Source organism: Sapajus apella, unplaced genomic scaffold, assembly GCF_009761245.1.
Source record: "Sapajus apella isolate SASKATOON/1434 unplaced genomic scaffold, GSC_monkey_1.0 scaffold17, whole genome shotgun sequence".
Taxonomy (NCBI): Eukaryota; Metazoa; Chordata; class Mammalia; order Primates; family Cebidae; genus Sapajus; species Sapajus apella.
In genome coordinates this window covers 16928986-17001074 of record NW_022436957.1, presented here as the reverse complement: position 1 = coordinate 17001074, position 72089 = coordinate 16928986, and the positions used below count along the sequence as shown (strand labels likewise).

At 36.5% G+C, this 72089-nt stretch overlaps 1 non-coding gene across 1 annotated transcript; it reads right to left on the bottom strand.

Annotated features, from left to right (window-relative positions):
• Nucleotides 1-38882: 38882 nt before the first annotated feature.
• Nucleotides 38883-38989, bottom strand: LOC116556840. The gene has a single exon (XR_004271189.1). It is a non-coding gene; the product is annotated as a U6 spliceosomal RNA (small nuclear RNA).
• Between the last annotated feature and the right edge of the window lie 33100 nt (nt 38990-72089).

Sequence of the window (72089 nt, the reverse complement as noted above, 5' to 3'; positions counted from 1 at the left end):
CTATTGACCATAGGCGTCCCTCATTTCCTTGCCAAGTGAACCTCTAAATATAGTAGTTTACAACATGGTAGCAGTTTTCCCTCAAAGCGAGCAAGCAAGAGAATGAAAAAGGAAGAGCAAGATGAAAAAAGAAATACTTATAAAATCTGACTTCAGAAGTGAAACCTCATCACTTTTGCTGTATTCTATTCATTAGAAGTAAGTCATTAGATCTATTCCACTCTCAAGGGGAAGGATATAGATATGAAGAGGCAAGAATGAATTGGGACCATTTTAGAATTTGCCTACCACAGTTTGCTTTAATGGAAAGTAAATTCATCACTTTCAATTAAACTTTTAATCTTATAACTTGGTGTAAAAGAGATCTCAAAGCAAAATCCCATATCCTTATTTAGCTTTTATCTGATAGGGCTTATGGAGAGTAGTTCAAAGATATATCATAATTTTAAGAATATACCTGAGGGATTGCAATTGCAAATCCCTTCCATAGGAAAATGCCATATTGTAATTAGGTCAGAAAATTTTCCAGGTAAGAACTCAAATCATAGTCCTGGATATGAGGAAACAGTACTAGTCCAGAAGGATTCCTGTAATGTGGCTTTCCTTACTGCTCTAAACCCTTAGCCCCATCTAGCTGTCTGGCTTCAGAGTTAAAGGAATGTGGCCTTACCTAAATATTCTTCACTGAACCAATGCACCTGTTCCCCAACTTCTGTGAATGTCAGTTGCTAAAGGCTCACAGATGCACAATTCTACAGAAGGAATTGATCTTGTTGGATGGGGAACTGCCTTGCCTAGGGGAGCAGCACCCCACCCTAAGGGGTGGAGGCAGCACGCAGGCAATGACTAAAACTGTGGGTTACCAAAGCCTGCCTATCTTATCTCAAGGTAAAATCCAAGCTTTCAACTCCCTATGGGATCAAGCTGAAGCCACTCTCCAGCTGACCACAGCTTCACTTAGCTCTTCCCCTGACCTATTTTGATTTCTTTACTCATTTATTGTATCTTTTTGAGAACAAACCCACAGTAAATCACTTACACAGGAGTTTATATCTCTCTATATAGGTTCTGCTTCTAGGGAACCTGATCTAAGACCTTGGTCAACTAGAATTCAAACTGGAGACTGGGCAATGTTTTTCATTATCAATGTTGGAAAGTAAGAACTCACTTTTCTTCTAAATTAAAACATAAATAAAATGGCATATGGTAACAAGTGTTCATGAAATGCCCTTCTTACAAAGTTCTCTTGGCCAATATCCTTCATACTGGCAAATATTGTATTCTAAATCTATCTACAGAACAGATAAAGAAGTGGCTAAATTCCTAGTTCAAGACATTCTTAGTTCAATACCAAGATTATTGAAAAATAATTAACAGAAAAAAATAGATAATTATCAATTTCATGTATTTCACAAATGCCCTACCTTTAGTCCATGTACACTAAATAAAATCCATATTTTGGGGAAAAAAGGGGAAAGAGGAGGTAGTCATTGTGGAGCACCTGCTGTTCTAGAGGCCAGAAGTTGTGCGCCACTGACTGCTGAGCCTGTGGGCCCTCACTTTTAGTAGGTGCCTTTTAAATTAACACTTTAACAATGTTGACTTGCTCCCAAATAGAGGAGATATTCTGCAAAGCTCATATCTTCATGACCTGTGGATTTTTTTTTAAGAAAACATAGTCATTTCTACTCTTGGTACATTTCTGATTGTTCCTTTCTTGACACCCTTCATATATTTCCTATCGTATATACTTTTTCCCAGCACAACTTCCTGTTCTGTTTTGCCAGCATGCTTTAGTAGCAGCAACGATAGCTAAAACAGGTCGCTTTATGTTTAATTCATAGTAGAAAGCCACTCAAAAACACAAACATGCAAAATAAAGATCCATAAGAATTAAACAAGAACTTTATTTTTTTGAGACCAGGAGGAGTAAGTTGCTCCACAGTGGTGGGATCACGGCTCACTGCAGCCTCCAACTCTGGAGCTTAAGCAATCCTCCCACCTCAGCCTCTCAAGTAGCTGAGACCACAGGTATGTGCCACCACACACTCTAGTTTTTAAATTTTTTTTATAGAGACATGATCTCCCTTTGTTGCCCAGGCTGGTCTTGAACTCCTGGGCTCATGTGATACTCCTGCCTCTGCTTCCAGAAGTGTTGGGATTACAGGAATGAGTCATTGTATCCAGCCCCAAACAAGATCTTTTAAGTGAGTTTAAAATTGCCCTAGTTAACTGACAAATGTTCTATGAATATCCTTAATAACAAAGTCCTTTGTGGGAAGAACTTTTTAAGGCCAAGGACTAAGTCTGACGTTCCTTTCAGGGTTCTCATTGGTGCACCACTGAAAACTTCTTACAAAGAGCCACAAGGGTTACTCACATTTGTGCCCTTGAATTACATGAGAAAATAAACTACTGCCAATGAGAATTCTCAGCTCTTCTTTCTTAACAACAGCTATGCTATTTCACATGCCTTCTTTCTTCTAGAGCAGCAGCTCCTCTAATTAATTTCATAACCATATTGTTATAACAAGGATGGGCTATTTGTTCTGCATATCATTCTGAAAAATTTGAAAGGCCAGAATTTTTAAATGAAGAAGTTTAAATTTTGAAAAATATGAAAAGCAGAGTATAGTGATATGAAGTCATCCAAATAGAATCACCAATGCTTCCCTGAGCAAAATTGAAATATAGGGACAATTTGTCTCTATCTTTCCTCTCTCCCCCTTTTCAAATCTCTCTCTTGCCATTGAGAAAATGGGTCCTTAACACTTTAACATGTCTTCCTGGAGTCTCTCCATTTTATAACATTATTTGGGCTTGCAGCCACTGGACCAGACCTCATCCCTTGTCTGCTCTTTTTCTATCAAAGTATACTTGTTTCATGTCCTACGTCTTACTGTAATGAAGTAACACATTCATTTATTTAAATTTATGGACTAAAAATTATTGATGGTTTACTATTTCGACCTCTTAGAATTATTAGTATGTTCACAGGCACTCCAGGGAAGAGAATTTTTAACTCAAAGGGAGAACCGTGATTTCAAGCCATTGCTAGGTTAGTGCGGTCAATGTTTTGGAGAGGGAGGTCTAAGTCTGTAACAGAGAGGTTGCCCATTTGTTTATGTATTTAGCTGGCCCTGTTATATGACTATTATTTTGGTAAATAACAGAAAAAAACATGTTCAAGATATGCAAGCAAGTGCATGCTATAGGACATTTTCTGTTGGAAGAAAACATGCTTTTGCTGAGAGTTGCTTTTCTACATTATGTTCTCCTTTTCATGAATTATTTTTCACAAAGAGAATGAAACATCTCTTCTATCTTCCTTTGGTTTCACAGAGTATCCATTTTTGTTATGCTCAATCAGCTGTAATCATTACTTTGAAAATCTGAAATGTGTTAACCCAGGTACATTGCTCATCCTGCTGACTCCATGAGTAGCAAATTTGTCAATTCTACTATGTGCAATGTTCAATGCTATGTTGGTTGCTGCATGCAACTAATTTTTTTCTTTGTGGCAGAAACTGGCTGATTGCTATTTAATCAAGGGAATGTAGTGGCAGCTTCAAGTTTAGACACTTTAAGTTTTTCCGGGAAATTTTTTTGTACTCTAATTATATCTGTCATATCATTAGATTTAAACAATTTATCAATTTGGACCCATTCTCCTGTTTTCTAATATTCTGTAGGAGATTCTGTCATTGGATACTTAGAGCCAAACAGTACTGTCTTCAGTCTGCATTCTAGCATGACTATCAGTCTCCTAGAAACGGAGATATTGTATGTGGAACAGGTATTCATAGATACAAATCAAGAAAATTAAAAACAAGGTAAAATATTCACTTCATCAATCATTTTTGCCAGTACTTTTTTCTGGAGAAGTGGATTAGAACATTTCTTGCTAAATGTTCTAATAAGGACTCTTGCTTATTTTACTTTCTTCATCTGAATGGAAACACATGTAAAAAATCATGACGTTAGAATGACAAGAATTATAATATAAATTAGTGATTAATATGTCCTAGTGACTTGTGTATTATTATCACAATAGCCATGTGGTCTAGGGAAACAGAGCCTTAGAGGGTTAAATAATTTCATCAAGACCATACTAGGAATAGGTTTAATACTCAAATCCAGGTCTGCTCTTAACCCCTACTTAACATTGCCTGAATATTTACCAGTCTACTCAAGTGGTTTTAAAACTGCAGTGAAAATAAAAGTATAATAAAAATATGAATAGTTTTACCGTGCTTGGTGGAACAAGATGACCAGTAAAAATCAATTTAACAAATGCCATTTTGCCTAAATCTAACTTGTCAAATGGCTATTTTATCAAATGGACCAAATTTATAGGAATTTACTAAAAAATATAGTTTGTATTCCAAAACTAAGAATAAAGCCCAATGCGGTGGCTCATGCCTGTAATCCCAGAATAGTTTTGTAAAAAGACTACGCTATGCTATGACCCTTAGCTTTGGACTGAATATTCCTTAAAATGCTGCTAAGAATATAGTTATTGAATGTATTAATTATACACATTCAAGACTGTTTAATAAGATATGCTTTTGGTAGTTTGATAAAATTAGAAAATTTGTCAAGGTGGTCATGCAAACTTTAATGTGAATACAAATTGCCCAGAGTAGTCATGTAAGCCTTAACATGCACCGTTTGGGGATTTTGTTAAAATGCAGAGTCTCAGTCTGCAGGTCTAAGTGGAACCAGAGATTCTGTATTTCTAACAAGCTCCCAAGTGACGTTGATGCTGCTTGTTTTGGATCAAATTATGAGTGGAATGGATTTACACAAAGTTAGCTTTCAGTGAGTTGAAATGGGGTTAACTGAACTAAAATTGTGTACATTACATATATTTCACCCCCTCAACCACATTGACTTCTGTTTCAGACATCCTGTATAAAGGGGATTTTGCTTGGCTGTTAATATGCGTAAATCTTTAAACTGATACAGATGTAGGTAATGATACAAAAGCAAAGAAATGCTATATTATTGTGTCTGTAATCTAAACAGTTTGAGCAAAGCCATGATACCATCTGCTGTGTCTAACTCTGCCTGAGCTTTCGGCATAAAATATGTCCATAATTTTTGGCAGTTAGAAACATGCATACTTAGAGTTGTTGTATAATGATGGAGCTTTAGCAATTCACTGACAATTTGAAGTACCCCTTTTTATTGCGTTTAATTAAATATATACATGTCATTTTTTAAAACTATGATAGACAGAAATATATAATTATTTGACCTAAATTAGTTTGATAAAATGAGTAATTATTGATATAAGGAAGAAAACACATATTATCATCTACAGCTGTGAAAATATTTTATTATACTGACAGAACCACTTTCCCTTGGAGAAAAGTCGCTTTCAAATATTTACTTTGAATATCTATTAAATATGTTTGGTAACAGAGTTGAGTTCCAGGTTTTGTTTAGTGCTGTAAGCCTCAACCTAGGCTTTGCCTTGGAATCACATGGGGAGCTTTTAAAAATTGCAACATCCAGGCCACTTCTCAGATTAGCTATGTCTGGATCAATGGTATATATTTTCAAATCCTTCCAGGTGATACTAACTTACAGCTGGAATGATGATGCTTTTCTTCCTGACTTTACATAACTGTCTCTTATTTTTAACATCCTGAATTATATTCCATTATATAGAAACCCCACTGAAACACATACTTCCAATTCTTCCTGTTTTTTTGGTTATTTGCATGTAGGACCATCTGCTAAGATGGATAATTCTTGCTTATAAATTGGACTAAAGCATAAATTCCAGACAAAGACATATAAATATATGGGTAACTTTTATAAGCCCATTATTTATTTTATGCCAAAAATGAGACCCCCTCAGGCAATTATTATTATTTGAACCTTATGTCTTTCATTGATGACATGGTTTGGCTGTGTCCCCACCCAAATCTCATCTTGAATTGTAGCTCCCATAATTCCCACATGTCACAGGAGGGACCTAGTGGGAGGTAATTAAATCATAGGGTGGGGCTTTCCCATGTTGCTCTCATGATAGTGAATAAGTCTCATGAGATCTGATGGTTTTATAAAGGGGAGTGTCCCTGCACAAACTCTCTTCTCTTGTCTGCCATCATGTGAGACATGCTTTTCACCTTCTGCCATGATTGTGAGGCTTCCACAGCCACGTGGAACTATGAGTCCATTAAACCTCTTTATTTTGTAAATTTCCCAGTCTTGGGTATGCCTTTATCAGCATAACAAAAGCTGGCTAATAAACTTGGGTTTATATATAATAACATCAAATAAGCAGACGAACAATGGCAATTTGAACTAGACATGCAAACAGTTCATTCAAGTTAACAGTATCTTCATGGCAGGTAGTTTAATTTCGAAGTGCTGTGTTGGGACACCTGTAGACACTTCAGTTTTTTTCTTAAAGGTTATACTGAGTTTCTGAAAGTAAATCACACCATGAAACTAAGAACTGAAAAACTGCATGAGAAACTGATGTGTTTGTGTCTGGGTGTTCAATGATAATCCTATGTGTACAGATATCATTATCTTCTCCCTATTTCTAGGGTATGGATTTCTGTAACCAGGAGAATAAAATCATTGAAAGCACAAATTGGGATTATTGATTTTTATCCTCCTCCCATTGTTTAGTATTTGACATAGCATATTAATAAATTTGGCTGAAGTACTGGAAGATACTCAGATAGGGTGAATCAGATAGAATAAGGATGCTTTTTTCCAACGGAATTATCTTAATTCAGTGGATTACAAAACATAAACATCCAGTAAGAAAAAATAAGCCTAGTTCAAAAATAGGGAAATCAAGTCAGAAAAACATTCAATAACAGATAAATACAAGGAACAAAATTTTAAAAAAACAACAGAAAGTCTGACTCTAAGCACTCATGTTATTACCTAATCAAATAGCTCATAGAATATGTTCTCTATTGGACCAAATACAAATTAGCTCTTGTTTTTTGAAAGATCTTTTAACACACAATGAGTATGGCTAAGATATGACTATAACAATAGTAGCACAGAGAAGGGAAAGCATGAAGAAAAGGAAAGAGGCCAAAAAGCATTTTGTAAAAAGCATATTTAAGAGAAAAATTATTGACACTTGAATTAGTGAAATTGAGGATAAACTAGATATTTATCAAGAATGCTACATTAAATTTTATTTCATTAATTCACAATTTCTCAATCAAGGGTTGATACTTCTATGTGTCATTTTTAGGTGGAAATTAGTTGGAAAAGAAACAGTAGGATGGCATAGAGAGGAGTTCTCAAACCTATCAAAATTAATATTGTTTTTATAACAATCATTTTTGTAAATATTTCAATGCTTTTATAATATTTTACAAAAATGTTTTACACCATTTTTGTAAAATATTTGTTACCCTTTAAAATTTTGGTACCATTATAGTACCTTGAAACACAATTCATATATAACTTATATAGATGTTTTTATTTTTTTTATTTTTATTTTTTCCTTTTTTTATTGCATTTTAGGTTTTGGGGTACATTTGAAGAACATGCAAGATAGTTGCATAGGTACACACATGGCAGTATGATTTGCTGCCTTCCTCCCATTCACCTATATCTGGCATTTCTCCCCATGCTATCTCTCCCCAACTCCCCACCCCCTGCTGTCCCTCCCCTATTTCCCCCCAACAGATCTCAGTGTATAGTGCTCCCCTCCCTGTGTCCATGTGTTCTCATTGTTCAACACCTGCCTATGAGTGAGAACACGCAGTGTTTGATTTTCTGCTCTTGTGTCAGTTTGCTAAGAATGATGGTTTCCAGGTTCATCCATGTCCCTACAAAGGACACAAACTCATCGTTTTTGATGGCTGCATAATATTCCATGGTGTATATGTGCCACATTTTCCCTGTCCAGTCTATCATCGATGGGCATTTGGGTTGGTTTCAGGTCTTTGCTATTGTAAACAGTGCTGCAATGAACATTCGTGTGCATGTGTCCTTATAGTAAAACGATTTATAATCCTTTGGATATATACCCAGTAATGGGATTGGTGGGTCAAATGGAATTTCTATTTCTAGTTCCTTAAGGAATCACCACACTGTCTTCCATAATGGTTGAACTAATTTACACTCCCACCAACAGTGTAAAAGTGTTCCTATTTCTCCACATCCTCTCCAGCAAATGTTGTCTCGAGATTTTTTAATGAACACCATTTGAACTGGCATGAGATGGTATCTCAATGTAGTTTTGATTTGCATTTCTCTAATGACCAGTGATTATGAGCATTTTTTCATATGTTTGTTGGCCTCATGTATGTCTTCTTTTGTAAAGTGTCTGTTCATATCCTTTGCCCACTTTTGAATGGGCTTGTTTGTTTTTTTCTTGTAAATCTGTTTTAGTTCTTTGTAAATTCTGGATATCAGCCCTTTTTCCCATTCTGTTGGTTGCCGATTCACTCTAATGACAGTTTCTTTTCCTGTGCAGAAGCTGTGGAGTTTGATTAGGTCCCATTTGTCTATTTTGGCTTTTGTTGCCAATGCTTTTGGTGTTTTGGTCATGAAGTCCTTGCCTACGCCTATGTCCTGAATGGTTTTGCCTAGATTGTCTTCTAGGGTTTTTATGGTGTTAGGTCTTATGTTTAAGTCTTTAATCCATCTGGAGTTAATTTTAGTATATGGTGTCAGGAAGGAATCCAGTTTCTGCTTTCTGCACATGGCTAGCTACTTTTCCCAACACCATTTATTAAACAGGGAATCCTTTCCCCATTGCTTGTTTTTGTCAGGTTTGTCAAAGATCAGATGGCTGTAGATATGTTGTGTTGCCTCCGAGGCCTCTGTTCTGTTCCATTGGTCTATAAATCTGTTTTGGTACCAGTACCATGCTGTTTTGTTTACTGTAGCCTTGTAGTATAGTTTGAAGTCCGATAGTGTGATGACTCCCGCTTTGTTCTTTTTGCTTAGAATTGACTTGGCTATATGGGCTCTCTTTTGGTTCCATATGAAGTTTAAGGTGTTTTTTTTCCGGTTCTTTGAAGAAGGTCATTGGTAGCTTAATGGGGATAGTGTTGAATCTGTCAATTACTTTGGGCAGTATGGCCATTTTCACGATATTGATTCTTCCTACCATGAACATGGAACGTTTCTCCATCTGTTTGTGTCCTCTCTTATTTTGTTGAGCAGTGGTTTGTAGTTCTCCTTGAAGAGGTCCTTTACGTTCCTTGTTAGTTGTATTCCTAGGTATTTTATTCTCTTTGTGGCAATTGTGAATGGCAGTTCGTTCTTGATTTGGCTCTCCTTAAGTCTGTTATTGGTGTATAGGAATGCTTGTGACTTTTGCACATTGATTTTTGTATCCTGAGACTTTGCTGAAGTTGCTTATCAGTTTCAGGAGATTTTGGGCTGCGACAATGGGGTCTTCTAGATATACAATCATGTCATCTGCAGATAGAGACAATTTGACTTCCTCCTTTCCTATTTGAATACCCTTATTTCTTTTTCTTGCCTGATTGCTCTGGCTAGAACTTCCAATACTATATTGAATAGGAGTGGTGAGAGAGGGCATTCTTGTCTAGAGCCAGATTTCCAAGGGAATGCTTCCAGTTTTTGCCCATTCAGTATGATATTGGCTGTTGGTTTTTTGTAAATAGCTTTTATTATTTTGAGATACGTTCCATCAATACCTAGTTTATTGAGGGTTTTTTAGCATAAAGTGCTGTTGAATTTTGTCAAAGGCCTTCTCTGCATCAATTGAGTTAATCATGTGGTTTTTGTCTTTGGTTCTGTTTATGTGGTGAATTATGTTTATAGACTTGCGTATGTTGAACCGGCCTTGCATCCCCGGGATGAAGCCTACTTGATCATGGTGGATAAGCTTTTTGATGTGCTGTTGCAATCAGCTTGCCAGTATTTTATTGAAGATTTTTGCATCTATGTTCATCATGGATATTGGCCTGAAGTTTTCTTTTCTTGTTGAGTCTCTGCCAGGTTTTGGTGTCAGGATGATGTTGGTCTCATAAAATGATTTGGGAAGGATTCTCTCTTTTTGGATTATTTGGAATAGTTTCAGAAGGAATGGTACCAGCTCCTCTTTGTATGTCTGGTAGAATTCGGCTGTGGACCCGTCTGGACCTGGGCTTTTTTTTGGTGGTAGGCTCTTAATTGCTGCCTCAGCTTCAGACCTTGTTATTGGTCTATTCATGGTTTCAACTTCTTCCTGGTTTAGGCTGGGGAGGAGGCGAGTGTCCAGGAATTTATCCATTTCTTCCAGGTTTACTAGTTTATGTGCATAGATTTGTTTGTAATAATCTCTGATGATGGTTTGAATTTCTGTGGAATCTGTGGTGATATCCCCTTTATCGTTTTTATTGCATCTATTTGGTTATTCTCTGTTCTCTTTTTTATTAATCTGGCTAGTGGTCTGTCTATTTTGTTGATCTTTTCGAAAAACCAGCTCCTGGATTTATTGATTTTTTTGAAGGGATTTTTGTGTCTCTATCTCCTTCAGTTCTGCTCTGATCTTAGTTATTTCTTATCTTCTGCTAGGTTTTGAGTTTTTTTGATCTTGCTCCTCTAGCTCTTTCAATTTTGATGATAGGGTGTCAATTTTCGATCTCTCCTTGCTTCTCATGTGGGCACTTATTGCTATATATTTTCCTCTAGAGACTGCTTTAAATGTGTCCCAGAGATTCTGGTATGTTGTGTCTTTGTTCTTGTTGATTTTGAAGAACATCTTTATTTCTGCCTTCATTTCCTTGTTTATCCAATCAACATTCAAGAGTCAGCTGTTCAGTTTCCATGAAGTTGTGCGGTTCTGAGTTAGTTTCTGCATTCTGAGTTCTAACTTGATTGCACTGTGGTCTGAGAGACTGTTTGTTATGATTTCCATTCTTTTGAATTTGCTGAGGAGTGATTTGCTTTCAATTACATGGTCAATTTTAGAGTAGGTGTGATGTGGTGCTGAGAAGAATGTATATTCTGTGGATTTGGGGTGGAGAGTTCTGTAAATATCTATTAGGTTTGCTTGGTCCAGGTCTGAGTTCAAGTCCTGGATAGCCTTGTTAATTTTCTGTCTTGTTGATCTGTCTAATGTTGACAATGGGGTGTTAAAGTCTCCCACTGTTATTGTGTGGGAGTCTAAGTCTCTTTGTAAGTCATTAAGAACTTGCCTTATGTATCTGGGTGCTCCTGTATTGAGTTTGTATATATTTAGGATCGTTAGCTCTTCTTGTTGCATTGATCTTTTACCATTATGTAATGTCCTTCTTTGTCTCTTTTGATCTTTGGTGCTTTAAAGTCTAGTTTATCAGAGACAAGAATTGCAACTCCTGCTTTTCTTTGCTCTCCATTTGCTTGGTAGATCTTCCTCCATCCCTTTATTTTGAGCCTTTGTGTATCCTTGCATGTGAGATGGGTTTCCTGGATACAGCACACTGATGGGTTTTGGCTTTTTATCCAATTTGCCAGTCTGTGTATTTTGATTGGGGCATTTAGTCCATTTATATTTAGGGTTAATATTGTTATGTGTGAATTTGATACTGCCATTTTGATGCCAGCTGGCTGTTTTGCCCATTAGGTGATGCAGATTCTTGATTGTGTTGATGCTCTTTACCATTTGGTATGTTATTGGAGTGGCTGGTACTGTTTGTTCCTTTCTATGTGTAGAGCCTCTTTCAGGAGCTCCTGTAAAGCAGGTCTGGTGGTGATGAAATCTCTGAGTACTTGCTTGTTTGCAAAGGATTTTATTTCTCCTTCACTTACGAAGCTTAGTTTGGCTGGATATGTGATCCTGCATTGAAAGTTCTTTTCTTTAAGGATGTTGAATATTGGCCCCCACTCTCTTCTGGCTTGTAGGGTTTCTTCTGAGAGATATGCTGTGAGTCTGATGGGCTTCCCTTTGTGGGTAACTCGACCTTTCTCTCTGGCTGCCCTTAGCATTTTCTCCTTTATTTCAACCCTGGTGAATCTGACGATTATGTGCCTTGGGGTTGCTCTTCTTGAGGAATATTTTTGTGGTGTTCTCTGTATTTCCTGGACTTGAATACTGGCCTGCCTTGCTAGGTTGGGGAAGTTTTCCTTGATAATATCCTGAAGAGTATTTTCCAGCTTGGATTCATTCTCTTCATCACATTCAGGTACACCTATCAAACGTAGATTAGGTATTTTCACATAGTCCCACATTTCTTGGAGACTTTGTTCATTCCTTTTTACCCTTTTTTCTCTATTCTTGCCTTCTCGTTTTATTTCATTGAGTTGATCTTCGACCTCTGATATCTTTTCTTCTGCTTGGTCAATTCGGCTGTTGAAACTTGTGCATGCTTCGCGAATTTCTCGTGTTGTGTTTTTCAGCTCCATCAATTCACTTATATTCCTCTCTGTGTTGTCCATTCTCATTAGCATTTCATCAAATCTTTTTTCAAGGTTCTTAGTTTCTTTGCATTGGGTTAGAACATGTTCTTTTAGCTCACAGAAGTTTCTTATTACCCACCTTCTGAAGTCTGATTCTGTCATTTCATCACACTCCTTCTCCATCCAGCCTTGATCCCTTGCTGGTGAGGAGTTGTGATCCCTTGTAGGAGGAGAGGTGTTCTGGTTTCGGGTGTTTTCATCTTTTTCGTGCTGGTTTCTTTTCATCTGTGTGGATTTATCCACCTTTTGTCTTTGTAGTTGCTAACTTTCAGATTGGGTCTCTGGGTGAATTTCCAGTTTGTGGATGATGAAGTTATTTCTGTTTCTTAGTTTTCTTTCTAACAGTCTTTCCCCTCTCCTGTAGGACTGCTGAGGTCCACTCCAGGCCCTGCTTGCTTGGGGATCACCTGCAGCAGTTGCAGAACAGTAAGGGTTGCTACCAGTTTCTTCTTCTGCTATCTTTGTCCCAGAAGTATACCCGCCAAACGTCAGTCTGTTCTCTCCTTTATGAGGTGACTCTTTGGATATATGGGGGTCTGGGAGCTGCTTGAGGAAACAGTCTGTCCTTTATTAGAGCTCAAGTGATGAGCTGTGAGCTCCGTTATTCATTCATAGTTACTGGGCAGGTACGTTTAGGTGTGCTGCAGCAAAACTCCTTTTTTTTTCCCCCCAGGTCCTCTGTCTCAGGGAGTTAGGGCTTTATTTATGAGTTTTTGTTGTGCTGCTGCCTTTCTTTTTTCAGGGCTGCCCTGCCCAGCGAGGAGGCAGCCTAGTAACTGTCTGCCTACAGAGGCTTTGCTGAGCTGCTGTGGGCTCCACCCAGCTGCCGTGTGATCTTCCCTGCGGTCCTTTTTATATGGGTGTAGTTAGAACTGCCTCTGCAGTGGTGGCCCGCCTCTGTAATGGTGGACTCTCTCTGTAATGGCAGGTTGCCTCAGCAATGGTGGGCTGCCTCAGCGATGGCAGACTATCTCTGTAGTGGTGGAGTGTCTCGGTAATGGCAGATGCCCCTCCCCTACAGAGCTGGCCCATCCGGGTTCAGCTGTGTTTGCTGTGAAACTCTCAACCCAGAGCGTTTTCAATTGCTGTTGTTTTTGTGTGTGTGGGTGGGTCCAGCCGAGCCTGATCAACTGACTCCCTGACTCAGTCTTTTTTTTTGTTTTTTTTTTTTAGTTGAACGGTCAACTCTCTCCCAGGTGTTCCAGTCACCTGTTGAAAAAGCGCTGGGATCTGTGTGATTTTCCATGCGACAACTCACTGTGTCGGCTGAAATAGCGGCGCTAAGTTTCGTGGCGGTTTTTTTGCCCAGGAATCTCCTGGCCTGGCTCCCTGTTTGAGTTCCTTTTTAAATCAGATGAATGGGTGATCTGCCTTCCCAGGTCTCCAATTGCCAGCTAAAAGGGCACCGGACAGGGCATTGGTAAAGCAGCTGTGCCGGCCAAAACAGACGCACTGGGCAAAACAGCCGTACTGGCGGCCTGTGGGGCTCCTCCGCTTGGGCATCTCCTGGTCTGTGGGCAATAAAAATCCGTCTGGAAATGCCACATCCACTCACCCTCTGCGCTTTCACTGGGGGCTGCTATCCTGAGCTGTTCCTAGTTGGCCATCTTGGGTCCTCTCCCCAGATGTTTTTAAAAAGCAATAGAATATCCAAATTGTAATATAAAAGAGAAATAAAAGGAAAGTAATTTATAATAAATATATTTTAATAATATGTGTTTTACAACAGGCAATATGCTTCAATATGTGTTTATTAGATATAATAAATTACACAGAAATTTGTAATTTATAATATGTTTCAGTGTGTGTTCAGGCATGATAGTGCTTTAAGACATAAGTGTCCATTGCATGCATCTGTTATTCTAATCAGTGTGGACACAAGAACTGCAACTGCAGAGTGATACAGGTGAGTTGTATTGGTGACCCAAATACACATGTAGCATTGCCTTTGAGATACAATTTTTCTGAATGGTATACAACACTTGGTAAAGTTTAGAGCAAAACTCATGAAGCAAAATACAATCTTCCTTTCATTTATACAGTGGTTGTAGTTCTCAAAAATTCAGTGCAAGTTAACACCTTGCAGAGAACACTTTGTGTGACATGGAATTAGATTCTAGGTATAAATACCTATAAATGGGGTTTTCATTTACATGGCTGTGTTAGGACATTAGAAATTCATTTGGGATATCAAATGTTTTTTGTATGTCACTCTCTTGCTCATTGTAGGATATGTGTCAGCCCTGACCCACCAAATGCCAGTACCACCCCCAACTTAGTGTAAAAATAATGTTTCCTCTTGAGTTTTCAAAATACTTCTTAGTGCCAGTTTTGAGCTCGTTTAGTGTGGGAGACAACCACTGATGTAGGAAATCAACAATAGTCTTTAGTCAAAAGTTGTATTACTTCCAACACTAACATTCTCTATCCTTGGGCAAGTAACTAAATCTTTTTCAGCTGAGAGGGGGGAAGGGAAGAGACACAGATAGAGGGAGAGAAGGAAGAGACAGAGAGAGGGAGAGAGAGAGAGGCTATCAATGCAGGAGGAAGACTACTTTGCATTTTAAGGTGGGGAGAGACTCGAGATGGTATTAATCATATAGCAGCTTCAAGACTTCTTACTTAGCTACTAGTGCTTTTGGGGGATCCTTGCCCAGCACTCCTCTGGGGCTCAAGTCTCACTGTTCTCAATTTTGAGAGTTACCCTTGATAGAGTGTAACATTTTCTTTATTCATGTGACTCTTGCTTTATTAAACCACCCTGCTCTTTGAGAAAATCAAAGCTAGGAAAACTTTCTGTGGTATTCATCTCTTCATACTATTTGATCCCCATACACTACCCCAAACATTAAGTATTCTTACTGCATCTTTAATTCAGAGCCTCTTTCCCACCTTACAACTTGGAAGCTCTGGGATGTCAGCACAGGCTATTTGATGAAGCTCTCCAGTTCTAGGCAGGGAGAGAGAATGAAGAGATCATTAAAACTGAGAGCATGTTTCCAAGATCCAGATTGTCACTATCCAAAAGCAAGATGAGAACATAAAACTCCTTCAGCCTACACTGGGGTAGTTCTAGTTGCCTTTACTTTTTTCTCTTTAGAGTAGTAAGCAGACATATATGATATTACTTGTTTACAATTGTTCTTTCCTTCTCTGCCTTTGCCATGGATTCTCCATGTATAGAATAGACTTCCCCAATCCAAGTGATGTTTGGATTGATTATATTATTTACTTTGGCCAATGGAATGTGGACAGAATTGAGAGTATGACAGTTTTGAGTTAAAAACCTCAAAGAAATACGGAAAGTTTCTGCCAATGCTCTTGCAAATCTATACTCTTTCATGAGAAGAATATTAACTGTTGAACAGCTGCTGGTTCCAGAATGAAGAGACATGCAAAATAGACATGCTGTCAATTGTGGCCAAGAGCTAAACCAGGCAAGCCTAGTCAAGTCCATTTGACCAACATCTGACTTGTAGATCTGTGAGAGGGAAATAAATATTGTGGTTGTAAGCCAATGAGAATTGAGGAAGAAGGGTCTTTGTAAGGTAGCAGTAATGTAGAAAACCTGAGTAATATAGCAGAATAGTTTTATAGTGATGGACAATACCCAGATGTGCTCCTTGGGAAGAGGCTCTAATTTGGTAATCCAGTAAAGATGCTTAGGGTTTTGAGCAGAGGGTAGGGATCAGTAGTATGAGAAGGTGAGTACCACAGATAGTTTGTACTAAGAGTAACTCTTGAGAACAATAATACCTGAGCCACAGAAGGATGTTGGGCAAGATTCCCACAAAATACTAGTGGTTAAGAAGTCTTGAAGCTGCTATATGATTGAAACTTTTTTCAGTCTCTCTGCATTTAAAAATTATTTCATTCAATGGAATGCCTGAAAACGAGGAGCTCCAGAGGAACTGTTAAGAATAGCGGTAAAATGACACTCCATGTGTCTGAAAACAAATTGAGGAGAACAATCTGAGGCAGATAGAAGCAGTTTACTATGAATTGTAATGCAGCCCATATTGGAGAGCAGCTTCAAAGTTAATTAGCACTTACAGACTTGATAATGAAACCTGGACAGTCATACTGGAATAAGGAAAGTCATTTACACAGTTGAAGGGAATGCTTGGATTGCCAATTGTAGTTGCCATGGAGAATTTTATTAAATTAGGTCTAATGAAGGAATGGGATGAAACATTATCAACTATACCTTCATCAACATTTTAAATTTCATAGGATCATAGACTATTTTCAAACTGGAAGGAAACTTGGGGTTTGATATAATGCTTTTATTTTTACCAGAAAGTCAAGATACAAAAAGATGAGTAGTTCTGCCCAAACTCACACAGATAGATAGTAGCAGATTTGAGACTATACTCCAGGACCCTGAGTCTACTGCCTCCTTTTGTCTTTTGTTCTGTCTTTTTTATTCTAAATTTCAATCACTGAATCTAATTATTTTAGAAAAAGAGTAAATTATAAAGAAAAATATTTCTATTGAAATTGCTACCCAATCTGTTCGTTGAAAGTTTGATATTTTGCCAAAAGAATATGGGCAGTTGATTTAAACCCTTAGCTTCTTTACTTTCTACTCTGACAAGGTATTTGAAGATATTTTTCTTTCTGCTATTATTATTTGGAAATTTTAATACTTCAAAGCCTTATGTACATTTTATTTCATATAGGAGATGCTGATAAAATACAAGTGGCACCATGAGAGGCTTTTAAAGTACTAAGGACATATACCAATAAAAATATAGGTTCCTGTTTAAGGGAGGATAAAGAATGCCTAGATTACTTCCTGCTTGTTCTCAGGGAGTTTAGATTCACATGCAGTTGTAAGAATTGTACAGAGAGAGCCAGTGTATCCTTTACTGGGTTTCCCCAGATGGTAACATCTTGCAATCCTATCATACAATATCATAAAGGATATGGACATTGATGCAATCCACCACCAATCTAGGAAATAATTTTACAGTTTTATCTGTATTTTGTGTGTGTGTGTGTATTGAATTCTATATAATGTGCTCATGTATCCACTAGTAAAGCTGAGAAATAGAACAGTTCTATCATTATAAAAACCCCTTGTGTTGCCCATCTCCCTCCCTCCCCATCCCTGTCCTGGTCCCTGACCACTGGTAACCACTAATCTGTTCTCCATTTCTATAATTTTGTCATTTCAGAATGTTATAATGGAATTATATAGTATTTAAACTTTGGGGATTGGCTTTTTTCACTCAGCATAATTCCCTAGGAATGTATCCAAGTTGTCTTGTGTATCAATAGTTTGTTCTAGTTTATTGCTGAGTAGTGTTACATTGTATGGATACACCATAGATTGTTTAATCATTTACCTATTGAAAGGCTTCTGAGATGTTTTCAGTTGTTGGCTATATGAATAAAGCTTGTATAAACAGTAGTGTACAGGTATTAGTATGAAAAAAGTTTTATTTCTCTGAAATAAATGCCCAAAAGTGAAATTGTGTTATATGGTAATTGCATGTTTAGTTTTAAATTGCCAAACTGTTTTCCAAAGTGGCTCTAACATTTTACCAGCATTATGAGTAATCTACTTTCTCCACATCCTCACTAGCATTTTATGATGTCACTGTATGTTTATTTTAGCTGTTCTGATAGGTACACAGTGATATCTCATTATGGTTTCAGTTGGCATTCCTCTGATAGTTAATGATATTGAATTGCCTTTCATGTACTAGATGTGATGTGATCTACCAAGTCTCCTGATACATTTACCAAGTTTCTTCTTTTGTGCATAGTTATTTTGGTGTCAAGTGTAAGAACTCTTTGCCTAGCCTTAGATCCTGAAGATTTTCTCATATTTTTTTTCTAAAAGTTTCATAGTTTTATGTTTTATGTTTAAGCATAGTATCTATTTGAGTTATTTTTGGTATAATTTGTGAGAATTACTTTAAGGTTTTTTTCCCATTTGTGTCCAATTGCTTCAGTACTAATCATTGAAAAGGCTGTTCTTCCTCCTTTAAATTGCTTTGCATGTACACCTCTGTCAAAAATTAAACTTATTAATTTGGGTCTTTTTCTAAGTTCTCTATTCTATTCCACTGATATATGTGTCTATCTGTTTGTCCATACCACATTTTCTTGGTTATGTAGGTATATGTAAATCTTAATATTGAGTAGGGTGATTCTTCCCCTTTTATTCTTTTTCAAGATTGTTTTAGATATTCTAGGGACCTTGCCTTTTCGTACCAATTTTAGAATAATACTATTGTTTATATCTAAAAACATATTATTGGGTTTTTGATAGGAATTACATTAATCAATTTGGGTAAAATTGACATCTTTGCAATGTTGACTCCTCTAATACATGAGCATGAGCTATCTCTTCATTTATGTAGGTCACTTTGATTTTTTAAATCAGCATTTTGAAATCTTCAGCGTACATAACCTGTACATATTTTGGTAAACATATACCTAAGTATTCAGTTTCCTTGGAAGTGATTGTAAATTGTATCATATTTTTAATTTTGGTTTTCTTATGTTCATTTTTAGTATATAAAAATGAGGTCGATTTTCGTGTGTTAATATTGTGTCCTGTGACCTTGCTAAACTCACTTATTAGTTCTAGCATTTCTTTTGAGATTTCTAATGATTTCTTTTATTCTCTTCATGATCTCTGACATAGATAATCATGTCATCTACAAATAGGAACAGTTCTGTTTTCTCATTTTAAAAAACTGAATGTAATTTTTTATCTTGACTTATTACAGTGGCTCTAACTTCAAGCACTATTTTGAAAAAAGTGATGAGAATGACTATCTTCCCATTGTTATCAATTTTATGAAAAAAAAAAACCATTCAGCATTTCTTCATGAAATATGATGTTAACTGTAGTTTTGTTTTGTTTTGTTTTGTTTTTTTTCAAATAAATATTCTTTATCAAGTTGGGGCAATTCCCTTCTGTTCTAAACTTGATAAGAGTTTTTCAAAAATCATGAATGAGTATTGTATTTTGCTAAATACGTTTTCCATGTTAATTGACATTATCATAGGACATCTCTTCTTTAGCCTGTTTATATAGTGGATTACTTTGACTGATTTTCAAGTGATAAACCAGTTTTACATACCTGGAATGAATACCACCTGGTCATGGTATGTCCATTTCTAATACATTTTTAATTCAGTTTACTAATATTTATTTTCTGAGAATTTTATATCTGAATTCACAGGAGATGTTCTTCTGTAATTTTTAAATAGTTTTTTATATTATGTTTTATTTTGGTGTAAGGGTAATATTGGCTTTATATAGCGAGCTAAGAAATATTTCTTCCTCTGCTTTCATCTGGAAGAGACTGTGTAAAATTGGTATTAATTATTCCTTAATGTTTCGCAGAATTCTTCTGTGCAACTATCTAGGCTTAGAATTTTCTTTTTCAGGAGCTTTTAAATTATATATTCAATATTGTTAATAGTTATAGGATAATTCAGATGATCTATTTCATGCAGGTTGAGTTTTGGTAGAAATTGACCATTTTCCTTCAAATTGTCATATTTATAAACATAAAGTTGTTAATATTTGTATTAATTTCCTTAGGCTTATATAATAAGTACTACAAACTGGATGACTTAGAACAGATATTTCTGTGGGATTAGTTGTGATATCATCTTGTTATTTCTGATTGCATTTATTTGGAGCCTCTCTCTCTTTTTCTTTGCTAATCCTGTTAGCAGTCTATCATTCTTGTTAATTCCTTCAAAGATTCAGTTTTTAATTTCATTGTATTTTATATATATTTTTCTTTCCAATTTCATTTAGCTCTGTATTTATTTTAGTTATTTCTTTTCTTCTGATAACTTTGGGTTTAGTTTATTGTTGTTTTTCTAGTTGCTTTAGGTGCAAGGTTAGGTTATTAATTTGAGATTTTTTAATGTTTTTGATCTAGGTGTTTAGTGCTAAAACATTCCTCTTAACACTACTTTTGCCATATCCCAGAGGTTTTGGTATGTTGTGTCTTTATTTACATTTGTTTCAAAGAACCTTTTGATTTCTGCCTTAATTTCATTGTTTACCCAAAAGTAGTTTAGGAATAAGTTGTTCAGTTTCCATGTATTTGTGTGGTTTTGATAGTTACTTTTGGTTTGGTTTGCGTTTTTATTTCATTGTGGTCCAAGAATATACTTGGTATTATTATTATTATTTTTTAATTTATTGAGACTTGCTTTATGACTGAGCATGTGGTCAATCTTCAAGTATGTTCCATGTGTGGATGTGAGGAACGTACATTCTGTGGTTGTTGGGTGGAGTACTCTGTAGATGGCTTTTGGTCAAGTGTCTAATTTATGTCCAAAAATTCTTTGTTAGTTTCTGCCTTGATGATCTGTCTAATGCTGTCAGTGGGGTGTGAAAATTTCCCACTATTATTGTGTGGCTGTTAAAATATTTTCTTAGGTCTAGAAGTAATGGTTTTATGAATCTGGGTGCTCCAATGTTGGGTGCATATATATTTAGAATAGTTAAATCTTCTTGTTGAATTGAGTCCTTTATCATTATGCAATGCCTTTCTTTGTCCTTTTTTACTGTTGTGAGTTTAAGATTTATTTTATCTGGTACAAGAATAGCAACACCTGCTCTTTTTGTTATTCATTTTCATGGTAGATCCTTCTCCATTTCTTTACTTTGAATACATGGGTGTCATTACCTGTGAGATGGATCTCCTGCAGATAGCAAAAGGATGAGTCTTGTTCTTTTTTTAATCTAATTTGCCACTCTGTCTTTTAAGCGGGACATTTAGGCTATTTCTGCTCAAAGTTAATATTGATATGTGAGACATTATCCTAGTAATAATGTTATTAACTAGTTGCTTTGTAGTCCTGAATATGTAGTTGATTTGTAGGCTCTATGCACTATGTTCGCATGTGTGCTTTTGTGTGGTAGCAAGTATTATTCTTTCTAGAGGAAATGAATAAATTCCTGGAAACACACAACCTCCTAGATTGAATTAGGAAGAACACACAACCTCCTAGATTGAACCTTCCTAGATTGAACAAGGAAGAAATAGAAATCCTGAACAGACCAATAATGGGTATCAAAATTGAATCCGTTATTAAAGAAAAGACCTACCAACCAAAAAAGCCCTGGACTGGATAAATTCACAGCTGAATTGTTCCAGACATGCAAAGAAAAGCTGGTACCAATTCTATTGAAACTGTTCCAAAATATCAAGGAGGAACATCTCCCTAACTCATTATATGAAACCAGTATCATCCTGATTCCAAATTTTGGCAAAGACACACAAAATCTGCAGACCAATAATGCTGATAAACATAGTCACAAAAATCCTCAACAAAATACTGACAGCTTGAATCCAGCAGCACATCAAAACATTAATTCATCATGAACAAGTGAGCTTTATTCCTGGGATGCAAGGATGGTTCAATATATGTAAATTGATGAATGTGATTCATCACATCAACAGGATTAAAAACAAAACTCAATGATCATCTCAATAGATGCAGAAATAGCATTTGATAAAATCTAATATTCCTTCATGATAAAAACCCTCAACAAACTACACATCAAAGGAACATACTTAAAACTAATAAGAGCCATATACAACAAACACACAGCCAACACCATACTGAACAGGCAAAAGCTGGAAGCATTCCCTTTAAGAACTGGAACAAGACAAGGATGTTCACTCTCACCACTCCTATTCGACATAATATTGGAAGTCTCAGCCAGAGCAGAGAAATAAGGCAAGAGAAATAAATAAAAAACATCCAAATAGGAAAAGAGGAAGTCAAATTATCTTTCTTTGCTGATTATATGATTCTATACGTAAGACACCATAAAGATTCTGCCATCAGTCTCTTAGGCCTGGTAAATGACTTAAGCAAAGTCTCAGAATACAAAATCAATGTGAAAAAAATTGGTAGCATTTCTATACACCAATAACATTCTAGCCAAGCACCAAATCAGGAATACATTCCATTTATAATAGTCACAGAAAAAATAAAAAGCTTAGGAATATATCTAATCAAGGAGGTAAACAATCTTTATGAGGAAAACTACAAAACACTGCTCAAAGAAGTCAGAAATGGCACAGATAGATGGAAAAGCATTCCATGCTCATGAGTTGGAAGAATCAATACCCTTAAAATACCCATACTACCCAATGCAGTCTACAGATTTGATGCTATTTCTATCAAAGTAGCATCATTTTTCAATGAATTAGAAAAAACTATTCTAAAATTCATATTCAACCAAAAAAGAGCCCAAGTAGCCAAGGTGATTCTAAGCAAAAAGAACAAAACCAGAGGCATCACATTACATGACTTCAAACTATACTCCTTTAGTTGCCAAGGATATGGCAAGTAAAACAGCATGGTACTGTGCAAAAATAGACACATAAGCCAATGAAACAGAAAAAAGACCCCTGAAACAAAGCCACACACCTACCACCAACTCATTTTTGACAAAGTGAACAAAAATAAACAATGGGGAAAGGACACCCTTTTCGATAAATGGTGCTGGGAAAATTGGCTAACCATATGTAGAAGAATGAAACTGTACTTGTATCTTTCACCATGTACAAAAAGTTAATTCAAGATGGAATAAAAGCTTAAATTTAAGACCACAAGCTATAAAAATTGTAGAATAAAATCTAGAAAGCATTCTTCTAGACATTGACCTAGGCAAAAGATTCAGGATGAAGACTTCAAAACCACGTGCAATAAAATTAAAAATAAACAGATGAAACTTAAACTAAAGAGCTACTGCACAGCAAAAGAAACTCTCAAATGAACAAACAGACAACCCACAGAATGGAAGAAAATATTTGCAAACTGTGTATCTGACAAAGGACTGATATCCGGAATCTATAAGGAACTTAAATGAATCAAGAAAAAAAAATAATCTCATTAAAAAGTGGGCAAATAACATGAATAGACACTTATCAAAAGAAGACATATAAGCAGCCAACAGACATGAAAAAAAAAAGCTCAACATCACTGATCATCAGAGAGATGCAAATCAAAACCGCAATGAGATACCATCTCACACCAGTCAGAATAGCTATTATTAAAAAGTCAAAAAATAATAGGTGTTGAGGCTGTGGAGAAAAGAGAATGCTCATACACTGTTGGTGGGAATGAAAATTAGTTCAGCCCATGTGGAAAGCACTTTGGAGATTTCTCAAATAACTAGAAACAGAACTACCATTTGACCCAGCAATGCTGTTATTACTGGATACATACTCAAAGGAAAATAAATCATTCTACCAAAAAGATGCATGCACTTGCATGTTTCTGGCAGCACTGTTCACAATAATAAAGGCATGGAATCAACCTGAATGCCCATCCTTGGTGGAGAAGATAAAGAAAATATGGTACATATACAACATGGAATGAAGCCAGAAAAATGAATGAAATTATGTCCTTTGCACCAACATTGAGACGGCTGGAGGCAGTTACCCTAAGCAAACTAACACAGACACAGAAAATCAAATAACACATGTTCTCACTTATGAGTGAGAGCTAAATCGTGGGTTCAAATGAACATAAAGATGAGAATAGACACTGGAGACTCTAAAATGAGGGAGGAAGGGAGAGGGGCAAGGTCAAAAACTTCCTATTGGGTACTATGTTCACTATATGGGTGATGGAATCAATAGAAGCCCAAACCTCAGTGCCAGGCAATATACTCTTGTAACAAACATACACATGTACCCCCTGAATCTAAAATAAAAATTGAAATTAAAACAAAGAAAAACAGATATTTTTTGTCTCCGACTGGAGGCTGGAATTCCAGAACCAAGGTAGCAGCAGGCCATGCTCCCTCTAAAACCTGTAGGGGAAGAATCATTCCTTGCCTTTCGGTTTCTAGTAGTCCTAGATGTTCCTTGACTTGTGACAGCATAATTCCAGTATCTGCTTCCATCTTCACATGACATTCTCCCTGTGTCTCTTCATAGTGTCTTCTCTCTATAAATGCCTGTTCCTGTATCCAAATTTCTCCTTTTTATCAGGACACCAGTCCTATTGGATTAGAGCCAACTCTAAAGACTTCATTCTAACTTGACTACCAATGTAAATACTCTATTTCCAAATAAGGTACCATCCTGAGGTACTAGGGGTTAGGACTTAGACATGTCTTTTAGCAGAGAGAAACAATTCAACTCATAATACTATTATTTCCTTTCTATCATTCTAATGGCTTCAAAATCTCTAGTGAGATCCTGTTTCATTCCTAATATTGGTAATTGTGTCCTCTATCTTTTAAAAATTATGTCTGTCTTGCTAGAGATTCATTTTGTTGATTTTTCTCCCCAAAGAACAAGCTTTTTATTTTATTGATTTTCTCTATTGTTTAATATTTTCAATTTCATTAATTTATGCTCTTTATTATTTAATTCCTTCTGCTTCCTTTGAGTTTAATTTGCTCTTTTGTTCTAGTTTTTTTTTTTTTTTTTTTTGCAGTAGGAACTTGGATTAATTGATTTGCTACATTTTCTTATTTCTAATATAGTCATTTGTTGTTTAATGAAGGGATGCATTCTGTGAAATGTATTGTTAGGCAATTTCCTTGTTGTACAAACATAATAGAGTGTATTTACACAAACCTAAATGGTACAAAACTAGGCTACAAACCTGCACAGCATGTTGCTGTACTGAATACTGTAGGCAATTGTAAAACAATGCTGAGTAAAATGGAATAGTAAAAATATATTAGATTAATATATTCAAACTGTATTATCTAATGGTATACTAACAGTATAAAAGATACAAAATGGTATACCTGTATGGGACACTGTCCATAAATGGAGCTTGCAGGACTGGAAGTTGCTCTGGGTGAGTCAATAAGTAGTGAGTGAATATGAAGGCCTAGGATATTACTGTACACTACTGTAGACTTTATGAACACTATACAATTAGGCTACACTAAATTTATTTTAAAAATCTATTCCTTATAATAAATTAATCTTAGCTGACTAAAACCTTATTAATTTATAAGCATTTAAATTCTTTTTAACTTTTGACTCTTTTGTAATAATGCTTAACTTAAAACACAAACACACTGTACAGCTGTACAAAAATATTTACTTTAAAAATTTCATTTTTAATTTTTGTTGTTACATAGTTGATATATGTATTTCTGGAGTATATGAAATATTTTGATATAGATATGCAATGTATAATAATCACATCAGCATAAATAGGACATCCATCACCTCAAGCATTGACTGTGTTACAAAAAAATCTAATGATACTCTTTCAGTTATTTAAAAATGTACAATTTAATTACCATTGACTATAGTCACCCTGTTGGGCTATCAAATACTAGGTCTTCTTCATTTTTTTGAACAATTTTCATACCCATTAACTGTCCCCTCTTATGCCCCATGTACCCACTATCCTTCCCAGCCTCTGGTAACCATTCTTCTACTCTCAATCTCCATGAGTTCAGTTATTTTGAATTTTAGCTCCCCAAATAACTGAGAACATGTGAAGTCTCTCTTTCTGTGCATGACTTATTTCACTTAACAAATGTCCTCTAGTTTCATCCATGCTGTTGGAAATGACTGGATCTCATTCATTTTTATGGCTGAGTAGTATTCCATTGTTTATATTTGCGGCAATTTCTTTATCCATTCTTCTGTTGATGGACACTTAGGTTGCTTCCAAATCACAGCTTGTTATTTTTTGTGTATCTTTTATATGCTTTTTAAAAAAATTTGAGGTTACCACAAGGCTTGTAAATACTATTTTATAGCTCATTATTTTAAACTGATAACCACTTAACACTCATTACATTAATAAACAAGCCAAAAGTGAACTAATAAAAACTCTGCACTTTAACTTCATTGCCCTACTTTTTAACATTTTGCAGTTAATATTTATATCTTATTGTACTAACTATGTCTTGAAAGCCTTTTGTACTTATTATTTTTTATTGGCTTAGCTTTTAATGTTTCTGCTTAAGAGTAGTTTGCACACCACAATCACAGTGTTATAATATTCCGTGTTTTTCTGTCTACTTACTGTTACCAGTGAGTTTTGTACCTTCAGGTGATTTCTTATTCCTTATTAATGTCCTTTTCTTTCTGATTAAAGAACTCCCTTTAGCATTTCTTGTAGGATAGGTCTAATGTTGATGAAATACCTTAGTTTTTGTTTGTCTGGGAATGTCTTTACTTCTCCTTCATATTTGAATGATATTTCCACTGGATATACTAATCTAAAGGTTTTTTTTTTTCCCCTCAGTACTTCAAATGTGTCATGCCACTGTCTCCTCACCTGTAAAGTTTCTGCTGGAAAGTCTGCTGCCAGGGATATTGGAACTCCATTGTATGTTATTTGTTTCTTTTATCTTGCTGCTTTTAGGATCTTTCCTTTATCCTTGATCTTTTGGAGTTTGATTATCAAATGCCTTGAGGTAGTCTTCTTTGGGTCAAATCTGCTTGGTGTTCTGTAACCTTCTTGTACTTGAATATTGATATCTTTCTCTTGGTTTGGAAAGTCTTTGTTATTACTTATTTGAATAATCTATCTACCCCATCTCTTTCTTTACTTCATCTTTAAGGCCAATAAGTCTTAGATTTGCTCTTTTAAGGTTATTTTCTAGATCTTATAGGCATGCTTCATTCTTTTCTATTCATTTTTCTTTTGTCTCCTCTGTGTATTTACAAGTAGCCTGTTTTCAAGGTCACCAATTGTTTCTTCTGCTTGATGAATTATTCTATTAAAGAGACTCTAATGCATTCTTTGTTATGTTAATTGCATTTTTCAATTCCAGAATTTCTGCTTGATGCTTTTAAATTATTTCAATCTCTTTGTTAAATTGATCAGATAGGATTCTGAATTTCTTCTCTGTATTATCTTGAATTTCTTTATGTTTCCTCAAAACAGCTATTTTGAATTCTCTGTCTGAAAGGTAACATATCTCCGTTTCTCCAGGATTGGTCCCTGGTGCCTGATTTAGTTTGTCTGATGAGAACATGTTTTCCTGCAAGGCCTTAATGCTTGTAGATTTTTGTTGGTGTCTGGACACTGAAGAGTTAGGCATTTATTTTATTTTATTTTAAATTTTATTTTATTTTATTTAAATAGTTTTTGGAGAACAGGTGGTTTTTGGTTATATGCATAAGTTCTTTAGTGGTGATTTCTGAGATTTTGGTGCACCTGTCACCTGAGCAGTGCATACTTAGGTATTTATTTTAGACTTCATAGTTTGGGTTCTTTTTTTACCTGTTTGTCTTCGGAAGGCTTTCCAGGTATTGAAAGGGTCTTGGGTATTGTAATCTTCGTCATACCTGCATTATGAGATATCCCAATTCCAGTAATGCTGTGGTTCCTGCAGACTTGTAGAGGTACGACCTTGGTGGTCTTGAATAAGATCTGGAAGAATTCTCTGGATTACCAGGCACAGACTTGTTCTTTTTTTAATTGCATTCTTCCAAATAGAGTATCTCTTCACTGAGCCACCTGGAGCTTGGGAAGGGGTGACACAAGCACCTTTGTGGCCACCACCACTGGGACCATCCTTGGTTCAGAACTGATATAGCACTGGATCTTGGCCCTGGCCTGCTGTAACCACCAGCTGACTATTGCCTATGTTTGCTCAAAGCCCAAGAGCTCTACAATCAGCAGGTGTCAAAGCCAGTTAGGCTTGTTTCCTGTCCTTTAGGGCAGTGAGTTCCCCCTGACATGGGTTTGTCCAGAGATGCCTTCAGGGAGCCAGAGCCTGGAGTAAGCAACCATATAAATCTGTTCTACTATGGCTATGCTTGTACTCAAACCACAAAATAATGTCCTTCTCACTCCTCCTTCCCCTTTCTCTAGGCAGAGGAGCCTCTCCCCATGGCTACCACCACCACAGACTCATGGGGAGTACTGCCAGACTACCTCCATATGAAAAATGCTCAACATCACTAATGATCAGGGAAATGCAAATCAAAACCACAATGTGATACCACCTTACTCCTGCAAGAATGACCATAATCAAAAAATCAAAAAATACTAGAGGTTGGGGTGGATGTGGTGATCAGGGAACTCTTCTACACTGCTGGTGGGAATGTAAAGTAGCACAGCCACCATGGAAAACAGCATGGAGATTCCTTAAAGTACTAAAAGTAGAACTACCTTTTGATCCAGCAAAGAAAAAGTAGTCGTTACTTGAAAAAGATACTTGCACACTCATGTTTATAGCAGCACAATTCACAATTGTAAAATTGTGGAACCAGCCCAAATGCCCATTAATCAATGAGTGAATTAAGAAACTGCGGATAGGCCAGGCACAGTGGCTCATGCCTGTAACCCCAGCACTTTGGGAGGCTGAGGCAGGCAGATCACAAAGTCAGGGGTTCGAGACCAGCCTGATGAACATAGTGAAACCCTGTCTCCACTAAAAATACAAAAATTAGCTGGGCATAGTAGTCGTGCCTATAATCCTAGCTACTCAGGAGGCTGAGGCCAGAGAATCACCTAAATCCAGGAGGCGGAGATTGCAGTGAGCTGAGATCACCCCATGGCACTCCAGCCTGGGTGACAGAGGGAGATTCCATCTCAAAAACAAAAACAACAACAACAACAAAAAGAAACTGTGGCATATATATATACAATGGAATACTACTCAGCCATAAAAAGGAATGAATGAAACAGCATTTGCAGTGACCTGGATGAGAATGGAGACTATTATTCTAAGTGAAGCAACTCAGGAATGGAAAACCAAACATCGTTTGTTCACACTGATATGTGGGAGCTAAGGTATGAGGATGCAAAGGCCTAAGAATAATGCAATGGACTTTGGGGACTTGAGGGGAAGAGCAGAAGGGGGCAAGGGATAAAAGAATACAAACATGGTGCAGTGTATACTGCCTGGGTGATAGGTGCACCAAAACCTCACAGATCACATGTTTATAGCAGCACAATTCACAATTGTAAAATTGTGGAACCAGCCCAAATGCCCATTAATCAATGAGTGAATTAAGAAACTGCGGATAGGCCAGGCACAGTGGCTCATGCCTGTAACCCCAGCACTTTGGGAGGCTGAGGCAGGCAGATCACAACTAAAGATCACCACTAAAGAACTTACTCGTGTAACCAAATACCACCCCAATAACTTATGGAAAAATTTTTAAAAAGAAAAAAGAGTTAAAGAGTTTATATTTAACTAAAGTTAAGGAAAAAAATGTCTTACTTTACTTTTCAGAGGTTTAGCTAAGTGAGAAATGTAACAAGAGAACAACTGACTCAAGGCTATCACTCAATTATGTCTTTTGGATTTCTTATTTTATACTGCCAATCTAACTATTGATTTGCCTTTTAATGCATATTATTATAGAAAAATCTTACTAATCTTTAAAGACTGTATTTTGCCTTTTCTGATTCCCTCTAGGTTAGATCTGTTGTCTTACTGTGCATTTGGTACTATGCAAACATGTCTCCAATCTTTTGTCTCTCCTTGCATTCACAGCTTTTGCACCATTACTTTGCTGCTCCTTCCATTAAGAGATGGAGCCTGTATCCTTTCCCATTAAATCTCGGTTGGCCTTGTGACTTGCTTTGGCCAATAGGATGCAGTGGGAGTGACAGTGGGTCAGTTTCAAGCTTAGAAGCCTTACACATTTGTTCTCTTGCTTCTCTAGGCTGCTGGAGGATGAACAAGCACAGGAAGCAGAAATAAGTGGTTTCTGTTACACTCTCATAGACTATGCATCCCCCAGCTGTCCTGCCAGTTTACTGCATGCCTGTCTTATTTTCTAGACATAAGCTTTTGAAGGGTTAGGATCATTGTTTGTATATTCTTTCAGTTTAGGAGAGTGTCGACTGCATGATAAGCAGTCAGCAAATGCTAATGGAAATGATAAATAAGCAAATGATCAACATTGATGAGATCAACGCCAAAGAAAGCAGAAACAAATGTGTTATTGTACAGCGACAATTTATTGCCAATATAAGATTAATTTTGTACTGGACAAAAGTAATGCCAAAATATGTTATTAAACTGCGAGACTATTTAAAATAAAGAAAGAATTTTCAGATAGATTGGATTGGCATCCATCTCCTTTAGAAAGACTTAATTAGAATTAAGTAAAGACCATCTCTTATTTCTCTAAAGACTATATTACTTTCCTTAAATACTATCAGAAAAATAGAAAGAGAGAGAGAAATTATTATTTAGTCTTGATGTAATGAAAGTCTTTGGAAAATTTGTTTTACCCTTGATATATGCATTCTGATTTGTTTATTTTTAAAATGGGCAATAATTAGCTAATCTTGGCAATATCCTTGAGAATGGCAAGATCTATAACCTATATTGCACAGCTAGGCAAGGTATTTAATCACAAATAAGAACCCGTAGTAATACAAACAGTACTTAGAAAGAAAGACTTTGACACTCTGCCATAAAATGAGAAAAGACTGAAGGTGGTGTCAGTTTTCTTAGAAATGTATCAGCAGATGCTTTCATTCAATTGTATTTTTGTTATGACAGGACTTAATTTCCTACTGACTTTTTTTAAAGAACAGTTCTCGGTCATTTCAGGAGCAGATGTTTGTAATTTGGTGGGTGGCTGCAGAGACCTTTTTGTTGAAGTGAATGAAAAGGGGTAATAGGGAATCAGAACATACTAAGAAAGGGGTTAGGAATAATCAAAAGATAGAAAAGCTGGAGAGAAAATCTTTTTCATTATATTTGTTTTCCATGCACTCATGACCTCCATATTTATTGTGTTCTCTGAAATGTAGTGCTACATGTGTAATTATGAATGGGTTCTATGTGTGCTCTCTACTTGTAAACATGTAGCTGCTGCTATGGCAACAGCAAAGAAACCAACAGAAGAGGAACTCTTTGATTAATGTAATTACACAGCCAGCTGTATAATACTTTTTTTTCTTTTGAGATGGAGTCTTGCTCTGTCGCCCAGGGCGGAGTGTGGTGGCACAATCTCAGCTCACTGCAAACTCCACCCCCCTAGGCTCAAGCAATTCTCCTGCCTCAGCTTCCCGAGTACCTGGGATTACAGGTGCCTGCCACCACGCCCTGCTAATTTTTGTATTTTTAGTAGAGATAGGGCTTCACCATGTTCACCAGGCTGGTCTCGAACTCCTGACCTCAAGTGATCTGCCCACCTCAGCCTCCCAAAGAGCTGGGATTACAGGTGTGAGCCACCGTGCCCAGACAGTACTTTTAACCACTATTTATTTCTACATGAAGAAGACATTAAAATGGGTATTATGTTCAGTCAGTTAACATCAATAAATTCTTTAGGATCACATGATTTTTTATGTCATGATTAAAGATAATGTTTATATTATCCATTCAAGATCATAGACTGGGAATAGCTATGTTTTGTTTTAGGTCAATTCAATTCCTCAGAATAATTGTTGATCGTCAACTCTGGGCAGGAGCTATTTAGGCCTGCAGGTGTTACAACTGTGTGTATGGTATGATCTCTGCTCTTGAAGACCTTGCAGTCTAATAGACCTAGATTATTACCAAGGAAATATACTTTTCTAAAGCCTGGGCTGTTGCAGTAAGACTGGAGAAACCCTATTAATCCTTGTGAGTTGTTGGGGCATAATGTATCCATCAGGGTTCCTGCTGGAAGCAGATGACACTCTCAAATTGGATAACCTGAGAAGAGTTTAATAAAGGTATAATTTACAAGATATGGGCAGGGTACAGAGAAACCACAGAGTTGGTGAAGTAATCAAAGCAAGGTGCGGTCGTTACTGAAGGAACAAGGAGAGAGAGCAGCAACTGGCACCTGCAGAGAAAGACAGATTGCTTGATAGAAACTGTGATTTTTAGTTGAGGATATGATGAGTCATAGTGACTTTGCAAGGAGACTCAGAGAAATACATACTCTGATCTTTCTCATTTGCTGCCTTCTGATTTTCTTCTGGCTTTCCACTGGCTTTCTCATTTGCTGCCTTCTGATTTTCTTCTGGCTTTCCACTGGCTTTCTCATTTGCTGCCTTCTGATTTTCTTCTGGCTTTCCACTCATTGCCTGAACCCAACAGGAAGCCAAAGGATGAGAAAACCCATTGATGTAATTCATATAGTTCGGTCATTTAGGGCACAAAGCAGTTGGAGAAGAGTGGAGAGTGGATTTGGGGAGGGTCATGGAGAGGGGATATGGAGAATATCAGCACGGATATGCACATACTCACTATAGGCGCACATACACATATACACCCATACATGCATACTACAGACAGATGTCTATATGGGCAAACTTCCATATCTACATGTAGTGTCTATATCTTCTTTCTTTTTAACTGAGCATGTCTCTAGGCATTTTTATATTGTAGAAGATCCATGAATTTTGATACCATTTCTGCCTTCAGCACTATACAGTAGTGGCTCAATTAATTTTTGAATGATGATTAAATTACAATAAATGTAGCCCTATGCATCTTTTTTCTCTCCAAGTGACATGTGGATTCCATTATTTATAGGTTTGATAGTCATTCACAAACTTTGCTAGACTATATCCCTTTGAAAGTATTATATTATGGAAAAGAATCTGAAATGGAAGTTAGGAGATAGTCATTGGACAAACTATTCCAAACTAAATTTCTGAGTTTACATTGTTGACTCAGCTAAAGGGAGTCACCAGCATGAGACTGTAGGACACAAAAAGAGAAAGGTAGAGATATCTTTTCTCTGTTTCACCCTGGCTGAGTTGGTTCTGGTTTTGGCTGTGGTTGAGCCTCTCCATTGCTACAGCTTTTGCTGAGTATCCTTTCCTCCATAGTTCCAACTCTCACAGGTTCCTAAAACACTATTTCCTCCATGTTCCCTTTCAAACGTAGGATTGGTAATGGCTTCCAGCTATGACTCATCTTTGGGTCATAATGGCCTTATCCTTCTTTGTTTAGCCTTAACCCTAGCCACACATCTCTAAGTAGGCCTTTATTTAAAAAATCTCCTAATTGAATCACCTGAGTGGAATCACCTGTTTCCTGCAGGGACCTTGACTGATACATTTCCCCATCAGAAATTGCTAAAAATTGCTGTACAATTGAAAAGTAGATAACAGTGACTATATTCCTAACAGGGATAGAAACAGTATGAAATGAAATGAGGCATCTTTCCATTGCCCTGAAATATAGAAAAAGAGATTTATCTCCTCTGTAAAATGTATAATAATAAAATAAACACAGCTGACTTTCTTGGTTCAGGGGATTTCAAGGACTGTATAAGCTATTCCTGCATACCTTTACATAGACTCAGAATGTGAACAATATTTGACCAACTGATTTTGTTCATTATATATTATTCAGTAACATAATAAACTAATAAAAAAGAAAATGTTGTGGTGCTTATTTCCAGGTGATATACAAATATTTCATAGAAGCCAAGGGTAAAGCTACTCTTGGAGGAATAATTTCTCTCAAAGGCAAATTGGTTTTCTTGACCATCAAGCCTAGTTTCTCTGGAATCTTTCCCTCTGATTAAACCTGTTTTTTTATTTATTATACTTTAAGTTCTGGGGTACATGCATAGATCGTGCAGGTTTGTTACAGAGGTATACACGTGCCATGGCAGTGATTTGCTGCATCCATTGCCCTGTTACCTACATTAGGTATTTCTCCTAATGCTATCCCTCCCCAATCCCCCACCCTCTGCTATTCCTCCCCTAGCCCCCCACCCCCTGGCCCCAGTGTGTGATGTTCCCCTCCCTGTGTCCATGTGTTCTCATTGTTCAGCACCCACTTATGAGTGAGAACATGCGATGTTTTGTTTTCTGTTTTTGTGTTGGTTTGCTTAGAATGATGGTTTCCAGTTTCATCCATTTCCCTGCAAAGGACATGAAATCATCCCTTTTTTGTGGCTGCTTAGTATTCCATGGTGTATATTTGCCACATTTTCTTTATTCAGTCTATCATTATACTATTTGACCTAGCAATCCCATTACTGGGTACATACCCAAAGGATTATAAATCATTCTATTATAAAGATGCATGCACACGTATGTTTATTGTGGCACTGTTCCCAATAAACCTTTTTTTTTTAACTCCATGGTGGTGATGTGCACATTATACTTCCACTGACGTTTCCCTAGAGAATAAATGCTCCAAACCTTGTTGGTCTACATCATATTCCTAGTGTTAGTAAATCAGGTTGTCTCCAGTGAAACAGATTTGCTGTCGTAAGGTTGACATCAGTGTGAAATTAACCTGATATGGAGCTGTTATTTCTATCAAGGCAGTGACAACACTATCTATCAATTTATCCTAATACTTGTATTAGAAAAGTCTCAAAATGGTGGTCATCTATCTAGTTAGTGGATGAACAAGGGCAATAACCCAGGCCTCTTGACTACTAGCTCAGCATCCTCTTCCATGCCTAGAACCCAGACTCTCAGAACCCTAATTATTCAATCATTTTATTCTCTGACCTCATCCTACTTTTTGCCTAAAATCTTTTAGAATGCTTCTTGAAATATGCAGTTCACTTTTCTGTGTGACTGGTTATTGTATTTCTGGGTGTCTCTTCCTTAAATTGACCAAATTTATCTTTCTGAAGCTTTGACCCATTGATTCAAGTTCTATCCCTTGGGATCATAAGAACAAGTCAAATCCAGCTTCCATGTGACAACTCTTTAGATATTTTAAGTTAGTTATCAAATGTGTCTTCCTTATTCCCACCACAGAGGAAGAGCTTAATAGCCGTATTCTTTAAAGTGTTGTACATGTGATATGATTTTGGGTTTCTTAACTTCAAGACTCAGTTTGTCTTTATCCCCAAGCTCAAAGCCTGACTCCACGTGCTTATTAATGGCTGTATGCCTTGGTCATCATTAAACCTTGATTAGCTGTGGCTGTGGGAGGGCTGCTATTTTTATCCTTTCTTGTGGGTAGATGCTGTTTTGACAGTGAATGGCAGATATTTGACCCTGTAAACTGATAATGCTAGAAGAAAAGGCAGTAATACTAAATGGAGAAGATGAATGCATAATTAAAGATCATAGGAACCAATTGCTAATAAAAAACTGTATGTGCTATTTCTACTACTGAGATTGATTATTTATTCAGAATAGAAGGCAAAGATATCAACACAATAGTTTGTAGCTCTTCTAGTTGTCACCAGAGTCATAAATTATGACACTCATTAGAATGACTATAAATATAAAACTAATAATAATAATAACAATAAAAATCTTGGCTGAGCTAACACCAGTGATGATGACACCATAATATCTAAAGCTTTCTGAGCACAGTCCTATAATAGAACATGGATGGTAAAGGACAAAATATTCAATTCAAATGAAGTTACCAATTTTTTTCAGATGATAGATTATTGTATTACATTGATGATTCCTTTACCCTCAATTTTTTAGAGTGTTGATTGATAATTTTGTCTAGTTTTGCTTATTTCTGAACTTTAAATAAATGAAATCATACTATAAAATGCTTTTTACAACTTGCTTCATTCTCTCATTATTATATTTTGGAGATTTATTCATGTTGCGATATGTAACTCTAGCTGATTCATTTTCACTGCTCTGTAGTATTCCATTTTATATGTACGATATAATGTATTTTACTACTCAAGAACATTTAGTTTATTGTAACTTTTTTAGCATATGAAAGCACATTTGCTGCTGTAAACATGTACATTCTTATATATGTCTCCTGATGCACTTGTGCAAGCGTTTCTCTAGATTTCTCTAGATAGTCCTTTTATTTATTCTTTTTTAAAGTTTTAATTTAAGTTCTGGGATACAAGTGTAGAAAATGTAGGTTTGTTACATCAGCATATGTGTGCCATGGTGGTTTGTTACACCTATCAACCCGTCATCTAGGTTTTAAGCCTCACATGCATTAGTTATTTGTCCTAATGCTCTTTGTCTCCTTGCCCCCACCCCTGACAAGCCCTATTGTGTGTTGTTCCTCTCTGTGTGTCCATGTGTTCTCATTGTGCAACTCCCATTTATGAGTGAGAGCATACAATGTTTGGTTTTCTGTTCCTGTGTTAGTTTGCTGAGAATGATGGCTTCCAGCTTCATCCATGTCCTGGGAAAGGACATGATCTCATTCCTTTTTATTGCTGCATAGTATTCTATGGCATATATGTACCACATTTTCTTTATCCAGTCTATCATTGATGGGCATTTGGATTAGTTCCATTTCTTCACTCTTGTGAATAGTTCTGCAGTAAACACACATGTGCACGTGTCTTTATAGTAGAATGATTTATATTCCTTTGGTTATATACCCAGTAATGGGATTGCTGGGTCAAATGGTATTTCTGGTTCTAGATCCTTGAGTAATCACCACATTGTCTTACACAATGGTTGAACTAATTTACATTCTCACCAATAGTGTAAAAGTGTTCCTATTTCTTCACAGCCTCACCAGCATCTATTGTTTCTTGATATTTTAGTAATCACCATTCTGACTGGTGTAAGCTGATATCTCATTTTGGTTTTGATTTGCATTTCTCTAATGATCACTGATGTTGAGCTTTTTTTCATATGTTTGTTGGCCATATAAATGTCTTCTTTTAAGAAGTGTCTGTTCATATCTTTTGCCTACTTTTTGATGGGGTTGATTTTTTTTCTTGTAAATTTGTTTAAATTTATTGTAGATTCTGGATATTAGACCTTTGTCAGATGGATAGATTGCAAAATTTTTATCTCATTCTGTAAGTTGACTATTCACTCTGATTATAGTTTCTTTTGTTGTGCAGAATCTCTTTAGTTTAATTAGATCCCATTTGTAAATTTTGGCTTTTGCTGCAATTGCTTTTGGTGTTTTTGTTGTGCAGTCTTTGCCCATGCCTAAATTCTGAATGGTATTGCCTAGGTTTTCTTCTAGGGTTTTTATGGTTTTGGGTTTTACATTTAAGTCTTTAATCCATCTTGAGGTAATTTTTGTATAAGATGTAAGGAAGGCGTCCTATTTGTTTTCTGCATATGACTAGCCAGTTTTCCTAGCACCATTTATTGAGTAAAGAATCCTTTCTCTATTACTTGTTTTTGTCAGGTTTGTCAAAGATAACATGGTTGTAAATGTATGGTTTTATTTATGAGGTCTCTGTTCTGTTCCATTGGTCTATATGTCTGTTTTGCTACCAGTACCAAGTTGTTTTGGTTACTGTAGCCTTGTAGTGTAATTTGAAGTCAGATAACATGATGCCTCCAGTTTTGTTCTTTTTGCTTAGGATTGTCTTGGCTATATGGGCTCTTTTTTGGTTTCATACAAAATTTAAAGTAGTTTTTTCTAATTCTCTGAAGAATGTCAATGGTAGTTTGATGGGAATAGCATTGAATCTATAAATTACTTTGGGCAGCCTGGCCATTTTCATGACACTGATTCTTTTTATTTATGGGGATGGAATGTTTTTCCATTCGTTTTTGTCCTCCCTTATTTCCTTGAGCAGTGGTTTGTAGTTCCCCTTGAGGAGGTCTTCACATCCCTTGTAATTTGTATTCCTAGGTACAGCATTTTATTCTCTTTGTATCATTTGTGAATGTGAGTATATTCATGATTTGGCTCTCTGCTTGCCTGTTGTTGATATGTAGGAATGCTAGTGATTTTTTCACTTTGATTTTGTATCCTGAGACTTCACTGAATTTGCTCATCAGGTTAAGGAGTTTTGGGGCTGAGCTGATGAGGTCTTCTAGATGTAGGATTATGTCATCTGCAAACAAAGGTGATTTGACTTCCTGTCTTCCTATTTGAATACACTTTATTTCTTTTCCTTGCCTGATTGCTCTGGCCAGAACTTCCAATACTGTGTTGAATAGGATTGTTGAGAGAAGGCATCCTTGTCTTGTGCTGGTTTTCAAGGGGAATGCTTCCAGCTTTGCCCATTCATTATGATATTGGCTAAGGGTTTGTCATAAAAAGCCTTTATTATTTTGAGATATGTTCCATTAATACCTAGTTTATTGAGAGTCTTTAACATGAAGGGATGTTAAATTTTATCAAAGGCCTCTTCTGTACCTATTGGGATAATCATGTGGTTTTTGTCATTGGTTCTGTTTATGTGTTGGATTACATTTATTTATTTGCATTTGTTGAGCCAGCGTTGAATTCAAGGATGAAGCCAACTTGATTGTGGTGGGTAAGCTTTTTGATTTGCTGCTGAATTCAGTTTGCCAGTATTTTATTGAGGATTTTTACGTCAATGTTCATCAGGGATATTGGCCCCAAATTTTATTTTATTGTTGTATCTCTGCCAGATTTTGATATCAGGATGACGCTGGCCTCATAAAATGAGTTAGGGAGGATTCCCGCTTTTTCAATTGTTTGGAATAGTTTTAGAAAGAATGGTACCAGCTCCTCTTTTTACCTCTGATATAATTTGGCTGTAAATCCATCTGTTCATGGGCTTTTTCTTGGTGGGTAGGCTATTAATTACTGCCTTAATTTCAGAACTTGTTTTTGGTCTATTCATGGATTAAACTTTTTCCTGGTTTAGTCTTGGGAGGGTGTATGTGTGCATGAATTTATCCATCTCTTCTAGATTTTCTAGTTTATTTGCATAGAGGTGTTTAAAAATATGGAATGCTTTATGAATTTGAGTGTCATCCTTGTGCAGGGGCCATGGTAATCTTCTGTGTATCCTTCCAATTTTAGTATATGTGCTGCCGAAGCAAGAACTATTTATTCTTATTATTTTAAATTGTTTGTGTTAAAAATTTCAAATATACAGAAAACTTATAAGACTAAATTAATCTATATTCATAATTATTATTTTTCATGAGTCATTTGCAAAGACACTATAGACATTATGTGTCCTCACACCTAAATATTGGAGCACGTGTCTCCCAAGAATAGATATTTTTTTACATAAACACAATATAATTATCCAATTTGGAGTGTTTATTATAGATACAATAGTATTATCTTATATTCCATACTCATTCAGGTTTCTCAAATTATCTTATTGATGTCCTTTTGATATACGTATACATTGCATAATACCAGTTCTGGGTATCTATCATGTTCATCAGTTTGTACATTTTCATTTCTTTGTGGTGAGCAGAATTTAAGATTCTCCTTTGTAGCTATTTTGAAATACACAATAAAATATTGGTAACCATAGTCACTGTACTATGCAACACTACATCAGAACTTACTCCTCCTAACTGTAACTTTGTACCTGTTGACCAATATCTTCCTATCTCGCCCATCACTTCCCCCTGACACACATTCCCCAGTCTATGGTAACCACTATTCTACTCTCTGCTTCTATGAGATAAGCTTCTTTCGATTCTACATGTGAGTGATATCATGTGGTATTTATCTTTCTGTGTCTGGCTTATTTCACATAACATTATGTCCTCCAGTTCATCCATGTTTTTGCAAATGACAAGATTTCATCTTTTTTTGCAGAAGAATATTTCATCGCACATATATAATACATTTTCTTTCCAATTATTCATTGTTGGACACTTAGGTTGGTTGCATACCTTGGGTATTATGAATAGTGCTGCAGCAACCATGGGAGTTCAAATATACTGACACTGATTTTATTTCCATTCGATATATACTAAATAGTAGAATTGCTGGATCATATGTTAGTTCTAGTTTTAATTTTTTTCAGGAACCTCCATTCTGTTTTCCATAACAGCTGTAATAATTTATAAACCCATCAAAAATGTATAAGTGTTTCCCTTTGTCTATATCGCTTCCAGAATTTGTGGTTTTTGTCTTTGAAAATAGCCATTCTAATTGGGGTGAAGTAATATCTCACTTTGTGGCTTTGATCTGCATTTCCATGATGATTAGTGATGCTGAGCAATTTATCTACATTTTCGCCATATGTACTTCTTTTGAGAAATGCCTGTTCAGATATTTTGCCCATTTTTAAATCAAATTATTTGTTTTCTTTTTTTGTTTTGGGTTATTTGAGCTCCTTATATATTGTGCATATACAGGACCCGTTGTCAGATGCACAGTTTACAAATATTTTCTCCCATTCTATAGTTGGTTTCTTTATTCTATTGATCGTTTACTTTGCCAAGCAGAAGCTTTTTAATTTGATGTAATCCTATTTGTCTATTTATGCTTTTATTGTCTGTGGCTTTGAGGCCTTTTCCAAAAAATACTTGCCCAGACCACTATCATAAAGTGTGTCCTTTATGCTTTCTTTTGGTAGTTTTATTGTTTCAACTCTTACATTTACATCTTTCATTCATTTTGAGGAAAAGAGGCTTAATGACTCACAGTTCCACAGGCTTAACAGGAATCATGACAGGGAGGACTCAGGAAATTTACAGTCATGGTGGAAGATGAAGGGGAAGCAAGCACCTTCTTCTATTGCTCTATTGCAGGAGAGAGAGAGAGTGAGGAGGGAAGTTCCACACACCTTATAAACCATCAGAACTAGTCAGAACTCACTTGCTGTCACAAGAGCAGCATGGGGAAAAGCATACCCATGATCCAATCAACTCCCACCAGGTTCCTCCCCCCAGAGTGGGAATTACAGCATGAGATTTGAATGGGGACAGGGAGCCAAACCATATCATTCTGCCCCTGGTCCCTCCCAAATCTCATGTCCTTCTCACATTACAAAACACAATTTTGTCCCCTCAATAGTCTCCCAAAGTCTTAACTCACTCCATCTTTAACCCAAAAGTCCAAGTCCAAAGTATCATCTGAGACAAGGCAAGTCCCTTCTGCCTATGAACCTGTGAAATAAAAAAACAAGTTAGTTACTTCCAAGTTATAATGGGGGTACAGGCATTGGGTAAATGCTCCCATTCCAAATGAGAGAAATTGGACAAAACAAAGGGGGTAAAGGCCACATGCAAGTCTGAAACCCAGAAGGGCAGTCATTAAATCTTAAAGCTCCAAAATAATCTCCTTTGACTCATGTCTCACATCCCTGGCTTGCTGATGCAAGGAGTGGTCTCCCAAGTGTTTGAGCAGCTCTGCTTCTGTGGCTCTGAAGGGTACAATCACTTTGGCTGCTTTCCCAGGCTGCAATTTAGTATCTGTGGCATTTCCAGGAGCACTGTGCAAAGTGTCATTATATCTACCATTCTGGGGTCTGGAAGACAGTGGTCCTCTTCTCACAGATCCACTAGGCAGTGCCCTAGTGGGGACTCTGTGTTGGGGCTTCAACTCCACTTTTTCCTTCTGAACTGCCCTAGTGGAGGTTCTCTCTGAGGGCCCTGCCCATGCATCAGACTTCTGCCCGGACATTCAGGTATTTACATACATCCTTTGAAATCTAGGTGGAGGATCTGAAACCTCAACTCTTGCCTTCTGTGTACCCAAAGGCCCAACATCAGATGGAAGTTGCCAAGGCTTGGGGTTTGCATCCTCTGAAGCCATGGGATGAGTAGTACATTGGCTCCTTTTAGCTATGGCTGGAGTTGGAGCAGCTGAGACATGGGGTACCATGTTCTGAGGTTGCACAGAGCAACTGGACCCTGGGACTGGCCCAGAAAACCATTTTTCCCTCCTAGGTCTCTGAGCCTGTGATGGGAGGAACTGTGGTGAAGTTCTCTGAAATGCCTTGGAGACATTTTCCCCATTATTTGGCTATGAACATTTGGCTCCTTTTATGCAAATTTCCAGAGCCAGCTTGAATGTCTCTCCAGAAAAATGGGTTTTTGTTTTCCACCACTTGGTCAGGTTGCAAATTTTCCAACTTTAATGCTCTGCTTCCCTTTTAAATGTAAGTTCCAATTTCAGGCCATCTCTTTCTTTTTGCAAATGAGCATAGGCTTTTAGGAGTAGCCAGGCCACATCTTCAGTGCTTTGCTGCTTAGAAATTTCTTATGCCAGAGACCCTAAATCATCTCTTAAGTTCAAAGTTCCACAGATCCCTAGAGCAGGGGTACAATGTTCCCAGTTTCTTTGCTAAAGCATAGCAAGAGTGACCTTTGTTCTAGTCCCCAATAAGTTCCTCATCTCCATCTGAGACCACCTCAGCCTGGACTTCATTGCTCATATCACTATCAGCATTTTTGTCATAACCATTTGACAAGTCTCTATGAAGTCACAAACATTCTCACATCTTCCTGTCTTCTTCTGAGCCCTCCAAACTGTTCCAACATCTGCCCATTACCCAGGTCCAAAGTTGCTTTCACATTTTCAGCTGCCTTTTTAACAATGCCCCACTTACTGGTACCAATTTTCTGTATTAAATCCATCCTGACAACCCTATAAAGAACTACCTGAGACTAGGTAATTTATGAAGAAAAGAGGTTTAATTGACTCACAGTTCTGCAGGCTTAACAGGAAGCATGATTGAGAGGCCTCAGGAAGCTTAAAATCATTAAGGAAGATGAAGGGGAAGAAAGCGCCTTCTTCTAGTGGTAGCAGGAGAAAGAGAGAATGAGGGGGGAAGTGCTACACACTCTTTAAACCATCAGATTTCATGAGAACTAACTCATTATCATGAGAACAGCATGAGGAAAGTCTACGCCCATGATCCAACCCCCTCCCACCAGATCCTCTCCAAACATTGGGAATTACAATTCAACATGAGATTTGGGTGGGTACACAGAACCAAACCATATCGGAGAAAAATGTGTATTTTAGAGTTTTGGAGGAAATGTTTTGTAAATGACTGTTAGGTCCCTTTGGTATAGAGAGCAATTTAAATTCAATATTTTTGTGTTGATTTTCTCTCTGAATGATCTGTCCATTGCTGGAAGTGGATTTTGAAGTTTCCTACTATTACTATATTATGATTTATCTCTCTATGTAGATCTATTAATATTTGCTTTATATATTTTGGTACTTCAATGTTGAGTGTATGTATATTTAAAATCATTATATCCTCTTGCTGAATTGACTTCTTTATCATTATATAATGACTTATTGTCTCTTTATAGTTTTTGACTTAAAGTCTATTTGTATGGTATAACTATAGCTACCCCAAATCTTTTGGTTTTCATTTGAATGGAATACCTTCCTCTCTCACTTTATTTTCAATCTATGTATACTCTTAGGTGTGAAGTCAGTCTCTTGTAGGTGACACATAGTTGAGTCTTTTTTTTTTTAAATCCATTCAGTCACTTTATGTCTTTTAATTGGAGAATTTAATCTATTTACATACAAGGTAATTATTGCTAGGTAAGGACATTCTAGTACCATTTTTGTTCCTTGTTTTCTAGAGCTCCTTTGTTCTTCATAAATTATAAATTATGTCTTTAAATAATAATTTAATTATAAATTATGTCTAAAATTATACACTTCCTCTTGCATGTAAATATAAAAGCAGCCAAAAGCAGACATGCAGCAGCTTTAATGCTTTGCTAGTTAGATATGTCTTAAGCTCAATATTCAATTTCATTGCTCTCACATTCTGGCTTCCATAAATCCCTAGGGCATGGACACAATGCAGCCAAATTCTTTGTAACTGTATAACAAAGATGGCTTTTCATCCAGTTTCCAATACCTTGTTTCTCATTTACATCTAAGATCTCATCAGAATGGCCTTTACTGTCCATATTTCTACCAGCATTCTGGTCACAATCACTTAAATAATCTGTAAGAGGATTTAGATTTAGCCTCTTCCTGGAATCTTCTTCTGAGCCCTCATCAGAATTGCCCTTAATGTTTCTTTTATGACATACAGGCTTTTTGTAGCCTGCTCCTCCAAATTCTTCCAGCATCTATCTATTACCCAATTTCAAAGCCTCTTCTACATTTTCAGGTATTTATCATAACAATACACTTACTCCTTAGTACCAATTATCTGTCTTAGTCCATTTTGTGTTGCTATAACAGGATACCACAAACTGGATAGTTTGTTAAAAATAAGTTTATTTCTTATAGTTCTGGATGCTGGGAAGTACAAGAACAGGCATTAGCATCTGGGAGGGACTTTGGGCTTCATTATTTCATTGCAAAGGTAGAAGGACAAGTGAGTACACGTGAAAGATAAAGCACAAGGGACTGGGCTCATTTTTATAATAACGCACTTTAACAATAACTGACTTATTGCTGTAATAACTACATTAACCCATTAGTGACAGCAGAACCCTCATGCTTCAGTCACCTCTCATTAGGCCACACCTCCTAAAACTGTTACACTAGGGGTTAAGTTTTTAAATGTGTGAATTTTGAGAGATGCATTCCAATCGTAGCAGGGTATTTCTAACAGATGCTATTAGAATGGAATTTGCAGATGTGCCTTGGAATTTGTGCCACAATTCCCACTCCCCTTCTTTTCTTCTCCACCCTCCCCTTGGGCAGCTGTTAACCAATTACTGATGAAATGAGAGGATAAGTATTCAAACTCCCTTGACTGTTCAGGGAAAAATCTCTACAGAGTGACCTCCATTGTGTACAGGGTTATATCCTGGGAGAGAGCCAAAGTTATATTCTGCAGGACTTAGTTTGATATTACATCTTTCTTTGACTTTCCTTCCCTATTCTACTTCCTTACTTCTCTATTTGTTTTGGTCGGAAACATGTCCTAATAAATCACTTTCATACAAACCCTTGTCTCATGGTCTGTTTCTGGAAACCCAAAATGAGAGAATATTCTATACTTATTGCTCTCAGGGGACAGTTGTTTCAAAAGAAATACAAAGAAGTAAATAAAGGACTCAAGGCTCAGCTTTTCAGGCTCCAAACAGCCCAAACTCTTGGAAAACTTTAGAGAAAAAAAATTGAGTTGTAAGAATAGTGTCAAGAGTCAGATACCTAAAGAATTCAGGACACAAATTTTATGGCATAAATAAAAGACATACAAACACATGATATCAATCAGGTCAGGTTTTCCCACCTTCTTAAATTAGGTAGCGTTCTCACAGGCTAGCATGAAGGAGAGGAGGGTGAGGAGGTGCAAATATTGGTGTTAGAATTTGAAGTGTGTCTCTTGGAATGGGTCCACAAGCCCTCACTTTTAAGGATGGGTCCTCTAGCTTCCAGTTAGAGCCTCCCTGTGAAAGGAGTGCAGAAGGAGCTGAGATGAGAGAAAGTAGATGACTTGTGGGGTCCTGTGATCATGGGAAGGAGGGCACAGATTGCCCTGCATGTACTTTATAATTGGGGGCCAGAGGGAAATGTGGATAAATTAGGATTGACTAACAGAGCTCAGAGATAAAAATGGTAGATAAGTGGAGGCTTAAATATCTCAGTAGATGCCAATGTAGATAGATTATGACACCTGAATACCAGATGCTACTTTCCTGTCCATATAGTATATTCTACTGGAGTGTAGTAGAAAATTCTGGTGTCCATACCACATCCTTTTAACCACTCTCAAATATTAGCTGCAGCTATGCTGGACAGTTCTTGTGCATCCTATCAACAAACTATCCTAAGCAAGTGCTCAAATTTTATACTTTACTATCTTAGGACTTTTCTGAAGTTATGAGACCTTGCTCAGCTTGCCTACAGGATAGTCCAGAAATAAGGGGCAGTTAATGCCTCCAGGAGAAATTCTCAACTGATAAGAAGTAGAAGTTCAAGGACAACTGCTCCAACATTCTGTTTTTCAGAAATAATTATGAATTGCACTCTGTCCAGTTCTCAAGAGGCCCTAGTTGGGTAGAGCCCCACTTGGCTACCACTCAGTAGTAACAAACTCTTTACTGTCTTTTTCTTCTTCCGTGTCTGTTTTTTTTCTCTCAATCCTGTTTCCAAAGATTATATTGCAAATAAATTACCAAAACCCAACTCCTCATCTTAGGTGCTGCTTTTAGGGTAACCCAATTTAAGATGTGTGGAAAATAAGGAAAGGAAGAACTCTCATTTGACTGTGAAAATTCTGAACTGAGTGACTTGCCTTAAATAAAGGAAACCTAACTTTTGCTATTTGTAGGATAGGGGTTCCATATAGCAATTCAGTTCAGTTATAAAGAAATAAAAATGATATTTTTCCTACCTCTGTTTACAATCTGTGAATAGCTTACCTAATATACATGCTAGTTATGGTTCCTGACCATCCCATTATCTCTTTTTGTGGGTAGTCACTCTATTTAAACCTCCATGCTGAGAGAAGGCATCTTGGCAAAGAGTAGCCACTTAATGGACTGGAAATTGGCATTTGGCACAGGGGCCATCAGTTATGATGGACTGGCTGGTAATATATGAGATTTATGGCCAAAAACTATGCCTAAAAGAGCAGTGAACATTAACTATGTCAATCATAGGCTCTACCTTTGGCATCTGAGCAGAAATAATGGGCAGGTATCTTGGAAAGTATCTGACAATTGATAGTGGACAGATAAATACAAGGTATAGAAAGGGAATCAGGGAGTAAAAGGATAGTGGTGGAATACTCCTGCAAAGCCCATAGAATCTTACCAAAGAGTTTGATGGCTTAGGTACTGAATGGCAGCTACTTCTGGTTTTGTGTGAGATTCTTTTTTTTTTCTAAATTATTTTATACAGTTTTTACAACTTCTGACTACCTTAGATGATTAGAATAAGTATCTGTTTCCTGTAATCTTAAGAGTCAACAAAGCCTGTGTTCAAGTAACTGCAAGTAGTTCATTAATGGGTTGAAGTAAGTAAGAAACAAGAGAAGACTGGATACCTAGGCAGGATTAGAATACCTATTTTGCAGGTGATAGGGATTCACTGAAGAATTTTAAAAAAAGAAATAACCTTTCCCTCAAAAAGGTGAATTAAATGCTTGAAAGTTGGCAAGACTGGAAGTGGAAAGAGTTTAGAGGATTTTTCCCCTATAATCAGGTCAGGGAACAAAGGAAGGTCTGAGGCCAAAGTTATAACAAGTTTGTCTGGGACATGGTGACACAGTTTTAGATGAGTCTCAGTGAGATGTCTAGAGGCTGTTGGATTGATTTATGGGTCTGAAACACAGGAGAAATATCTGGGCTTGTGAAACAGACAAGGGAACCAACAGTATTGATGGAAGTCATGGGTGAAGGTAAGACCATCCCCGAAGATTATTCCTAGTGAAAGGAGAAGATGATTAAGTGTGAATTCCTGGGAACTGGAAAACCTAAAGGAGAGGGAAAAGAAGGAAGCACTTGTAAAAGAGATTGAAAAGTTGCCAGATAAGTAGAAAAAATTCAAGAGGTTCTCTCTCTGTGAATTCTATCAATCTGTTGACTGAATGTCACAAATTAATAATACTAACAGTCATACTGACAGGTGTAAGATGATATCTCATTATGGTTTTAATTTGCATTTCTTTGATAGTGATCATTTTTTATATTCTTCTTGGCCGTTTATTTGTATGTTTTCTTTTGAAAAATATTCATATTATTTGCCCATTTTAATGGGGTTATTTGTTTTATTTTTGTTGTTGCTTAGTTGTTTGAGTTCCTTGTAAATTCTGCATATTAGTCCCCTGTCAGATATCTAGTGCTATTTTCTCCAATTTGCAGGTTGTCTGTTCACTCTGTTGATTTTTTTCCTTTACAGATGCCTTTTAGTTTAATTAAGTCCCATTTGTCTATTTTTTGTTTTTGTTGCCTGTGCTCTTGAGATCTTAGTTATGAATTCTTTGCCTAGACCAATGTTTAGAAAAGTTTTTCCTAGGTTTTCTTTTAGTATTTTTATAGTTTTAAGTTTATATTTAAGTATTTAGCCCATCTTGAGTTGATTTTTGCATATGGTGAGAGACAGGAGTCTACTTTCATTCTTTTGCATATGGCAACCCAATTTTCCCAGCACCATGTCCTTTCTTCAGTGTATGCTCTTGTTGAGTTTGCCAAAGATCAGCTGCCTGTAAATATGTGCTTTTATTTTGGGGTTCTCTATTTTGTTCCATTGATCTATGTATCTATTTTTCTAAAAGCATCATGGTGTTTTGGTTACTAATTAGGATTGTAGTATACATTGGAGTCAGGTATTCTGATGTCTCCAGCTTTGTTCTTTCAGCTTAGAATTACTTTGGCTATTTGAGCTTTTTGTGCTTCATATGAATTTCAGGATTATTTTTTCTAATTCTAATTATGTGAAAGATAACATTGGTATTTTGATAGGAATTGCATTGAGTCTGCAGACTGCTTTGTAGATTGCAGTATGATCATTTAAATGATGTTAATACTTCTGATCCGAACGCATCAGATGCTCTTTTCCATTTGCTAATGTCATCCACAATTTCTCTTATCAGTGCTTTGTAGTTGTCCTTGTAGAGATCTTCCCCTCCTTGATTAAATATATTATCCCTAGGTATTTTTGGGGGTAGCTATTGTAAATGGGATTGGCTTCTTTATTTAATTCTCAGCTAGATGGTTATTTCTATATAGACATGCTAGTGATTTGGGGGATTTTTTGAACATTGCAGTTTTTTAATTTCAATAATTTAGGAGTATGAGTCATTTTTGGTTATGTGGATGAATTGCATAGTGGTAAAGCCTGTGCTTTTCGTGTGCTTGTCATCCAAATAGTGTACATTGCACCCAATAAGTAGTTTTTTTTATCCCTCACTTCCCTCCCAATCTTTCACCTTCTCAGTCTCCAATATCCATTATACTACACTATATACACTTGCATACCCATAGCTTAGCTCCCACTTATAAGAGAGACCATGCAGTATTTGGTTTTCCATTCCTGAGTTCCTTCACTTAAGATAGTGGCCTTCAGTTCCATCCATGCTGCTATGAAATACATTATTTTGTTCCTTTTTATGGCTGAGTAGTATTCCATGGGGTGTGTGTGTGTGTGTGTGTGTGTGTACACCACATTTTCTTTAACCACTCGTCAATTGATGGGCATTTAGGTTGATTCCAGAATTTTGCAATTATGAATTATGCTTTGATAAACATAAAAATGCAGCTGTCTTTTTTATATAATGATTTATTTTCTTTTGGGTAGATACCTGGTAGTGGGATTGCTGGATTTAATGGTAGATCTACTTTTAGTTTTTTGAGAAATCCCCATACTGTTTTCCATAGAGGATGTACTAATTTGTATTCCCACCAACAGTATATAAGCTTTCTCTTTTCATCATATCTGCACCAACATCTGTTGTTTTTTGACTTCTTAAAGAAAGGCCATTCTGACTGAGGTAAGGTGGTATCTCATTGTGGTTCTAATTTGCATGAAATGCTGCTGACTTTTGTAATTTTATGTTGTATCCTGAAAGTTTACTGAATATATTTATCAAATCTAAGAGTTTTTTGGTGACATCTTTAGGTTTTCTAGATATAAGTTCACTTAATCAGTAAACAGGGATAATTTGACTTCATCTTTTCCAATTTGGATGCCTTTTCTTTCTTTCTCTTGACTGATTGCTCTGGCTAGGATTTCCAGTGCTATGTTGAATAAGAGTGGTGAAAGTGGGCATAGTGTCTTTTTCCAGTTCTTAGAAGGAATGCTTTCAAATTTTCCCTATTCAGTATGATGTTGGCTGTGAGTTTCTTGTATATGGCCTTTATTATGTTGAGTTATATTTCTTCTAGGAGGGTCTTTATCATGAAAGGATGCTGAATTTTATCAAATGCTTTTAATGCATATATTGAGATGACCATATGGTATTTGTTTTTAATTCTATTTATCTCATGTATCACATTTATTGATTTGCGTATGTTGAACCATCCTTGCATTCCTGGTATGATACTCACTTTATCTTGACATACTATCTTTTTGATGTGCTGATGGATTTGGTTGGTTAGTATTTTGTTGAGGATTTTTTTCAGTGTATAATTATTTGTGTCTATTTGATTAAAATATATAATTTTTTCCTATGTAATATACTGATGGACATATTAAATAAGTCCTATTTAAGACAAGAGTGAAATACAAGGGCTGCTTTTTTACCTAGACATGGCAATAGATGTGCCACACTTTGAATCATACTCCAAATAGCTGATTCATCACTATAATTTATGTACCCATCCCACACTCTGCTGTCTCAATCAACCATGCATTCACAACATCTAACCATCCTTCCAACATTTATTTTTAGGTAAATTCTAATTGTAAGCTTTTTTATTGATAAAGTCCAAAATGTTGCTTTCATCTTCTCCATTCTTATATTTGATCCATTTTTCTATTCATATTGGCAGGTGACATTGCTGCTCTCACCAAGTGAGTCATATGAAATAGGAATATTAATTTCACAGTTTAAGACTTCTCAAAAAGAAATGCAATCTACTCTTTTACATTTACAAATATATAGCAATTACAGAATGAAGTTTACATTTAAAACTTAGTGGTTTGGAATGGTAATGCATTTCTACCATTATGATTTAGGAAGTAGATATTTGTGTAGGATATAAAAGTATAAAAACAATTACTTGGGAGTAGAAGTGAGGATTTTTGAGGCATATGTTCTTTTAGGTGTCCAAAGTCCCCTAAATAAATTGAAGAGATTCTATGTATATTTTCCAAAAGTCCCATAACTTTTGGAATATCAATGAGGCTTAAAATAACATCATGTAACATGATCCTTGCTGCTTGCCCTATAGGGCAAAATATAAAATTTCCTCCTCTCCCCAGCACAAATGAAGATTAACCTAAGAAAAGCAGCATATCAGAACTCATAATTAGACTGATTCATTGGAAATTATTACACAATATTGCTGAAATGGTGGAGTGGAACCAGCCAGACTTGAGTTTGAAACTTGTCTCTGATTCTGACTAACTAGACATGATTTGTAAGTTGTAAAATAAGCAATGACCATTGGATCTGTCAGAGAAGATGGATCCACTAGAGGAGATGGATTCAATCTCAACCTAATCTTCATTTCACCTGGGGTAAACAAGGACTTGATCATAGCCCTGCCTTACACAGTGAATTTTATATAGTAATATTTTAATGTACAATCAAGCAAGTATTTCTGAGTCCTACCACATATTTGTTGTTAGAAAACAACAAGGGAACTAGAATATGCTGCCAATGATGTCTCTGATTAACCGGAAAACTCTGTGAACTCAAAAGTGTGTGAGCATCATTATATCTCAATGATGTCTATCTAAGTGGTATAAGCATGTCAATTGAAATGTATCCCTAATAAGGTGTGAAATGGATGATCTGATCTTTTGTTCTTTGTGATTGGTTAAATGGTTAGATGTACATCAAATATAAAGAAAATTAGGAAAATTAAGAATGTATACAAGCCTCATCATGGGATACTGTACACAGTTGAGAGTTTCTCTTTCTATTTTCATCTGAACTTGGCTTTAAAATGTATAAACTTTTATTTTTGAGTTAAAATTCTAATATACATTCACAATGGAAAATGTGGAAAATACAGGATAGCATAAAGGAGCAAATGAAATCACCTATAACCTTACTATCCTCTTGCCATTTTTTCTATACATGTATGTAATTGAAACAAGAGGCATTCCATTATATTAACATATACATACAGATTGGTATCATATTTTCTTTAATTAATATATTAGGTGCCTTTTCTCTTATAATACATACTCTTAGATACCATTTTAATGGCCTTGTAGTTTGCCATGACATTGATTTGCCATATTCTATTTTCTCAGGCTCTGCTGTGCAAATGCATATTTTAAAAGACAACATAGAGTTGTTATTTAATTGTTCTATTTGGCATTACAAATGATTGATAGGATTGCAGAGGATCAAACAGGGGTAATACATGTGGAACACTTTGAAAAGGTACAAAAGCAACTCTGAAAATGTTCTTATAAATGAACAAGGAAAGTAAATATATCAACGGTAAGAAAGGCGAAGTGGAATAAAGCTCTGAATTAAGCGAAGCTTTAGAAAGGAATAGTCCTCTACAGCACCCTGGAAGTAGGATAAGAACAAAGTGAATTTTTGGAGACAGTTCTGGCTTTATACATTTTGTCTTGTTGACCTTTCATTAACTTTCAAAATGTCCAAATTTCTTAACATGTCAAACTATTTCTCAAATTCTGTTTTTGTATCTGGAAGCATCACAAACGCCAATGAATCTTAACACTGAGATTAGAAAATATGGTTTCTGTATAGGTATGAAGCAGCGAAAGCTAATTGTGCTTCTGCCTTTCTTAGTAGGTTGAAATCTCTGTTTAAAGTTGAAAAGTAACTATTACCTATATGTACTTTTAAATTTTCTACAATGAATATATATTATTTGTGTAATTTTAAAAAGTTATATATTGTGGCAAACTGCATTTTGCAATGATGGCCATAACAGTATTTCCCATTTGTACATTATCTTCTTACAATGCGCCTTGACACACCCTTATCAAGAAATGGAGTCTGTCTCCTTCCTTTGAAGCTAGGCGGACTTCTATGACTGTATGGATCAACAAAATACAACAGAAATGATGCCATATTACTTCTAAGGCTAGATCATAAAAGGTGATAGAGCTTTCATCTGGTTTTCTCTCTCTCTGGGATGCTTGCTTTTGGAACCTAACTGCCATGCAATGAGGGATCCTATGTTGCATGGAGAGGCCACATATACAAGTTACAGTTAGCCACAGTTCCAGCTGGAGTTCCAGGCAACTATATCAATCACCAGACACGTGAGTGAGGGAACCTTTGAGATGAATCCAGCCCCCAGAAACCACCTGCATGCAGGTGAATGAGAAACTCTGAGCAAGACTGCCTATCTGAGCCCAGCCAACCACAGAAACGTGAGAGAGGAATTAGCAATAATAATACTAATAATATTACATGATTGTTGCTGATTTATACCACTAAGTGTGGAGTGGTTTGTTTTGCAGCAATAGACAACCTGAACTTATGTAAGTGAATTAAAATGAAGGCCTTGAAATATAGTCAATCTGCCTGCATTGGTGAAATGCTCATGTTAACCCAGTCCTACTTAATGGACATAGGCAACACTCAAACCCCTACTTAATGGAGAACTGAAGTAAACATAAACTGAGAAGGCAAAGGGAGCTTTTTAAAAAACACCCTGTATCACAACAGCAAGAGAGGCCTACATTGCTAGGCATGGCTGGAAAATACTAGCAGCTGTTGGACAGGGCTGGCAAAATTTTAAGGGTATAAAAGAGCCCAGTTTGAACAATGGCTTGAAGACAACAGTGTCTCTGGGAGGAAGTGTAAAGAACCAAGTGTCTCTGCAAACAGGTCACAGTTGCAAATTAAAGAGCCATTTTCACATTTGGATTTTTTCATATATTGGTCATTTTTTTCCAACACACATGCAAATGAGTCCGAGGAGAGATAGTGGTCATTGCTTAAATCAATACTTTGATGTTAACGTTCATCACACATAATTCATTAGTAAAGTGGGGCTCTGCATAACCTTAGCCACATTTTTGGTTTCCCCTTTTTAACTGAATAAACAACAGCACACCTTAAAACAAGTCAGAACTCTTCTTGAGGGATCATACAAACATAAGAAAGATTCTGGGACATGGGTCAAAAAGCGTCTGTTACAGAAATACCAGTCTTCAGCGACATTAAGTTGTAAGAAGGAACCTCATGGTCTGAGAAATCAAGTGCAGCAACTGAGAGCTAGGAAAGTAGATTTCTCTAGAGTGAATAAGACTGGATCATATACCGTGCGAAGAGAAAACAAACAGGGGCTATTTGGAAGCTACTTGAACACTTGTCTATCTCTTCATCATTCTTTAATTTTGGCACTGAGTCTTTTGTAAGCCTAGGAATTAATTCTTAAAGGGCAAGCCTTGGTCCCCTGGCTGTTAGAGCTAGGCTAGGATTTCTTTCAGTTCATCCAGTGGTAGGTTTCACAAATTTTAAAGTGTTTGAAGAAGAATGAGGAATCAGGTCAATTCCTCTGTGCACACTTTTCTATCTCATGCGTTGTCAGTATGAGGAACTCTCTCAGGAAATTCACTATGTGCTTATCCTACTTATAGAAGTTGTAGAGGACTATTACTTCCTAAAACTTCACTTAATTCAGAACTTTATGCTACTTTGTTTTTCTTCTTTTCATAAAGTTGTTGTTTTTAAAAAAATTATGGATACATAATGGTTGTACATATTTATAGGGCTCATGTGATATAATTGGGGTATCCATTGCCTCAAGCATTTATCATTTCTTTGTTTTAGAAACATTCCAATTTCACTCTTTTATTTATTTTGAAATATAAAATATTGTTATCTATAGTTACCCTATTGTGCTATCGAACACTAGATCTTGTTCCTTCTAGCTAACTGTATTTTTGTACCCATTAACCATATTCTCTTTGTTTCTCACTCCCCACTACCTTTCCAGCCTCTGGTAACCATCATTCTACTTCTTATATCCATGAGTTTATTTTTTTTTTTAGCTCTTGCATATTAGTGAAAATGTGATGTTTGTCTTTCTATGCCTGGTTTATTTCATTTAACATAATGTCTTCCAGTTCCATCCATGTTGTTACAAATGACAGCATTTAATTCTTTTTCATGGCTGGTGCACAGAAAAGGAAACAATCAACAAAGTGAAGAGACAATCCACAAAATGGGAGAAAATATTTGAGAACTATCTGACAAAGGATTAATAACCAGTATATATAAGGAGCTCAAATAACTCAATAGGAAAAAATTAAATGATCTTATTTTTAAATGGGCAAAAGATCTGAATAGACTTTTTTTTTTTTTTTTTTGAGACAGAATTTCATTCTGTCACCAGGTTGGAGTGCAGTGGCACATTCTTGGCTCACTGCAACCTCCGCCTCCTGGGTTCAAGTGATTCTCCTGCCTCAGCCTCCTGAGTAGATGGCACTATAGGCATGCACCACCACACCCAGATAATTTTTGTAGTTTTAGTAGAGATGGGGTTTCACCATGTTGGCCAGGATGGTCTCAATCTCTTGATCTCGTGATCTGCCCACCTCAGCCTCCCAAAGTGCTGGGATTACAGGTGTGAACCACCCCGCCCAGCCTGAATAGACATTTTTTAAAAGAAGATACACAAATGGCCAACAGGTATATGCAAAAATGTTTGACATCACTAATCGTCAGAGAAATGCAAATAATAACTACAATGAGATTTCATCTCACTCCAGTTAAAATTACTTTAATTCAAAAGACAGGCACTATTGAATGCTGGTGAGGATGTGGAGAAAGGAGAACCCTGGTATGCTATTGGTGGGAATATAAATTAGTACAGCCACTGTGGAGAATAGTATGAAGGTCCCTCAAAAAGCTAAATATAGAATTACTGAATGATCCAGCAATCTCACTGCTGGGTATACATCCAAACAATAAAATAGGAAATAAGTATGTGGAAGAGATAAATGCACTCCTATATTTATTGCAGCATTAGTCACGTAGCCAAGATATGAAATCAAGGTATGGAATCTTACCTTTGATCTTTGCTTTATCAAATCACTTATGAGAGCATTTTCAAGTTGCTTTTAGGTCTTTTCAAAGTGTTCCACATATATATTACCCCTGCAGTCAATATTATGAGCCATCTTTTTAATTGTTGGAAAGCAAATGAGAGGTGAGCTTTTACAAGGCCTGGCAACACAGTGGATGATGAAATACGAAGTGTATGTATACACATGGTGGTGATAAGCTGAACATAGTGAACAGTCAGGTTGACTGCCTAGGTAATTCAGAGGTGCAGGTTGGAATCCCTGGAAAACAGACTCTGAGAGAGAGATTCATATGTAGGAGGTTTGTTGGGGAGTTATCTGCAGATCAATACCTGGAGAGTAAGGGAAGGAAATAAGACTAGGCAGAGGGAGAAGTTGAGTGTTAACATAGTTCCCAAAGAAGCTTCAACCAACCCCACAGGGAGTCCTGAAACTGGGAAAACTCTTCAAGGTTGCTCTACTTTATAGCAAAGGGGCTATGTCTTTGTATTTCTCCATTATGCTCACTGGATGCAGGTTGCCTCTGGGAAAGAGACATAATCTTAAAGCAGCTCTTTCCAACTAAGAGCAATTTTGGAGAAGGGTTTACAACTGAGGGCTCTCTGTTGGCTGTGTACTCAGCAGCTGAGGGAATTAGTCCTTTGATCATGAGGAGGGCTCTGGTTGCCACAACATAGTATTTACTACACTCCAAATGGATGCAAGGACACATCTTCAAGCTTGTGTCAGATCTGGTTGAGGGATTTGACTTGAGGAGAACAAGTGCTCAGAAGGGGAAAAAATAAGGGAAATTGTTGCTGCCCCTTACCAGTTCTCTTAAAGTGGAAATTTAAATGCTTGCCAAGATAATACATAAAAGTTAAAGAAAATGTTAAAGGAAACAGTTTGAAGCATCTCATCAGTGTTCAGACCATGAGATGAGTAGGTATTCAAACGGTGGTACCTTATATATGAATGGTCTGTAAAGGTGATCCATAAGAATAGAGATGTAAGTGGAGAGCAAAGAATGATATCATGAAAGCCAAAGTAAGAGATAGTTTTAAGAAGGAAAAAGTGATAAGAAGTATCAAATTTCAGGTAAGAATGGATCAAAAAATAATCAACTGGCTCAGAAAGTAGGCAGGCAGTGGTCACTTTGGACAGAATAATTTAAGATAAATGATTGGGGCAGAAGTCAGATTGCAATAAAGAGTGAATGTAAAATTGAGAAGGGGTACCATGATAGCAAACCACTTTTTTTTCCATAACTCATGGAAGAAGAAAATATGAGCTCATCAATACATTGAGATTTTGGACTGAAGAAAATTTTCTTTTGAAAATGGGAATAAATTTTTGATCATGGGTATAGGCATAGAGAAAGGAACTAGGGGAAAAGGAAAAGTTTAAGGTGAGGGCAGTTAAAGATAATTTGTGAGTTCAGATCCTGAAGCTGATGAGAGGATGGAGTCCATGGCATACGTGTAAGAGTTAGGTTCAGATGGTGAAAAGAATCCCCTTCTTCAGAGGCAAAAAGAAAAAGAATTAAATGCCATGATTTTAATGTCTTCATGAATAATACTGTAATAACTTCTTATTTATTAAGGTCTCTACCTGGGAATAGGATTAAAGTTAGACTGACACACAGCAAGGATGGCCTTTAGCTAATGAGAAACCAACATGATTACGTCTTGGTTTCTTTAGCTCCTTTAAGTATGATGTATTTAAGATTCTAACACTGAATTAAGATGTGTCCACTTGTTATCATTCGTGTGCTTGAGTGGGATATTATTTATTAATGAAATTATACAATTTTAAAGAAAGAAGGGACCATTTTAGACAATGCCTCAGATTGGCTACTGTGACCATAAATATAAGGTGTACTGAAGAAAATGGCTGTAGATGGTTCCAGATGTAGAAATGACCTTGTTCTGTACCATGTAATCCTATACCTCTGGCATTAGCTGATTGAACTAAGGGGAACATTAACTCCAAAGCAGCCATGCTACAGGATGCCTAGTAGTCTAGTAGGTGGCATGTGAGAGCACTGTCTATCAGGAATGGTAGTGATGGATTGAACCAATTTAATCTCTTTCAAGTATATAAAAAACAAAAGGATGGAGCAAGAAAATTGTACGTAAAGCAGAAGCTGAAAGATATACAAGAAGAAGATTGATAATAGAGACACTTAGGCAACTTGCACTATAAGGAGTTCATAGATGAGCAGAATCTAGAAATAAGGATGGTGAGGCCAGTGGAATCTCAATTGGTTGGCCCAAGTTCACACACTTAGTGACTAGCAAAATCTAAACGAGAGCACCATTCAGATTTTTTGTTTGTTTCTGCAACAAATAACTTCAACTATTCCACAGTGCCTTCCAAACCTGGCTGTGAATCAGAATCAACTAAAAAGCTTTTGAAAAATACACTGCTGATCCCTAGACTCACTTCTGGAAATTCTTGTCCAGTAAGTTTGGCTTGAGAGTTTGAGTCTGTACTTTTAACAAGCTACACAGGTGATTCTGATGTGGGAGGTCAACTGATCTGTGTTTGGAAATCACCTTCCCAGGACATAGCTCTGTGTGCCTAAATGCTGTTAGTTACTAATTTTAAATTCAGGTTCAGGAAGAATTCATTGTTACTATGGTGACAGAACAGGCATTAATAGGAATATTTATATTACTAAGATTGGAAATGAAGAGAATTGCATTACCAGTGCAACAATTACTCTTTCCTGGGTTGGCACCAAACCTAGAAGTCCTCGTTTAGAAAGCAGATCCTGCATTCATTTCCCTGGCTCTAGTAAAATGACTAAGCTTAAGTTTCCACTTCAGTTTTGTGATTTTTAACATCTTTGTAAACGTATCTGTACATAGAAAAGTATTTTTCATAAGTGCCTTCAAGAGGATGAAGTTAATGTCTGTCTGAAACTTATGGCAAAAATATGGGGAAAATCAGAAGATGGCTTGTGCATATAGGATGGATATTTAAGGAATCAACCCTTTTTAATTTTACACAGTGTACCCTGTATATTTTATATGTGCACGCCTACACAGGATGGTTAGAACTCAATATGTTTCTTATTAATTGATTGACTATGACCTCAGGTCAGTCATAGTAGTTTTATCTTCATCTCCTTTCCATTATCCTTCACTCTTCTTTCTTCCTCTGCAGATAGAGTAGAAATTCATTAAACCATATCTTATAGTTTTGAAGACTCCAGCTAATGTTTTAAGGAATGCCTTTTCAAGGAGGCAGTATCCCCTCCAAAGGGGCAAAAATCAGTTCTTGGCAGAGCCAAAAAACTTAGATATTTCAATGATTTGTGTAGCCCTCCAAAGGGCCACACAGTACATAAACAGATATACAGTGAAAATGTGGTATTAAAATTTCATGTAGTGGGGCAGTTATTCAGAAAAAATGTCAAAAATCCTTAGGGGGCAAGTGATACTCAAAAGAAAGGCTGAGAAACAATTTTAAGGGCTCTACAAAAATCTTGGTTGCCCAGCATCTAGGCTTTGCCTCAGTGCACAGACAGATAGCTGTGAGGAGTTTTGGTGGTAAATTGGCAGTTAGTCAGTCAGAAGACCTGGCTTTTTGGCTGGCCATTAAAGAATCCCTGGGTAGCACCCTATTAGCAGCCAAATATTCTGTCTGAGGAATACTTGAAGAGTTAACACTCTTCCGAGAAGCCTGAAAGATATAATACAATGAACAGGATTTCAAGGGATGGCTGGGGTTTTTGTAGATGGAAGCCCCTTATTCAGTCTTTCAAGAGGAAATTGGAATCAACTGATACTAATGGAGGCATTACAATAATAGAAGAGCTAACTGGTGAATGAGTTATTTAAAATGTTATTCAACCAGAGATGCCTCAAGAAATGATGCCTCAAGAGAGAGAACAGAGGCCTAGAAGAAAATGAACCCAAACATTATGACTTAGTTGATTATGTTGGGCCCAAAAGTCATTAGTGCAGAGGAAGTAATGAATCTCGATAGTGTTTGTAATCATTTCTATCAGAAAAAGATTCCAGTAGAAACTTTATTTGATTATTCAGGTAACTACATAATCTAGAGTTAAGTGAATATTTTGTCAAATTACTGGCTTTTCTTCATATTCAGGACTACAACAGTTTTGTAGATATGAGCAATGCATTAAGTAAAGTTATTACTATGTATACAGTGAAATTTTGAGAAAATTTTAAAAAACAAAGATTGCATTACAAATATATTACTTATGTTTATGTTTCTGAAAGTGTTAATATCAACTCAGAACTGCACATTGATTTCCTATAGCAGATAATTTTACTTCATGCATCTCCTGTATGTTATTAAGAAATATCTGCTGAAACAGTATAACTCTGGAATGCTAAATTTGCAGTTCACAATTTATCAGTGCATCGTAACTATAGACTACAGGTATTGATCGACTTATGACCTATGCAACTTATAACCATTCGACTTTACGACCACAATCGCTAGCCACAACTGCTCCGCGTCTGGCAGCGCAAACGTTGCCCAGCTGGGCATACAACAGTGCGGACCAGCTTCCGGCAGCACTACCATCTCTGCGTGCACCATTTCAACTGTTATCCCCGACTCGGTACAGCAATTTGTGTTTTGTGTCTTGGATAGTTTTCATCAAACCCCTCCCAAGATGTCTACCAAGAGGAAATTGTCTTTGTCTACGCCTCAGCCTGCCAAGAAGGAAAGAAAGGCCATCGATCTCGACATGAAAATGAAGGTAATTAAGCAGTATGAAGGAGGAAAGAAAGTGAATGTGATCGCACGTGATACGAAGTTATCACACTCGACTGTGTCGACGATTTTGAAAGATAAAGAAAGAATTCGTGAAGCTGTGAAAGGTTCTGCACCCATGCGATCAGCAACAAAGCAACGAAGCGGGCCCATCCATGAAATGGAGAAATTGCTATATATTTGGATGGAAGATCAAATTCAAAAATGGACACCATTAAGTCTTTTTACTGTGCAGATGAAGGCGAGAAGTCTATTTCAGACTCTGAAGGAGCGTGGTGGAGAAGATTACAGTCAAGAATTTGTAGCAAGCACTGGTTGGTTCCAGAGATTCAAGAAAAAATTCCAAATGCATAGTGTTCGAGTGACTGGAGAAGCAGCGAGTGCGGATGAGGAAGGAGCACGTAAGTTTGTTGATAGCCTGGATGAATTAATTACATATGAGGGACATCTAGCCGAACAGATTTTCAATGTTGATGAAACTGGATTATTTTGGAAATGGATGCCAGCACGCACTTATATTCACAAAGAGGCCAAAAGCATGCCGGGATTTAAAGCATTTAAGGATAGGCTAACTCTGCTGCTTGGTGGGAACATTGCAGGGTTTAAGCTGAAGCCGTTCTTAATTTATCACTCAGACAACCCGCCTGTGTTCAAGAATGTTAACAAGCACACACTGCCCATCTACTTTCGTTCTCAACGTAAAACATGGATGACACAAGGATTGTTTGAAGACTGGTTTATGAACTGTTTTATTCCTCAAGTTCGAGAATATTGTTTGGAGAAAGATATTCCTTTCAAGATTTTATTGCTATTCGATAATGCGCCTGGACACCCACCACATCTAGGTGATCTCCATCCAGATGTAAAATTTGTTTTTCTTCCACCAAACACGACTCCACTCATCCAGCCTATGGACCAAGGTTCGGTTGCTACATTAAAGGCCAACTATCTCCGAACCACCTTTGCTCAAGCAATATCCGCTATAGATGCTGACTCAGAACTAACATTGCGAGATTTTTGGAAACACTACAACATTTTGATATGTATCAAGAATATCGCTACCGCCTGGGAGGCTGTGACAACAAAGTGCATGAATGGCATCTGGAAAAATTGTGTTAAGTGCTATGTTAATGATTTTGACGGATTTGACAGTGAACGTGAACTTGAAACGATTCTGGAAAAAATAGTAAAACTCGCTAAAGACCTTTCTTTGGAATGTGAAATGGAAGATGTCAAAGAGTTGCTAGACAAAGAATCCGGAGAACTTACAAATGAAGAGCTAATCGAACTGGAAGAAGAAAGAGTGGCGGAAGAAGAAAGAAGAGAAGCAGAGAAAGAAGAGGAGGAGCCAGAAAGAAAGTTCACCACTAAGGGATTATCAGATGGTTTATCTTTAATAAACTTATACATTTCGAAGCAATGGACCCAAACATCGAACGATTTGCAAAGATTGAACGGATGGCGCACGATGTGTTTTGTCCGTATCGTGAAATCTATGAAGAAAAAAAGAAACATACAATTCAGACAAAGCTCACCATATTTATGAAAAAACCAACTCCGGTATCCCTAACTGCTGCCTCAGATGATGACATCAACAATCCGCAGCCAAGCACCAGCAGCTAATAAAATGTTTTGTACATGTTTATATATTTTGATATGTTTTGCAATTGGGAAAATGTTTCCTATGGTATTTTTTACACCTGTATTTTGTATTTTTGTATGCACCTGTATTTTGTAATTTTGTATGTTTTGCAAATATTAAACCAGTTGTACTGGTAATGCAGTGTTTTACTTAAACCTGATGAATGTGAAAATAAGAAACAAAATGGTGTAGAGATGATACAAATGGCATAAAATGAACAAAGAAAATTATGATATATAACAATAATGAAAGAAAATTATGATAAAATATGACTTAAATATTTTTATAACATCATTTCACAGTACTGTACATATAACCTACTCAACTTACGACCAAATCGTGTTACGACCGGTCTGTCGGAACCAATCGTGGTCGTAAGTCGAGCACTAGCTGTACTGCATTTATAACACAGTATACTGTTTATTATATAATTCACTCAAATTATTATATCCATGGTACAGTGTATGCTGTATTAATCTTGTCCTCTGCATTGTGACATGAAGTGGTCTTGGCATTATCATTAGAGCAATGTCCAAAAACATCAAACAATGAGGCAAGGCTTCTAGGCCGAATGTCTTACACATCACCCTTTTACATATCCTTATATCATTCGGCCTGCTGCTCTGTGCTGGGGAAAGCTGACCTCTACAGACTGCCTTAGCAGACTCCCTTGCCCTCTGGCTTTCAGTTTTTCCAATGGAAGGCACTTGCAGAAATAGGAATGTGGGAGGCATAAGAAGAAATAGGAAGGTGAGAATAAGAAAAGGTTTATCCCTTTCTGCATCACAAACTAATAACAGAAGAAAAAGTTTATCCCCTAGCTCTTTCTCTGCTTTGTTACCTGGGCTTCACTACTTCCCCTTAGATGAAGGCCACAGTTCCTATCAGGTGTCTCCATATAAATATTCTCCCAGGTTCTGGTAATGGCTCGGTCCTCTTGTTTCTTCAGACCTCAGTCTTTCTGTTGTCGCTAGACCTGTGGTGCTGCTATATCCCTTGCTACTTTTCCTACACTCTGCCCACGCCTTTGTAAATGGTCCAGTTCTCAAATTCTTCTCGATTACTCAGAGTGAGTATGTTGTCTTTTTATGAAAGAACCTATAATGACACACCACACTGTAGTGGACTATAAGATTATTCACACATTATTGACCTTTTACTGTATTATGCTATGTACAAACTAAATTCTCAGAAAGGGACATTTGTCTTTCTAAGCACCAGATATCAGTTAATGAATTAATTATAGCTCAGCTATGAAAGCTGAAATACTATGCAAAGGTGGGCACTACTCCAGTGTGGAATATGATTGTATGCCATATAAGATTAATTGAGATGCCCATTAACAGTGAAGAAGGGCTGCTGGTAATGAAAACATTTTACCTTTAATTTAAGGCAAGCATAATAAACAATGGACATTGTAGAAAGTACTAGCAAAACACTGTACCCCAGAGAGCTTTGCTTTTATTAATGAGAAAGTTAACAAATTAATTTTCTATGGAAACTGAATAATTTTTATTACTTCCCTTAAGCCAGAATTAATAATTTAGAAATGGTTCAGAAGAGCTTTAACAATGCCTCAAACTTGGTGTGGACCTATATAGCAATATACATGTCTATCTATAAATATGTGTGTTTTTAAATATAGAAAATATAGGTAAGAATTTGTTTATTTGCATATATTGATAGCTAACAAACTAGTGCCAATTCAGGTTTGCTGTTTTATCTTGCAAAGTATACATGGAACTGTGCCTGCCACTGAAAACATTAAGCAATAAATTTCAGAGCAAAAAAACTTAGAAAATTGTCATCATTTTACATTTGGAAATCCGTAAACTCAGCTTTGTTCCTTGGAGAACTGAGAGGATACTCGGTTATCTTGTTATGCCTTCCTTTCTGTAGGTGACCAGACTAATCTGAAACTAGGTGCTTAATACTTTCTAAGTTTTGACATTATTACTTTTCTTTTTATTGTGCAAAGGAAAATTAAATGTACATTTCTTTTCCTACAGTTTGGATTGTGATTTGTTGATACCCTCTAAATATCTTATTACAGAGAGCTCTATAAAAAGGTCCTTGGCTTAGGCAAAGGCAGATCTATCAGACAGATATACCTCTTACTTGCACTGGAATTCCTCTAGGGTCATATATGTCTACATGAGGCAGATGGCTTAATAATTATTTCTGAAGAGTTCATGAAGACCAGCTATTCAAGATCAGTGGTGGGGATGCTGAAAATTTCAATATTGGTGAACACATTCCACATTAGCAATATGGGCAGAAGAAGTGATTGTCCTTACCTGTCCCTCTTTACCCTAGCTGAGTCTAGCTCACTACAGACACTTGATAAATATTAATTGAGATGGAAATTAATTGGAGCAATGAGCTCCCATTGAGGGAAAGGAACAAGGACTGCAGGCATGTTATCAATCGACATGTGATGGATTTTCCTTTTTCCCTTGATACCTAGAAGTAATACAGATTCAAGACCTAGTCATTTTCCCCTACTGGCAGCTCCATCTGGCAGTCATGCAAAGAGGTATGTAATGCAATCTGTGTTTTGTAGTGATACAGAATCTGGCACTGGGTTTCCATGGGGGTCATTCAGTTGAGAAACCGTCCAAGTGGACTCCCACAGCTAGAGTGGCAAAGAGCCTTTGCTAATCTTTTTTTTTTGTCTCTATGGGTTTAGCCTTTAGAATTATGGGACCAAGCCACAACTCCGCATGCAAAAGCCATAATAATGATGATTTCATCTTAGGCTGTTTGTAGAACTCTGACTCTCCCGTGGAGTATGAGAGTTAGGAGAAAGACAGGTTATATAACAAGAAGTAAACACAGATTGGCTGGCTATGCAGTATCTGGGGTTTCCATTGGTACAATAGAAAAATATTTGCTCTGTGAAGAAAAGCAAGAGAGCCTTTCATTTATATCATTTTGGCAGTTTGTGCTGAGGTCTTTGCTAACACTCAAATTATTATATTCCCAGAGTTTTTGTTCACCTGAAAGCATTGTATACACTTACACATACACATACTCTGTCTTTCTATCTCCATCTAAAAGTACTTGAGTCTATTTTGTGGTATACAGGTTTCCAAAGTGTTTTTACTTAATATTTAAGCTTTACTGTCCTATTATTTTATACTTCATATGAAAAGATTTTGGGTAATACTTAAGCATGTTTATAGCCATTTATAAATTAACTTTATTATGCCAGATGAGCCTGACTGAATGTGTTGAAACAGGTAGACTCATCTAACTCCTGTTTCCTGACAATTCCAGTGTGATATTTAATTCCCCCACTCTATCCCCATCCTTGTGCTCCTATCACACACAATAATGAAACAAAGTTTGACACACAAAAGGTACAGAAAATTAAATTATTATCTAGGTTTGTGAATAATAAACATATATACTTTATTATTTTCTTAAAAGTAAAGAAAGATGATGGAAATATTTTAATTCATCTGATCACCTATTCATTACATCCTTCAAGCGAAATACCTCTCTGTCTTACAAGTGACAAGCCACTTTAAGACCACAAGATAATCATCAAGAACCCTAAAATCTTAGTGATTTGCCAAGGCATCCTAAGAACACTCAAATTTGTCATAATAGCTAGCCAGACAGGGAGAATATGGCTACTTGAGAGCCTGAGGGTTGATTTCATGTTGAAGCAATTTACTTTGAGAGAATCAGAGCTTAAGTGAGCCTATTCTCAAGCCTCAGAAATTCCAATCAGGTGCAGAGGGATATTCATAAAGGAGATCTTTGAAAAATAAGCAAAGAACTCCACTTCTGCAGTCCCCCATAATTTGAAATCAAGCACAGCTACACCAGGATAATGCTCCCAATGTTTTCTTTTCATTGTGGATGGCTGTGCACTGTGTAATAATTTAGATCTCCATGGAACATACCATTTTGCTTTCATGGGAAATTAGTTTGGTTTCTACTTTGGAATATTATTTAGTTGTGTTTTCCCATCTGCACCTTGCCTGTAAGTATAGACCAATGAAGGATTCAATGAAATGTTTTCAAAGATTTAGTTAAAGTAAATCCTCTACATATTTGGCACACATCAAAAGCTTATATAAGACCTGGTAGTAAATTAGCATAATGACCAATGTTATATATCTCGAATCCTTAAGGATATACATAGGACAGATATAGCAGATATCCTTCAACCAAAGGGAATTTGGGACATGTAGAGTTAGTGGTGCCTAGCAAATACCTACGGAGATATCTGCTATATCCAAACTCAACCAAACTCCTCACCCCATCTCCCTTCAACCAAACCTGTATTCCCTAATCTACCACCATTCATCCAGTTAATAAATATAAATATTGGGAATTATTATAAGATTCTTTATTTCCCTTGTGCCAAGAGATATTGTGTCAAGACTTGTAGCTGTTAACCAAGTCCGTTTCTCTTTCTCCCTGCACCTAGAGCTATACTACATTTTCCAGCTCCTTGCAGTAAGATATGGCCATAGTAGTAAGTAATAGTGAATGAAATATATGTGGAAGTGTTATAAGCCATTTCCTGGCCAAGGGTTGTAAAATGATGATATGCCCACTCCGTGCTCTCTTTCTCCCTCTGGAGACTATCATGAAGTCCTAATGGATAGTAGAACCAGAAGATAGAAGGAGCTCAGATTCCTGAATCACCAAACAGAAGAGAGCATCCAGATGACAAAGAATACCTTCCTTGAGTCACTATGTATACAGGAAATATACTTTTATATTGTTTGAACCATGTTATATATTTGGGTCTATTTTCACATCAGCTTAGCTTACCTAACTGATATTCCTAAGTTATTCAATTCTATTTTATAGATATCTCACAGATTTTTTCCTACCACCTTCAGTCCAGCTGCTCCTTTCTTTGTCTAGATTCTCACTCTTCTTAGACTAAAGCCCTACAAAACTCCTGAATTCGTTTTCTGTTCTGCTTTTGATCTTGCTTTCCTTCAAAGCATTATCTAAAACTGTATCAATAATTACCTTTCCATAGTATTAAATGGCAATACATTCCAGGCTCGAAAACCATTCAGTGATCCCCATCCAATACATTAAAAAGTCTATGCCCATGGCCCAGCTGTAAATATTCTTCATCATCTGTTTCTTGCCTTCTTTTTCGGTCCCACCTCTTGGCTCACTGCTACCCTGTAGCCTGTGATCCACCGTCACTGATCTGCTTCCAGTTCCAGGAAGATGTTCATGTAGCCTCTTCTCCCCACAATATCGTTTCCTCTGCTTGATTCCTCAGTTCGGAGGGGCAGCTCATGGAATATCTTACTGTTTCCACCTCCGAAAAAGAGGAGCATTGTTATTCTTATGCAGGTTTCCAGCTGTCCCTTAGCAGGTATTTTTGAGCTCCTCCAAACTGAAACTGAATTCACATAAAATGATAAATGAGTAATGAAAGTTGTATCAAGGATTACAAAGGGAATTTATAGGAGAGGGTTTTTAATCCTCAACACACTGCAGACACTTAAGTAAGTCTTGATTCAATGGCTTTGATTCTTCCCAAAATCTTTCTTCAGGTATTCCAATAATTAGAGGCCTCATCTCCTTGATCATACCCCCAGTCAACTCTCAAACCGGTTTTAATTTAATATATGATGACCCTTTCACATTTCTGATGAAACTTAAGCAATCTGAGAATTATTCCTACCCCACAGTGAGCTTATCAAAGACCCTTTCCCTACAAAGATGTTCTCATACCACCTGCTAATAAGATATTTTCCCATGTAATTCATATGAGTTATTTATGTTTAAAGATGTAAGCTGAGACATGTTTTGTAGAGAATGGAACTTTGGTAGAAGCAATAAAAATAGAAGACTACTGTAACAAACACTCTTAACAAACACTCTTGTTTTACTTTCTCAGAAGCATTAAGAGCAGCCCCATCAGTCGTGCTCTCTTTTCTTCCAATGATACTTCTACCTATCCTTCTTCTTCTACGTCTACAGCTTCTGTTACTAGGATCTTGGTACTAGCAATAGCTAACATTTAACAAGCTCTTAGAGCATGCTAGTATTTTTCTAAGACATTCATATCTTATAATATGTATTTGTTGATTTTTGTCTTCCTTTAATCCTAACATTTATATTTGTGGGAAAATAGCCTATATAGTACATTAAATAATCTGAAAACTTTTCCACAACAAAACAGTTAGAAATTATGGATAAACTATGACAGATATCCTTTTAGAGTCATAGCTGAGTTTGCAAGAAAGTGAAGGAACACTTAGGCATCAAAAATGGGGGAGAAATGAAAACCGGAGTATACATTTCAAGACCCACCAGTGGTGCCTGAAACTGCAGATGGTAACAAACCCTATAAATACTATGTTTTTCCTATACATACATACCTACAATAATGTTTAACTTAAAAATTAGGCACAGTAAGAGATTAACAATAACTAATAATTGAGTAATTATCAGTAAAGCATTATTAAATAAAATAAGGGCTCTTGAACACAAACACTGTGATACTGAGGCAGTCCATCTGATGACTGAGACAGTTACTAAGTGACTAATGGGCAGGTAGCATATACAGAGTGGATACACTGGACAAAGGGATGATTCATGTCCCAGATGGGATGGAGTAGGATAGTGCAAGATTTCATCACTCTACTTAGTATGGCATGCAATTTAAAACTCATGAATTGTTTATTTCTAGAATTTTCCATTAAACATTTTCAGACTGCAGTTTACTGTGGGTAACTAAAATTACAAAAAGGGAAACCACAGATAAGGAGGACTACTGTATTAGTGGGCAGGTACTATACTATATAGTACATAGTATATAATTTTAAAGGATAAGCTACACAGTCTCCCAGAATTCCCCAGCAGGATTATGTCCTACTTACTCACAGTGGTTAACTGCTCAATAATGTACCTTTTGTTGGCATTATTCCCTTTCCTGTTTTCCCTCTCCCCTACTGGAACATCGTGAGTTACTTCTCAATTAACTACCTGTATTCAAACACTCAACTCGGAGTCTGCTTCTGAGGAAACCCAATCTAAGATAGGCCTTTATTTGTCTATTCATTTTCAGAATATTAGGACACCTTGTACCTTAAGTATGCTCTAATTATAATCTCTATTATACTGCCTAATTATAATAAAGGTGGCCCTCACAAAATTGCCAAATATCATAAAGATTTCTGTGAAGAACTAACAACAACAACAGTAATAATAATTCAAGCACAAATGAATAACAAGAAAATGGAAGCGCTCTTTAAGAATTAAATACAATGATGGTCCATACAGTTTTAGCTGGAAGTCAACTACAAAGATTATCTGACAGATTTTGAAATATAGATTTAGATCTACACGCTCTGATGATGAAGTATGACAGGTATTTTGTGATTATTTGAGAAAAGCCAACAGCGCAAAAGTGTATAAACAAAAAACATAAGTCTCCAGTGGAGTCAGATAATTTAGAAAAGAGAAATTCAAACAAGTCTAATTAATATCTTCAGAAAGATTGGGAAGAGGTTATAGCTACAAAAATAAAATTCACCTGCTATGAAAAGAAGCAATCAAAGTACAAATATGAGCAGCATAGAAGTTCAAAATATTATTGCCAAAATAGAGCATGCACGAAAAGACTGGAATAAATAATTTAAAAAGTCTTCTGTAACATAGAGGAGAAAGACAAGAACATAAAATTATGATAAAAAGGAAAGATTAAGAAGACTGATCCATGCTAAATTCATAGAAGTAAGACAGCAGTAATGGAGGGGATAAAATTATGTTTAAGAAGAGTATTTCCAAGAGCTGAAGAAAAACTGGAAAGTTCAGATTGAAAGGACTTCTCTCTAGTATCCAGCAAGATAAGTTAGACATATTCTTATGAAATTTCAGAATGCTGAAGATAAATAAAATAAAGTACATTATTTTAATGAGGAAAAGCCATGTTACCTACAAAAGAATCACTATAAAATTTTATATGTTTTTAGGAGGCAATATGGAGCAATGTCTTCTTATTTCTGATTAAGAATATTTTTAGCACTTTTTATTTTTAATTGTGGTAAATTACACATAACAAAATTTAGCATCTTAACTTTTTTTTTTTTTTTGAGACAGAGTCTTCCTCTGTTGCCAGGCTGGAGTGCAGTGGCACGATCTCGGCTCACTGCAGCCTCTGCCCTCCAGGTTCAAGTAATTCTCCTGTTTCAGCCTCCTGAGTAGCTGGGATTAGAGGAATGTGCCACCAGGTCTGGCTAATTTTTTTGTGTTTTTAGTAGAGATGGGGTTTCACTATGTTGGCCAGGATGGTCTTAATCTCCTGACCTTGTGATCCACCCTCCTCAGCCTCCCAAAATGCTGGGATTATAGGCATGAACCACTGCACCTGGCCAACCATTTTTAAGTGTACAGCTTACTATTGTTAGTTGTAGTGACATTGTTGTGCACTGAATCTCCAGAACTCTTTTCATATTGGAAAACTGAAACATTGAACTCATTAAACAACAACTTCTCATTCCTCCCCACTCTTCCCTCCTCAGTCTCTGAAAACCATTCTCCTTTCTGTCACTGTGAATTTGACTACTCTGGTACCTCATGTAAGTGGAATCTTTAGTATTTGTCCTCTTGTGTCTGCTTATTTTATTTAGCATAATGTTTTCTTTTCATTCTTAAGTAGTATTTATTATTATTATTATTATTATACTTTAAGTTCTGGGGTAAATGTGCAGGTTTTTACATAGGTATGCATATTCCATGGTGATTTGCTGCATCCATCACCCTGTCATCTACATTAGGTATTTCTCCTAATACTATCCCTTCCCTAGCTCCCCACTCTCCCTGCTGTCCCTTCCCTATCCCCTCAACCCCCTACAGGCCCTGGTGTGTGATGTTCCCCTCCCTGTGTCCATGTGTTCTCATTGTTCAACACCCACTTATGAGTGAGAACATCATTTAACTTAATGTTCTTAAGGTTCATCCATACTGTAGCATGTGTCAGAACTCTTATCCTTTCTTAAGGGTGAATAATATTCCAATGTATGTATATATCACATTTTGTTTATTCATTCATCCATCCAAGGATGCTTGGATTGCTTCTATCTTTTGGCTACTGTGAACAAGACAGGTATGAATATGGTTGTACAAATATTTCTTTGAGACCCTGCTTTCAATTCTATTGAATATATATCCTGAAGTGAATTTGCTGAATCATATGTTAGTTCTATATTTTTAATTTTTTGAGGAATTACTGTACCATTTTCCATAAAAACTAAATCCTTTTACATTTCCACCAGCAGTGTGCAAGGGTTTTGATTTCTTGATATCCTCACCAGCACTTGTTAGTAAACATCCTGATAGATATGATGTGATATGTCGTTGTGGTTTTAATGGACATTTCCCTAATGATTAGTGTGGTATTGAATATCTTTTCATATTGCTATTTGTGTATCTTTTTTGATGAAGTATATATTTAAGTCCTTTGCTCATTTTTAATCAGGTTATTTTTGTTGTCATTGTATTGTTAGGAGTTCTTTGTATATTCTGGATATTACTTCCATTCCAGATATATGAGCTGCAAATATTTTCTCCCACTTTGTAGATTGTCTTTTCTACTTTGTTGATTGTATCCTTTGAAGCATAGAAATTTTTAATTTTGATGTAGTCCTGGATAATTATTTTGAACCTAGAATTCTAAACTCACTTAAAATAATCATTTTTGAAGGAAAGAAAAGATAAGTTAAGGTCTACAAAGTTCAGATAATTTTTCATTATCCTGGAAATATTTAAGTTTATTGTCAAGTAACACGAAGTTGGGAAGAGTTTTAAAGATGCAGTGGAAAACATAAGGTTATACTAAAAAGAAACCCCTTGCATACAGGGTACAGCAGACCCAGCAAGTAGTAGCATGGTTAAAAAACTGTATGATCCCAATTACATGATGATGAAGGTATATATTTTTTAGTCTTAAGGAAATAAAAGGCTCCAGGAAAAATTACGTACAAGAAAGTCATACCTCAAATATGAGGAAACTAAGGCATGATTTGGTTTTGCCTAATTGATATAGTATAAGTAAAGAGAACCAATTCAATTTTGGCAATTGGAGCAGCAGCACAGGATTTTAGTGCCAAAGGTTTTGTGACATATATGTAAATATTTTTCTCTGTTGTACAGTTACGCTCCTTGAGTCACAGAGAAATAAGATTTACCTTAATCATAGCAGTATAGGTATGTTTATTGGCATTTGGTTAC